The 72,089-nt window shown below is 43.2% G+C and overlaps 1 protein-coding gene, 1 long non-coding RNA gene and 1 other non-coding gene across 9 annotated transcripts; 2 read left to right on the top strand and 1 right to left on the bottom strand.

The window, feature by feature from the left end:
- Positions 1 to 8,764: 8,764 nt before the first annotated feature.
- Positions 8,765 to 14,426, top strand: LOC127336972 (uncharacterized). Of its 7 annotated transcripts, none has more exons than XR_011752802.1 (8): positions 8,765 to 9,197; positions 9,365 to 9,888; positions 9,999 to 10,110; positions 10,237 to 10,301; positions 10,756 to 10,834; positions 11,662 to 12,671; positions 12,758 to 12,825; positions 13,120 to 14,426. It is a non-coding gene; the product is annotated as an uncharacterized lncRNA (long non-coding RNA). The 7 variants fall into 7 exon arrangements; XR_007873586.2 differs by having other exon boundaries at positions 11,662 to 11,739; positions 12,366 to 12,671; positions 12,758 to 14,426; XR_007873584.2 differs by having other exon boundaries at positions 11,662 to 11,739.
- A 17,394-nt stretch (positions 14,427 to 31,820) lies between these two features.
- LOC127337837 (small nucleolar RNA R71) lies at positions 31,821 to 31,927 on the bottom strand. The gene has a single exon (XR_007874142.1). It is a non-coding gene; the product is annotated as a small nucleolar RNA R71 (small nucleolar RNA).
- A 1,128-nt stretch (positions 31,928 to 33,055) lies between these two features.
- On the top strand, positions 33,056 to 36,827 carry LOC139835868 (uncharacterized). Its single transcript, XM_071825754.1, has 5 exons — positions 33,056 to 33,508; positions 33,599 to 34,114; positions 34,888 to 35,910; positions 35,999 to 36,070; positions 36,777 to 36,827. Exons 1-5 carry the CDS (start codon positions 33,056 to 33,058, stop codon positions 36,825 to 36,827), a joined length of 2,115 nt encoding a protein of 704 aa, XP_071681855.1.
- The last annotated feature ends 35,262 nt before the right edge of the window (positions 36,828 to 72,089 follow it).

Below are 72,089 nucleotides of genomic sequence, written 5' to 3' on the forward strand. Positions count from 1 at the left end.
GAACCTTTCACCTCCCTCAATCTAACACCAAATAAACCTCACCCTTGTCAAAGTGAGGCCAAGAAAAAAATAAAAGAATAAATAGTTAGAAATTCACAAAACCCTCACATAGGGCTTATGCCATTTTTCCAAATTGGGACCCTAGACCATTTTGACCTTCCCCATTAGTTGTATAATGTTACTCAACATCTATTACAACTTTTGGACTCAAAGAAACACTTTTCAAATGGTTGTCAAATTCAAATTTGGCTCACATACAATAATGGTCCAATCTGCCATAATTATTCTGGTCCCTCCTTTGAGCCTCTCCATTTCAAGTTTTTCAAACTAAACTTTCCCAACTCCTTGCATGTCATCCAAGAGGACATCAAGATGAACACTTTTTGTAAAGACCACCTTGCCCCAATCCTTTTGGATCAATTGCTAGGCTCATCCAAAGTTGGCACTTTTAATTAAGTGGAACAATCTCCCACTTAGTGAAAATTGTCATTCTTTAAATTTCTAAATTCCACCACCACCTTTCCTTGCCTCTGGTCATTTAGAACCAAACCATTTACACCCTTTTCAAAATTGTCAACCTTTTGAGCCAATTCAAATTTGGGCAAAATTTGTTGAAACATAAATAGGGAACAACACACACTATTTGAAATAGTGTCCTACACTACCCATAATCTACCCCAACCTACACCATACTGTCCCCTTGCCCCCTCTCTGCCTCACACCACCACAGCAACCCTAGGGAAGGGCAAGACATGGCCTAGCCATGGCCATGCCATAGCATGCCGGCCATGCCGTGCTCCCCCTCTTCCCCTTGCTCTCCCCTTCTGGCCCTGGTGCCCAAACCCGCCACCATGCATCTCTACACCACCCTAGCCCCTCCAGTGTCGAGGAGAATGACGACAGCCGCCGGACGAAGCGCGCCCAGAACGGCATCGGCATGCCGAGGACGTCGCGAGCATGCTCGCAGCCGACGTCACCGGGCACGCGTCGCCTCGCCGCAGCACGCCTCCCCTGGACCCCCTCTCTTCGCGTTGAGCATCGCCGTCGCCGCGCCAACCCGCGACACGGTCCCGTGTCCTCGCGCCGCTGCCGCCGTCGACGCCGTCGACATTTTCCCGTGGACGCCGCCACGGACACGGACGCAATGCGTCGTCACCCGACCGTCCCCCACCTCGCTATCACGCGCGTTAGCCTCGCTGGATGTCACCTACCTAGCGCCGCCCTCACCCATCCCCATTACTCGCCGAAACGCCGCGGCCATGTCGACCCCGCCGCGAGACCTCCGGCCACCTCGCGTCGCTATAAAAGGAAGCCCCCTCTCACCGATTTCTTCACACCATCATCATCGCCTCCCTCTCCTCGATCTCCTCATCCACTCCTCCTCCTCGATTGCTCGCCGGAGCCCTCCAATTTCGTCGCCGGAGCCGCGGAGGACCTGAGATCATCGCCAGACGAATTGGAGCACCATCGACGACGCCATCGGTACCAGCGCACTCGCCGTCGTCTACAACGTCGCCACTGCATCAACGCCGCCGCTCGCCGACGTCCCAGCTCGCCGTCGACCCCCGTGCCTCGCCGTGCCGGCGCAGTCCTCGCGTCGTCGACGACGACGAACCACAGCCGCCCGATCGCCATCTAATCCTACGGCCCGCACCACCCCGTACCGTTTCGGTGAGTTTCACTCACTGACGCGCGGGCCCCTTTGTCAGCTGGCCCGCAGCGCTAGTTGGGCTGCCCCCGGGCTTTTCAAATCTTTCGGCCCATTAATTTTCCCGCCGGCCCATTGTTCAAACCCTGTTAAATAAATTGGTTATAGATTTAAATACTGAACCCCACTTTGAAATTGAATAGTTTCAAATATGCTGAACCAAAATTTATGAATTTATTATATTTGGAAAGCTTAGGAAAATATCTATCCAATGCCACTGGCCTCATGGTCAATCTCTTTGTAGAATTAATCTGACAAAAATAACAAGTCGGGGACTTCTCTCGCCTTAGAATAATTCTTAAAAATCAACCAATTTAGCTATTGAGTAAATTCCAACTCCTTTAGCTCACATTTGACTTACACTAATTGTTTATGAAATAAAATGGTGTGGTCACTTTGCATGATCATGCCCTAGTTTAAGAAATGTGCAATATGGCTAGTTTAACTAGTTGTTATTGTCCAAAACTATTAAGTAATTCATATGAAGTCTTATGCTTCATTTAAATCTTGTCTCAAGGGAATTCATATGATGTTTGGACCCCTGGCCAAACTCACCTATATGAATTACTAAGAGATTTAAATCATAGGTAGTGTTATTAAATGGAGTGAGGTATTTTACCTCATTTAATTCTATTTCTCAAATGATGATGATGAATGGTTGACTTGAGTCAACATGATTTCAGGCATGACTGTTTGAGAAATTTAATATGAAGAAGTTTCAATAAGAGAGAAGTATTTCTCAAACCTTAGATAGAAACTCTCATTTACATGTAATGGGAGGAAATTATTTTTCCTCAAGCCACACAACCAATGCACCCTAAGTGTAGCATTGGTGTAAATACAAGTAATGAGAATAGTCAATGAATTGTTGAGATGGTGAAATCCCCTCAATAGTAGTTGCTAACCTAGTTACAACTATGTGTTAAATCGTATGAGAGGTTTCCTTCTCATTTAAATCTTGGTCTCAAGTATTTCAACATGAGGTATGGACCATGGTCTATATAATCTTATGTTGAGTATTTAGTGACATTAAATCACTACCCTGTTAGTATTAAATTGAAAGAGGTATGAAACCTCATTTAAATCATTTTCTCAAATGAGGAGTATGAAGAGGCTGACCTTAGTCAACCTAGGTCATATTGTGTTCATCAGAGAAATTAAATCTTAATAATATAATAAAAGGAGTTTATTTCTCTGAGTTAATTAAAAGTAACACCTAAGTTAGTATGAGAGGAAATTATTTTCTTGAATAAGAGGAACACCTCCACCCACTTAATAGTAGTGTGAGATGCTAGTTTAAGCGGTGTGAAGCTTGTGTGTGATGAGTTAGTATGTAAGTTTGGTATGATAATTGTGTACCCCGTATTCGTATTTTAGACGCTAGTACCGGAGACCATCAGGAAGGGGAGGACTAAAACCACCAGGAAGGAGAAGAAGAGAACTTCGACCCCCACTCTCTACCAAGGCAAGCTATTGTCATTAAGATTATTTGCAAGCCAATACCAATGCCAGTTAGTTATTGCAAGCTAGTATCATTGATCTGGTTTGCAAGCTATACTTTTGGTTGCAAGTTAATATTCTTGCAAAGTGCCAAGCCCCCTTGGAGCAAGGCACCATGATGCTTATATTTTCTGATGTGAACCCATCCCAAGTTTTGACTTTGCCAAATTCTTAATTGTTTTCTAAAAACCAGTTACTTTTATAGTTAACTTTGGTCAGAGTACAAGTTGGTTACTAGAGTAGTAAAGTTAGCCAGCTTTTACCTATCCAAACTAGGCCTTTGCAAGTTGACACCAATGCAAGATGATAATCTTGCAACTTGCAAACCTCACTATGAGCAAGGCATTACCTTATCTACTTTATACCTATGCTCCTGATTTCCAGTAGTTTTGCTTTACAAGCTTTTATACTTGGGTTGCATCAAAATACTTTTTGATTCATGATTCACTTGGCTAGTATTGGACTAGTGCAAGAGTATCAAACTTAGCCTAGAAGCAAAGCAAAATACTTAGCACCCCTCGTACCTAGATGTTAGTGCTGATTGAAAGTGACTTCTCCATTTGGGAAACTGGAAACTGAAAAGATTTCGAAAACCTTGGAATGACGAGTCATTCTATTGAGAGATTTTGAAGGAGTTTTTGAAACCTTGGAATGGAGATGCATTCCATTGAATGATTTTGAAGGTGAATGTGATCTGTGAATGACTTGGTGAATTTTACAAAACACTGATGGTTGGGTTCGGATGCGATACCATTCCAATTTTACCGTACCCCCACAATACCCGAACTGGGTAGGGCTTAACTGGAAGTTTGTGTGTCTTAGTATGGGTTCCCTCTAAACAAGCGTCATCGGGGTTATGCCGAAAGCTGCCTCTACCACAAAAGAAACGATACGATATGGTACGAAATGAGGTGAATGTCCGGCCCAAGCCCTGTGCAGTTCCCAGGCTGACTGACTGTCTTCACTGGGAGGCCAAGCTCATGGGGAGAGGTGCTCATACTAGGGTGTGTAAATGAAAGGTTATGATTGGTAGTTCGCGTACTGCGTACGATAAATCAGGGCCAGTTACCCCTGACGAACTATTGCAATTGTTGTGGCACAAGTGTACAACCTCTGCAGAGTTAAACCTATTCGAATAGCCGCGTCCTCGGTTATGGACAGTTGGAAAGGCCATACTGTTCCGTCATCAGAATTTTTTTGAAAACTATGAATGGTGAAGGGTGACTTATGATTTTGAACTTGAACGGAGACTTTGACTTGGAATCACAACAGAGTTGTGGGAATGACACTAATGTTCCCACCTGAGTTAGTTAGCGCAGAAAGAGTTGTTTACAAAAATGTTTGTGAACTAAAACTGGCTTTACGCAAAATAAACTAGAGCTTAGCACCCCCTTACTAGAATTGTTAGCACTTACATTAGTATTAGTTTGCGAGTACTTTAAAGTACTCACGGCTGTGTCCCTGGCTATTCAAATGGCCAGATTCTGAAGCAGAACAGCAGTATGAAGAAGACGACCCTCAGGACGCCCACGACAACTAGGGAGCCTTCTGACGTCAGACGTTGGCCTGTGGACTAGAGAGTCCCTTCTACGTTACGCTTCCGCTATGAAACTATGAACTTGGTGAATGTTGATCCCTAGATCGACTCTGTGTGTAATAGGGGATCATGTGATCTCTATTTGTAAGACGACTATGGTATGTAATGAATGATGACTTATGATATTCAACTGTTATGTCTCGCAACAACAATATTCCTGGGATTGCGATGTATGGCATGACAGGCATCTGGACTTAAAAATCCGGGTGTTGACACACACTGTCACCTTCATGCATATGTAGGAGGAATAGATCACATCAATATTATCATAGCAATAGTTAACTTCGCAATCTACAAGAGATCATGATCATAGCATAAACCAAGTACTAACACGGTGCACACACTGTCACCTTTGCACACATGCAGGAGGAATAAAACTACTTTAATAACATTGCTAGAGTAGCACATAGATAAATTGTGATACGAACACATTGCAATCATAAAGAGATATAAATAAGCACCTCACTATGCCATTCAACAGTGAATAAGTATTCTGTGAAATATAGCCTAAGAGACCCACACGGTGCACACACTGTCACCTTTACACACGTGGGACAAGGAGTCTCCGGAGATCACATAAGTAAAACTCACTTGACTAGCATAATGACATCTAGATTACAAGCATCATCATATGAATCTCAATCATGTAAGGCAGCTCATGAGATTATTGTATTGAAGCACATAGGAGAGAGATGAACCACATAGCTACCGGTCTGACCCGAGCCTCGATGGAGAACTACTCCCTCCTCATGGGAGCAGCAGCGGTGATGAAGATGGCGGTGGAGATGGCAGCGGTGTCGATGGAGAAGCCTTCCGGGGGCACTTCCCCGCTCCGGCAGCGTGCCGGAACAGAGACTCCTGTCCCCCAGATCTTGGCTTCGCGATGGCGGCGGCTCTGGAAGGTTTTCCGTATCGTGGTTCTTCGCCATAGGGTTTTCGATCCAGGGGCTTTATATAGGCGAAGAGGCGGCACAGGAGGGCTTCTGGGGGGGGCCACACCATAGGGCGGCGCGGCCCCCCCTCTGGCCGCGCCAGGGTATGGTGTGGGGCCCCCAGGGCTCCCCTCTGGCGGCTCTCGAGTGTTCTGGATGGTTCCGGGAAAAATAGGAATCTGGGTCTTGATTTCGTCCGATTCCGAGAATATTTCGTTACTAGGATTTCTGAAACCAAAAACAGCAGAAAACAGGAACTGGCACTTCGGCATCTTGTTAATAGGTTAGTTCCAGAAAATGCACGAATATGACATAAAGTGTGCATAAAACATGTAGATATCATCAATAATGTGGCATGGAACATAAGAAATTATCGATACGTCGGAGACGTATCAATGCTTATTGCAATAATTAACAACAATTTCATTCTTCATGCAAGCCTCTTTAAAAGGTTCATGATACTTATCAAAATTATTTTTAGGCAATTCGAAATGAGAAGCAAAGGCTTTATAAAGATTTGCAGCAACTTGAGAGTCAAGACCATAAGTAGCACTCATATTTCGAAATTTATCGGTATCCATAAAAGCTTCAATGCATTCATAATCATAATTTATACCTGACTCTTTACCTTCATTGTTCTCCCATCCTTCAGCGTTGTCCTCAATCCGATCAAGGAGGTCCCACCTAGCTTCAACCTCCTTGCTTGTGAAAGATCCCTCCGAACACGCGTCCAGATAGTCCTTGTGTCGTCCTGAAAGCCTCGCATAAAAATTGTTAACAATAACATTACGGGGGAGCTCATGAATGGGACATTTGAGCATTAGTGATTTCAATCTCCCCCACGCTTGAGAAATACTCTCTCCATCACGAGGATAAAAGTTATAAATATAATTCCTATCAATATGCACTTCATGCGGAGGATAAAATTTAGAATAAAAGAGAGATGCAATTTCCTCCCAACCAAGAGAATGCCTATTCTCCAACAATTTATACCAATGCGCTGCTTTACCAGACAGCGAAACAGAGAATAGCTTCTTCCTCACTTCATCCATAGAGATACCTGCACACTTGAATAACCCACATAATTCGTGCAAAAACAGTAAATGATCTCTAGGATGGACAGTTCCATCCCCTTTATAGTGGTTGTCCATAACACGTTCAATAATTTTCATGGGTATTTTATACGGAATACTTTCAGCAGGTGGATTTAAAATATCAGAAGCATTATTAGAGTTATCGCATATGGGAGATAAAGCATTATCAGAACAAATTTTCTCACCTGAAGATGGGAAGCTAAAAAGTTCACAAAAACTAGCTTCCCCAAGCTTAGACTTCTCCATAGCATTAGCAGTAATTGCATTCATACTAATAACATCGCTACTAGCATGCAAATGAGGTTCCATTGGTTTTTTAATGTTTGCACCAAACAATTCTAAATCAGGAAAAAGATTAAAAAGCTCACTAAATTTTTTGTTGTTTTCCATTATGCCTAACTAGTGTAAACAAGAAACAAAAAGTTGCAATTGCAGGATCTAAAGGAAATAGCTTCGAGCACAAACACAATGGCGCCAGAAAGAAATCTTGTTACAGGAACCGGAGTATGAGTGCCTTTTACCTTTCCTCACCGGCAACGGCGCGAGAAAATAGCTTGATGTCTACGTTCCCCCTCCTTTCTCAGACAGTGTTGGGCCTCCAAGAGCAGAGGTTTGTAGAACAGCAGCAAGTTTCCCTTAAGTGGATCACCCAAGGTTTATCGAACTCAGGGAGGAAGAGGTCAAAGATATCCCTCTCATGCAACCCTGCAACCACAAAGCAAGAAGTCTCTTGTGTCCCCAACACACCAAATAGGTGCACTAGTTCGGCGAAGAGATAGTGAAATACAGGTGGTATGAATAAGTATGAGCAGTAGCAACGGTGCCAGAAAAGTGCTTGCTGGCGTGTAGTTGATGGTGGTAGTATTGCGAAGAGTAACGCAAAGAAACAAGAAACAAACGGCGATAGCGATATTTAGGAACAAGGCCTAGGGATTACACTTTCACTAGTGGACACTCTCAACATTGATCACATAACAGAATAGATAAATGCATACTCTACACTCTTGTTGGATGATGAACGCATTGCGTAGGATTACACGAACCCTCAATGCCGGAGTTAACAAGCTCCACAATTTGTTCATATTTAAGTAACCTTATAGTGTAAGATAGATCAACATAACCAAATAGATCACATCAATACCATCATAGTAATAGTTAACTTCACAATCTACAAGAGATCATGATCATAGCCTACGACAAGAACCACACGGTGCACACACTAGTCACCTTTACACACGTGCAGGAGGAATAGAACTACTTTAATAACATCACTAGAGTAGCACATAGATGAATTGTGATACAAAACTCATATGAATCTCAATCATGTAAAGCAGCTCATGAGATCATTGTATTGAAGTACATGGAGAGAGATTTAACCACATAGCTACCGGTACAGCCCCGAGCCTCGATGGAGAACTACTCCCTCCTCATGGGAGCAGCAGCGGTGATGAAGATGGCGGTGGAGATGGCAGCGGTGTTGATGGAGAAGCCTTCCGGGGGCACTTCCCCGTCCCGGCAGGATGCCGGAACAGAGTTCTGTCCCCCGAATTGGAGTTTCGCGACGGTGGCGGCGCCCGGAGTCTTTACGGAGTTTCGTCAATTGGTACTGCGTTTTTAGGTCGAAAGGGCTTTTATAGGCGAAGAGGCGGCGCAGGGGGGCACCTGGGGGCGCCACACCCTAGGCCGGCGCGGCCAGGGTCTGGCCCGCGCCGCCATGTGGTGTGGTAGCCCCCTGGCCCCTCTCCGACTCTTCTTCGGTGTTCTGGAGCCTTCCGGGAAAAATAGGAGGTTTGGCGTTGATTTCGTCCAATTCCGAGAATATTGCCCGAACAGCCTTTCTGGAACCAAAAACAGCAGAAAACAGCAACTGGCCTTTCGGCATCTTGTTAATAGGCTAGTTCCGGAAAACGCATAAAAATGATATAAAGTGTGAACAAAACATGTTGGTATTGTCATAAAACAAGCATGGAACATCGGAAATTATAGATACGTTGGAGACGTATCAAGGAGCTCCGCCCTCTCCTTTGCAAGGGAGACGTAGCTCTGAGCTCACCTCCATTATCCTTCCCCGTTCCTGCTCCTCCATCTCGACTAGTTCGCCTCTTCCCCTCCGGCCATGACGAGATCTGCCTCTCCTTCGCAAGCGGTGGCCGCGCATCCAGCAGAGGTTCCAGGGAGATGCAGGTTCGAGCTCCTCTGCCTTCCTCACTTGGCCATCTCCGCCGTGCACAGAGACAGTCCGGCCGGGCAGCACTGGACAAGTTGTTTATGGGTTGCCGCTCGCGTTGGTGCTGCTGCTCATCTTCATCCTACACTGCATTCATTCAATGGAGGAGCACATTTGATGAACGAGGTCAACAAGCCAGGTTACTTTTCCTGTCGTCTTCCTGATCTCCCATCTCTCTCTACTTAATCCCCACAGTTCTGCATCTTTATTTTTTGCCTAGAAGATGTTTGACACAAATCTTGCAGTGGAAGCTTTTATTGATTCTCTCGATCTGACTTTCGGTCGTCCTTATGTTTTGTGTTCCAGCCAAGGAAGGCAGCGTGAAAGGAGGTTTAACCAGGCATTAATTGGTCTCTGAGTTGGTAAAGGCAATTGACTTGCAGCTATTTCATTTTTTAGCAACATGGTGAGGAAGGGATTGGCGCTACATCATCCCAGCCTTTATCCACCAGCTTTTGATATTTGGATGGACCTGAGATGACTAGGTTCTTGCATTTAATACAAATTCTGGTTTATTTTTGCCTACATTTAATTTAATACTTGCGTATGTAAATTGGCTATTTGACTGAATTTGTGGTGACTACTAATAATTGTTCAAACTAGAAGTTAATTGAGCACAAAGGTCTTAGGTAGTGACTACAAATTTTGCTATAGTAAATTAATATTTATGTATCAGATTCTGTCATTTATACCAACATGGTCCGTTTTTGCTGGTTTGCTAATACGATGATGGTTTCAGTTTTCAGCATTGGATGGACCAATTGCCCTCCCTCTTCTAACCCATCGTGCATCTCGAGATTCATCTCCCTTCACCATTTTATTCCATACAGGCTAGTGTTCTCGCCCACAACTTCTCGTGATGATAAAATTATGGTTTTAGTAACTGGAAATTTTTCCATTTAGAATAATATGTCACAACAATATTCTTTGCTGGAATCAGTTGCAGGTCTAATATACCCCAAGCAATCGGTTGGATAATCACAATGACTGGAGTGGTTCAAATGTTTTGGACACTAGATGTCTTTCTACTGCATAAAATTCAGAAAGCTAAGGTTAGTTTTCTAATGTCTCTCATATGTGCTTCCTTAGTATTTATTGAACAAAGAAAATCTTGTTGCTAATATATAGCCAATAATTTATTGATTCGATTATGCCCTGTTTTGCCTCCTCGCTACAAGGATTATGGCGCTGTCACAAGCCCGTCTTTGGATGATCATGGGTCGCCAGCTAGATGGGCTTGAAGGTATTTGATAATTTTCCACTTTGCAGGTTTCTTGGCTTCGAGTACAACTATATCTAATAAGGAAAAAAAGTTAGTTCATGAGAATGTGTAAGCGTTCTAATTAACAATCTGCAGTGTTTTGCCATTTTCCTTATTGCCAGTATCCATAAGCAGTATTTAATGTGTTAATTGTCTTAACATGACTTTTAATCACACCTCTGGTATCATTTTTGGGTCCAGAGAAATTACTTTTATTCTGTCTTCGAAGGGAGATATGCTTTTATCCGAGTAAAGTTTTTGGCGTTCTGTACTCAGTTTCTTCCCATCCACTCAGCCAATTCCTTTTTTGACATGATACTCTCATTTGCACAGCCAAGTTCAGTTTCGTCTCCACTTTGTTTGGTCTTGTGCAAGTTGAAACTATGATTATTTTCAGAAACCATCTATGAATCGTCCAAACTCAATTTTTTCCCAGGTTATGGGATTGCAAGATTTCCTAATCGATAAGTATGTTGACGAATATCTACAGAAGGATTTGTGCAGATCGAAGCATTGTAAGACACCTATCTTTTCTTAGGTCACACGAAAATAGTTTGTAGGTAGAAAATTTGCCGCCAATTAGATCATAGTCATCTGCCCAAAAGAGTTGCTAACAATTTCAGTGGTCACAAATCCGAAGTGCCAATAGATATTTTGAACTATCTCAACATTTAGTGCTTTTCTGTGGTTGCAGTCGGGAATAAGAATGTTTCAATTGCTTCTAGAAATTAGATTCATTTTTAAGTACTATCTAGACTTTATGCCAGAACAACTATCATTTTTTTCCATTTTTTAGTTACCACATGGTGCCTTTTATTTCTATGTAGTTAATGGTGGCATCATCATCATACTGCTTATTATCATCTAAGCATATAGATTAGTTGGCTCGAATGTGACACACCTCAAAGCTTATCCGTATGATTTTGTACTACCCACAGAGCTGTCATGCATCTTATTCTGAATTTTGGACCGATGAGTCTAAATGAGTAACAAAACAAATCATTTTATGAGTCACTAGAGTGGCCGAACAAACTCAATGGAAGGAATCTATTTAGTTATAGGATTAGCCATTGGTGTTCGCTTGATGTGCTATCCACACAATTTGCAAGTATCCATAAATATTTATTTTCACTAGGCTCGAACTGTTGGAAGCCGCTTGGCAAGCCATGTTAGTTATTTATGGCCTGGTTAGGTTTACTCGAATATTTGAATTAGGCGAGTTGCACTTCTTAGAACTATGATCTTCATTTAACTTTTTTATTGACATTTCACTATACATTTTGAATTATTACCTTTGTTTGGTGGGCGCCTCTTGTAAATGCTTCTGATTTCCCCCCTTCAGATTGTTGCCGTCTGTGTTTTGCTTCGTCCGCCGCTTGCAGCTTCATCGCTCATGTATATCTTTCGCTCTTTCTACAAGGTATGCTAGCTCTTCCTCTAGATTCCTTTACGGGTGCTTGGCCTGGTTGTCTGCATGGTCTGGTGCACATTGCAGTTCATGTGTTTCTTGTAATGTATGTGAGGTGACGATCCTGTTGTAAGAGCTTAGGCTGTCTTCTGGCTTCGGTGGCGCATAGAAGTAGTACAATGAACGATTGCTTTCGAATGACCATCTTTCTTACATAAAGAGTTAAAACTGGACAATAGTAACTCTAAGAACAAGTAACTTGTACACATGATCATTTCATTTGTGAACTAGGTGACAATATATTCAGGTTTCAGAAGTAGAACTAGAATCTAGGGAACTAACCTATAGGTTATGAAAAAGGACCAGATAGTTAGTTGCATCTGAAGGAGCACACTGTTTCTTTCATATGATAGTATACCATGTCCTGGTTCCATGTCCCTGCCACTTTAGTGATTTTCCTATTTCAATTATTCCATTTTTTCATTTCTCAATATTTTGTTCTAGGACCCCACGTATTTCTTACATAAGAAACGGAAGAAGCAAGTACTCCCCAGGATCCCATGTATTAATTTTTGGGTGGAAAATCCATGCATGTTCAATTATTAATCAAGTCATTATTTTGTAACTTGAATGTGTAGGTTCTTCACGAATTTCAGTCAGGACAATCTGCTGACCATATAAACATCAGATATCGCGCCACATGCCACTAGCTCAAGAAGAGTCGCACCTTGAAAAGTGCTACTCCGAATACTACTGTTATGTGGCCAAGATGACAATTGCGTGTTCCTAAAATGAGATGATATAGGTAGAAGCATACTGGTTTGATTAAACTAATGTAAAGTTGGAAACTTGGTGTTTGTTATCATTCCCTTCTGTGCATGTCCTCAGAATATCAAAAATCCAGTTGTTGGTGTCATTTGAATTATATTTGTGTGATTTAAAAAGTAAGCAATGCATCTGTCATACATTTGAGTCTCAGATTTCAATATGCTTGGGGAGATTATTTAGGTTGTGCTATACTTCTGTGCAGGGAAACCTTATGAACCAAGTAGTGCGCTGATGAGGTTAATAGGTTTTTATGGACGTAAGAGGGATAAGGTATTCTCTCCATACCTAATCATTTATTTCTTCATAAGTACATTCTTTTTGGTGATTCTAATTATTTAAGTGTGCCCGTATCCACTATTTTACATTATGGGACAGTTGATCAAACGAAAACACAATCAGCTTGCTGCTTTGTGTGTGGCGTTAAATACCAAATTATCTGCACTCTTTTAAAATTTTGTACAGTTGGGGTAACAAAACCACAATCAGTCTGTTACTTTGTGTTGGTTAAATACCGAAATCACTGCAGACATATCATGATTAGCTGCTATGTTTTGTTTGTTTTAGTTTGAGATCACAGGCCATTAATGGTTTCTAAAGATAATTTCACCAAGAATAGAAGGTTGGTGATTCAGATCAGAGGTCAGTGCGAACATCAATCACTACGTACGTGTTCAGCATGTATTGTTTAAGTGTGACGATTAAATCATCATACTAACAATCACAGTGATGATGTAGGGTATTTCTTTTGGACAAATAGCATAGTATTGTCCATTTGAGCATCATATATGGTAGTGATACAGTGAATTATCTGATACACTCTTATACATAGCATTACTGCTGGTGCATTATTTAGGTGAGGAAAGCTTTCACCATTTATTTCTCTTCATATGATCATTTGCTACTATGGTCTTTTGAGCTTTGAACTTGTATGCTTTTGTTGATTGGGGTAGGTTCAAATGCATCGTTGTTAAGTTAGGCATGTCTCCCATCTATGGCCTCTGCATGTACATACCCTGTTCTATTCTATTTTTTTCTTGGGTGTGCATTTATCTCTATCTAGGTACAGTATATTTTTCGAGTGATACCAATCTATAAAAGTTACAAGTTATCCTTATCTGCCCATGGTTAGATTTTCCAGACCTGGCATGTTTGTGTAATTAGAGAAGAAATATCTTCTTTTTTTTCACTCCTACCCGTGAATCCTTGCTGACTTTTCATTTTCAGCTGGTTTATAGATCCTAATAAAAATTTGCACATAGGCTAGAGTTAACATTTCACGCATCGACTTGTCATGGTCTGCTAGCTTACAAAAAAATATTTTTTCTGATATGATCATTGTTAACCTATTTGGCAATTCATAACTATGAAGCTTCAGCTACATATTCGGAACAAGGTTATATTGAGGCTTGGACATACCAGAGATTAACCTGTCGAGAAGCATGTATATACCAGGAAACCGAAGAAACAGCCTAGAAGCATGCGTCTTGTCCAGGACGAGCACTGCACCTGCAATGGAAAATATAAGCCACGTATCTAGCACTGCCACATGTATCTATGTTAGCTTCAACGAAAAACACTTAGTTAATATGGAGCACTCCTGGTCTACTGTAATATTAACAATCCCTCTGTAATTGTAACAAGTTCCTCTCTTGGTTTGCTATCATGGCTACTATAGAGGGATAATAGTGTTTTCATACAATGTTGAGTTTAATGCTACACCATATGCTTCGAATCGATACATGGATATATAGATCCAGCATGACTCAATCATTCTTGTAAGTGCATATCAGTACAGTTAACTGGTGCTTGCTATCACCCTACGATGCAGACTTGAATGTACTTACATATAGGTTCTTTTTTACATGCAGACTCAGTGCTGATAGCCAAATGTGCATATCCGAGTTTGAGTTAAACAGCTAAATGACTGCATTATTGCTCTATATTGATGACGACTATCGTTTTCGTTCGTTGTATAACATGTTGTATATTTCAATGGGAAGACTGAATTCCTAGGAGCATTTACAACGCATGCGCTTATAAGGGACGACAGGGCTAAAGTCCCACTCATTATCCTTTATTCCCGTTAGAGCTGAGGAATTTGGCTTGCTTCAATGCGAGAAGAGGTGTCGGGCGCTAAGGCCCTTTTCTTTCCGCACGAGCAGTTCGACCACAACAGGCGCTATCTAGGACGCCATATTTTTCGTTCCATCCGAATTGTCTCAACTAACTGGACAAGATCAATTGACGGCGCAGTTAAATCCTTTTCAGACATGATTAAAAGGAGTGACTATTAAGTATTAACCATCTCGCTGTTTTTAATTTTGGCAATAGACACTATTTTGGATTTAAAAATAATAGACACTATTTAGAAGGGCGGGCCTGGTGCAGCGGTAGAGCCTCACCGCCTGTGACCGAGAAGTCCCAGGTTCGAGTCGCGGTCTCCTCACATTGCACTTCGTGAGGGTAAGGCTTGCCACTAACACCTTCCCCAGACCCCGCACAGTGCGGGAGCTCTCAGCACTGGGTACGTCCTTTTTAGACACTATTTTGGCTAATAAAAAGACCAATACACATCTCACAAAAACCCAACAAACACAGACTTAATGTTTGATGGAAGTTAGACTGAAAACTGAGTCTGATGGAACTGAGGCTGATGGAAGGGAACTTGTATGACAGTGATCAGTAGCTCATCTAGAGAACCAAATTCATGTGGAAAGAACTCAGATAACAATCTGATTCAGATAAACGCATTCAAATAATACATATTCGGTTTCCCATTAGATGTATGCTACATAAAAGTAGTGAATGATAAGTTTTCCCACTTTCAACAAAACTCAGGTTGGTGCATCAACCACTTGAGCATCACTAACAGCTAAATAGTACCTAAATAGTACCTTGACAACAGCTGCAACATTTCCTTCTCCAAGAACCAATCAGCAGATCAGGGACGGAGCCAGGATTTAATTACGAGGGGGGCCAAATGAATAACATTTTTGCTTGGAGGGGGCCATATGGGTGAATTTAGATCTTCTTTCTACATTTTTCTACATAATACAAGGGGGTTTCAGAATTTTTTTCATCATTAGGGGGGGCCATGGCCCTGGCCAGCACCCCCCTGGCTCCGTCCCTGCAGCAGATGTCGTTGCATTTGTATGCCCCCGCAACAGAAACATGACTAACCACTGAATAGTACCTGCATGTATATAAAGAATGAGCAAAAAATGCAACAGAAGGTGAAGTAAAAAAAATCTAAAAGTGGTGAAGTGGCCACACAGAAGGTTGTTCTCATATAAGCAACATTGAAACAAATTATCCCATTATCTGAGAGGTCTCGCATACCATCAATGATGAACTAACATGGTTAGGTATCATCTCAGCTAAGCATATGCATGCGATGACACCGTCATCCTTAGTAATAAAACTAGCTTCAGTAGTTCAGCTATCGACAAACATGACACATCTCTCGGAGGTGTTCACACACAGTTAGAACATATTCACACTGACAGTTAGCAACATGCAGGTCAGCAAACCACAACAAATGCTACAAAAAAAAAATTGGACACCCTACATGAAAGTTGATTAGAAAATCCCCGGCCTATTACTCGCTACATCATCTCCCCTCCACACACTGGAGTATGATACCTACCCGCTTATCTCATTACCAATCTATACAAACATAATCGAAAAACGATTAAAAATAATTGATGAAGGGTGACAAAATCAAAAATGAAGAATGTGTCCAAATGACGCACATTTAGAGCATGTTCGAGAAAAATAGAGATTGATAAAAACTTAGCAAATTCATCTAAACAAATGAAAAAACCAGCAAACGATATTTAATGAGATATAAAAAGCTCACTATCGATGAAGGCAAATTGCCGGTCTGCCACTCTGCCACTCATTTGCTCGGTTCCCCTTTCTTCTACCACTTCTCTCTCCCACTAAAAAAAGCTGAGATTGGTGACTAAGAAAATTATAATGAAGGACTGAGCAAATTAAAATGAAGAAATAAGAAAAACAAACTAAAGAAGAAAATTTTTCAAATGAGATAGAGAGCGGCTGCAGGCAACTGCTGCTTTGCTACTCCAATGCTTTGTTCCTCTTTCTTCTTCAACTTCTCTTTCGCACTAAAAGCAAAGACTAAAGAAACCACGTGGAAGACCAGTCCAAGAAAACTTTCAGGAATGAACAACTGACTCTGAAGAACAGTGAACATGATCAAGACTGAGATGAAAGACTGAATATATATGAATGGATCAATGAACTAATAACCTAAGAATCTTATAACTGAAGAAAGAAAGAGTCGCAGTAATGATGAATGGAAAAGAGACTACGATGGAAACTGGAGAAAGAGATACTACAACTGAAAAGCTAACGAACCACGAACACTAACAGAATGGATGATTGAAACTTAGATCCAAACTGCCCAATTTCCACAAGCCTCCGCTCTGCGCTCTAACACCCAGTACAGCTACCCTCGTCCGTCTCTCTAAACAGGAGCACAATAATTAGGAGCACGATATAGCCTCGATACAACATCATCTGAAAAAGGAAAATCAGCGCGCGGAGAAAAATCTCCCAAGCCGGTGCCGGCGATAGACCCTTCGTCCGTCCCGCCAGCCGGTAATCCCCTTGGACCGGCCAGTGTCCACATCCCGCGCCGGCCATATCGGTCAGCCGCCGAGACTCGCCGGAGCACGTCGATGAGGAGGCCTAAGGCATAGCCGATCACGTCGGTGGAGAAGGTCTCGCCAGCGCCGGCCACAACAACGCCTTGGCGCGCGCACTCGACGAGATGTTAGCCCGCCCGCTCGCCCCGCCGGTCACCGGACATGTCTCTCCCTCTGTGAAATCTCTTGGACACATTCCGACAAGACTCACCTCCCAAACAGAGAAGACGCGTGGTGAGAAAATACATGGGAATAGGCGGGCACACAAAAGCAAACGGGTACAACAGAAACCGAACAGAAGAGATCAAACCCGTAAGAGACATCAAGATGCGCACAACCTTGCAACAATCCAACGGACACAAATATGACTACTCACTAATTGAGAAACAGCTAACAATTAAATAGGCCCGCACACCAAGAGCCGCCGCCCCGTGAACCTTTCTCCCTCCCCGTCCCTATCTCTTTCTACAGTAACCGAGAGAGGCGACCCGCAGTTCCCTGGTTCTCGCCGGCGAGTCCGCCGCTCCCCTTCACCTCCGGTCGCCGTTCCGGCACCGTGAGGTGGGGGGGAGCTCCGGTCCTCGTCGTGTATAGTTAGTGGTTGCTTCTAGGTGTGTGTGTGTCCTCCCGTCGTGATCGAGACGGTGGCGATGGTGTCGGTGTGGTGGTGTTCGTCCTCCCCCTCTTTTCCCCGTTCCGGCGCTTGTGTCGGAGAGGTGGTGGAGGCTGTTTGGTGCCTGTGCTTGACCGGCGAGGCGGTGGCGGCGGTCAAGCTAGGGCCTTTTGTCCCGGGTCCTCTTCCCTGCTCTGCTGGTGCTTGCTCCGGCGCTGGTGGTGGGGTCTCCGGGGTCCGCTTCAGGAGCGGGTGGCCTGCTGCGGTGGTTCTGCTGCGGCCGGCGAGCCCGGATGGGGGTGGTGCGGCTGTTGAGGATGGGGAGTGGTTGGCGGTGGTGGGATCTGGCATGTCTGTGTCAGATCTGGAGCGGGTGGTGCTCGGCGCGTGTCGCCGGCCGCTGCTCCTTTGCGATGAAGATCCAGCTCTCCGGGGCTGGTGGTCACTGCGGCTCTTCAACGCCTTCTGGCTGGGGGTGCCTCCGGCTCCTTGGATGGTCGTCGACGGCGGTTGCTTCGCGGGTGTCCGCGCTGGTGGAGGATCGCCTCGATGGCTTGTGGATGATGAAGATGAAGATCCTCAGCAGTTCCTCTGCCTGTATCCGCTTCTGTTTTGCTTGTATTTGTACGCGTTCAGATCTTGTATCCTTGCTACTGTTGGGTGAATACAAGTATTTTCATCAAAAAAAAAACAATTAAATAGACGTTTATCATTTTGGAACGTGCCGACGGGTATTTATAACGGTTTTGCTATGTCCCAGTTAACTGAGATTTTCTTAAATCTAAATAAGTCACTTACAAAAAATTGCTTTAGTTGCAATTTTTCTACTCCCTCCGGTTCATAATTGACTCTAATATGGATGTATCTAGACACATTTTAGTTTTAGATACATCCATATTAAAATCAATTAATATGAATCGGAGGGAGTATTAAAAAAAGTACAATTGCACTTTTCTACCAGAAATGTGCAACTGGACCGAGTTGCACTTTTCTTTAGATACTACAATTGCACTTTTCTGAGATAACTAGGAGTTAAGAAAATATCGATATAGACACACCCTATGTATATATGATCCTGTAGTGGTCTTAGTGCAGTTGTTTCCTCATTATATCATACTATTAGTTCTGGATGTAATAGTATTATTCTCAGAATCTAATCGGTTCGAATTATTCAAAATTTCAATACGAAAAGCAGGGAATGCGTCCAAAGGCGTGCTTAAAATTTAAGAAATGTATTATCAAATTAGCAGCTATTTTTATATCGTTCTACAAAATAAAATGGACATGAACTTCAAGGGATCGTGCGCCAAGGCGCACATCTAAATCTAGTCAATATGAATTTTGCCTTATGAACCTTGTCCTGACACCGTATTTGGAATCATCTTATTGCTTACGAAAAAAATTACCATGTTTTGACATCAAAATTATTTCTCATCACTATCTGGTAGATCGAAGTGCGCATGATGTGCATGTTCTAAAATGAAGCTTTACTCGCGTCAATGGTCAATGGTGTCGGCACTTCAACATAAACGTTGTCATCCTTGGACTTTGAATTTATGTTTGTGGTAGAATGCATAAGCTCCTGGCCAGAAAAAAAGAGTTAGAATGCATAAGCTAGAAGTAATTGTAAATGATTTACATCCAAATGACATTTGGCTTAAGCTAATCTAAGATCTGATCCTAGACGACTTTTTTTTTCCTCATTACAAACCTGCCAGTCTAGCAAAAGTGAAATGCTTCCCATCTTGCTTCGTGTAACATACTCACTCCGTCCTAAATTTGTTGAATTAAGTTTGTTCAGATGTGGATTTATTTATACTTATTAGTGTCTAGATATATCCACTTTTAAACAAATATGTGTCAACTAATTTGTAACGGAGGAACTATTATTATAGTAACGTTTGACGTAGTTTAGGAGACTTGTGGCGGCGGCGGAGGGCACTTCCACATAAGCTTAGTTTGGCTCTGAGGTCGTGCCGGTGATGTCACGACGATAATCTAAAGATATAAACGGTGAGACCCATTAAGCGCACCACAGCGATTTGAGCTTTCTGGCTGTCCAATCCTTTCCGCTCCCCACCTACGCATCCTCCTATCCTGGCCGGCTAATCAAGTCGGCATGAACATGGATTCGCAAAGTCGCTAAGCGTACCGACCTTTGTGCACTCACTCTCGGTGACGCCCTCCCCCACATCCCACCTGAAGCCAGAGGGGCCACCCGTCAGCCTCATGCTGCGCGTTTAATCGGTGTGGCAGAGGGGCCAGATTCGCACTGTCACTACAAGAATCCCTCTATTCTGTAACGGATTTGTCGCCACGGTTCTCCTATCCGTGGCTGATCTCAACTATTTTTGACGCCCTCGGTATTTCTCGTCATGGATCCATGGGCGGCCCGCTTGGTGATGCACCTAAAATGCATCTACTTTTCCAAGCACTTTGCTTCATAATTTGCTCCGGAATCTTCCCATATTTGAATAAAACTGCTGAATCTGACGCTGTTTTTAGCAAAGTCTCTTTTCTGGTTGTTTTTGCAGGAAACTAAATCGGAGAAAAATACCACGTCGATTTTTATGGAAAAGAAGGGCATCGTGCAAAAGATGGACACGAGGAAGCGTCAGAGGGCCAAAAGAGTGGGCCCCACGCGGCCAGATTCCTTGGCCGTGTGGGCCCACCCATCTGGGGCCTCGGGCACTGACGAGGGATTAACTCGTCAATGCCTACAGATTGTAAACTTAGGGTTTCGTGGAATAGAGGGCAGGTAGAACTCGAAGGTGGTCAGGCGAACAAAGGCACCTAACTAGACGAAAGTAAAGAACTACGGTTTTGCAAAATGATTCGATCCTCTCTTCTGCCTCGACTTCGCCCTTATATAAGAGGCGAAGTCGAGTTTCCTTCGGTTACAAGTATACATTACGGGCCTACATTGGGGCATTTCCTTATTTTACATCGCATTGCCTAATATACAACTTGGGCCTTCCGGGATCTTCGGATCCATGGGCTTGCAACCTTCGGGTCCAATACCTTTGACTGTATATAATCCCTGTAAATACAAAATAGGGGTGCAAATACAATATACCTAATATGCATGCCCATGTCAGTAGCCCCCGAGATTTTATTCGATTCATCGAGTCGGGTAAAATCTCCAACTCAAAATTATTACTCATTACTTATATCGAGTCTATGACCCGAAGATTTTAATTGATTATTCTTCATGGGGATATTGGTAACAAGGCTGGTACATCCGAGCGGATAGGGAAACCAGTTAATTGCCTGAGCAAAAACCCTGGAACCTACATCAAACTCAAGTCTCCGGACTCGAATCTGGGACCTGGCGTAATTCAGGACGTGCCGCTTTAGGACTTATCGACACTGAATTCCAGTATTGTTTATCGGGTACCCAACGTGTCCGCTGGGATTTTTCATCACATCGTTGATGCGGATAAACTAGCAGAGCGCATTCATGTGCGATGCCACGCCCACCGGACGGATCCTGGGGACTTACCTTCGTGATCCTTTGCGAATCACGGCATTCAGAAATTTCACCGCTGGCGGGGTCTGAGAATAATTTATCGAATGCCTTTTGTTCGGCTGATGGATAGACCCATTTTATCGGGTTGTGTGCAATTAATGTTGTGTAAATACACAACGCTCCCGATGGGAGTATATATGAAGGGGTTATGCCAATGATCTCGAATATATATTTGCATTGAATCATTCACAGAAATTATCTCCTTTTTTTTTTACTTCCCGGAATTTTCATCGGGTGCACGACCAGTGCTCCCGATGGGAGTAGCCCCCAAGGCTATGGTCAAATACTTGTGTTTGAGCATAGGCTCAAAGCATTTTCCTTCGACTTTCTTGAAAATATACATATTTGCCTTCCTTACTCTCTTTTATCGGGTGCACGACCAGTGCTCCCGATGGGAGTAGCCCCCGAGGCTTTGGTCGGATGCACGCATCGGATCACGAGGCTCGTAAAATCCTGTCGAGTCATTACTTTTTCTTTTCCTTCCAGAATTTGTGGGTTGCTGACATCAGTGATGACGACCGTTGCTTGGAGTCGAATTATTTGACCGTTGCTAACTTTGATTAGACCCGTAGTGGGCCCAAACGGAGCGCTTTTTTCGCCACGTCTCGCCTGTTTGTGGTGGGGCCGGCGTGGTTACCGAAACGCCCGCACACGCGGCGCAGTAAGCTTATTACCGTTTTCACATTTGCCAAGTGTAGGGCTACGATGGACTCTGAATTTATCCAATGGCCACGCAGTCCGCATTTGACAGGTTAAATAGCGAATCGGGGACACCGTTGCGGTTTTACCCTAACCATTCTCCTCTGTTTCTCCGCGCTCTGAGCTGTCCGCCATTGCTGCTGCCACTTCGCTCCTAGAGCTTTTCTCCGTTGATTGCTGCTAGCTGCTCCACCACTCCCGTGATGGGGAGATCGAAACAAGTCAAGTCAGCCGCTCCGCCGCCGGCGCCACTCCGGCAAAGAAGAAAGAATCTGGATGGGAGAGGAGCAAGTTCTCCAAGTCCGACCATAACAAGCTCAAAAAGTTGGGGCTTCTCACTGACGAGACCGCCGTTCAATTTCCCGGTGACGAAATGACCCCGTGCCCACCCGACAGATGGCGGGTTATTTTCCTCGACTTCCTCGTCAGAGGCTTGTCCCTTCCGGCCCACGAATTTCTTCGTGGGCTCTTGTTTGTTTACGGCGTGCAGCTCCATCAGTTGACGCCTAACTCGATTCTTCACATAGATGTGTTTATCACGCTATGTGGAAACGAATCTTCCTCCTTCGACGCAATGCTTCGAGGGACACCATCTTCGACGTCGGCGGCACCGTCATCGCCGTGCGACCCAAAGCCAAGTACTTCGATTTGAAGTTTCCTGACTCAGTCCAGGGGTGGCGGAAGAAGTGGCTGTACATCAAGGACCAGAAGACTGGCGCCCAAGAGTACGGCCTCGCCCCTTTTGACCCGACGAAGGAGATTGTTCGGCTGAGGTCTTGGGATGCTGAAGCAACTCCCGATGAAGTTGCCTCCACCGAGCCTTTGTTGAAGAAAATACATGAACTGCAATCTGCCTCGAAGAAAGAATTATCGGGTCTGCAGCTGATGACGCACTTCCTTCGCCTTCGAATCCAGCCTCTTCAAGCGCGAAGCAGGCCTATGTGGGCTTATTCTGGTCCTGGTGATGAAGCGAAGATCTCTGCAGACATGCATGCCGATGATTTGGCAAAGCTTGCTCGCCGCTTCACCAAGCTCACCAAGAACGACCCAATTCCCTCGGAGTGCTTGGTGAAGCCATACGCTTCTGATCATCCTCTGCCGAAGGTACTTATGCTTTTTTTTCTTTTTTTGCATGAAACTTGTTTTTTCTTGGTTTGTATTGAACTTATAAATGCCTGTCGATGATTTTGCAGAAGCATGTCTGCTTAAATTGTCCTCCTCCTCAACCCGAAGATGGAGATATTCCTGAGCAAGCTACTGCGATGGAGGACCCGCAAGAAAGTGAAGCCCCCGAGTCTAGCGCGAAGGAAGCTGGGTCCTCCGCCGGAAGGACTGATTCTTCTCGAACGGAATCTTCCCCTGTGTCCGCTACTTCTTCCAAGTCGAAGAAAAGGGCTCGGGTGGATGACGATGAAGTTTCAAGTGCCTCGAAGCAACCGGAGTTGTCGGCAAAGTCCCCCTCTGAATGTCAGAGTGGAGGCTTTGATTATTTTACCAACGTAATTGGCATCAGCTCGTAAGTTAACTTGCCTTGAGTAATTTTCCTCATCCATTACTGTTCATTTCCACACTGGATTTTGACTTGTGTGTCCTTTGCAGCGGCGACGAAGGTCACTCGACAGAAAATGTCGATGAGGCCGACGCTGCTGCCACTGAAGCATCGAAAGTTGTGACCTCCTCTGAAATGGTGAAGGAGGTGGCCTTAGACGTTGTCACCGAAAAAACAACGCCCGTGCCGAAGAAATTGAAGAAAACCAATGCCGATAAAGGCATTGCAATATCTGATAATCCATCGGGTCCACCTATGGACGATGTAAAGTTTCTTCGCCTGCCTCCTTATGTTATTATTTCTTTTAGTTTTACCAAGTTTTGTACTTACGGATTCTCTTTTTTCAGCCGATAACTCAAGAATATCTTGACATGGCGAGCCGTGCTATCGGGTTCCGAAACGAAGCAAAAACCCTGAGAAGTAATTTTCTTTCGCCTTGATGTTTTCTTTGGCTTCATGTTCTCCTTCTAATTTATACATTTCTCTTCCAGATTCTTTTAGAATTTCTCAAGAACATGCAAAGCAACTCGAACAAAAGCTAAACGCCAGCGAGATAGCTCGCAAAGAAGCGGAAGCTAGCTAAGGCTCAGGCTGCCAATGTTCTCCGAACCAAACTTGAGGCCGCTGAGAAAGCACTCAAGGAGGCTCAAGACAAGGCAGAGGCTATGAAAGATAAGATTGACCAAATTGACGCCCGCGAAGCTGGGCTAATCAAGAGGTTCGACGCCCAATCCGAGAAATTCAGAGGTAATATTCTTTGTCGACGGATTGCTTGGAGTCGACATTTATTTTTATTTGACTTGCTCTGATCATCCCTTGTACTGCAGCAGAAAGGCTCGGGGAGAAGTATACAGAGAATCTTGAAGATGTGCAAGATCCTCTCCTCGAGTCCTTGACTATCTTGGAGTTGAACTGCGGCTTGGCACGAACCTGCTTGAAGCGCTCTCGCATCGCGTTTGACCGCCTCTTCCGCCACTTCTTTCCCACTGCAACCTTGCCCGATAAGTTTGATCCATTGGTGACAGCTTTTTCGGGTAAAGACGACCCGATTGACGGCTATCGCCGGTTGGCTGTGAAGGTTGGTGTGGAGAGCACCATTGCTCTGGTGATAGCTAGCGGTTCAGTCATCGATTGGGGCGCGGTGGTTGCCAAAAAATATTCCAAGGGTGCAATGACTGGATTTCTGAAGGAGTCGAAAAAAATTTCCAAGAGCATCCTGTCGACCATTCTTCCATCGCCTGCTCCCTCTACCAGCACCCACACTGAGGTGCAGTAGATTTTCTTTCTCTTTTGTTGTTTTAGGTCGTAGCTTCTCGTAGTGTCCCGTGGGGACCTAGCTTTATGTAATGCCTTTTGTTGTACCCTCTGTAATATATGAAGTATGAATGAAGTCGAAGTTTCCGCGAAAGCTTGAACTCGAATTTTTTCCTTGCTCTTTTTCAACCTTTTTCTGATGACTATGTTGCGACCTCCTCTGGGTCTGTTGGAAGGGCATCAAAACCAAAGGAGGTTCCCTGCTCCGAGGTTAGTGCACGTAACTTATCGAGTCGGGGAAACACAGAGTCGATAATAATCGAGTCCCTCCGAAAAGAAATTAAAATACTAAAGGCTCAGTGCCTAGCTGCGATTGCTCAAACAAAGAAATTATCGGATCGGGAGGAAGCTTCCCGAAAACGAGCAATAGAATCTGACGAAGTTGCACATACTGCCACTGCCAAGTGGACTCAGGCTGTCGAACGAGAGACATATTTGCTAGAACTTATGACCTCGTCAAGCCAAGAATTAATTGGTAAGGGTTTTGTTGACAGCCCCCGAGCCGAATTTTGCTGCGGCTTCTTCGGGTGACTAAAGCATTTTACTTTGACAGGTTGCAGATTGGACGTTGATGCTGAAGATGCCAGGTTCGATGCTCGGGTGGAAACTCTTTTGCACATCTCTCTAGAGGCTGGTCTGATTTCTGGGTGGACGAAAAACCGATGCCGAACAATTGTTCAGTTTCAGGATCGTGCCACTCAAGCTCGTGACTTCATCAATTTCTGCCAATCCTCTTTGAAGATGGTGTATAATGCAATGTTTCCACAGAATAAACAACCCGAAAGTTTTGATGAGCTGAAGGTATTATTTAAGCGCACCGAAAATATTCATCACTTTGTGAGGGCTCAGTTGGTTGGAGGTGCGAAGCTTGCATTGGCTTGGGTGCGTTATCACCACAGGAAGATCGACTTCCACCTGATTGCCAGGGGTTTCTCTGACAAGAAGTATTATTTGACGAGGCATTATGATGTTATTTCCGAACCTGCCGAACGAATGATCGACAGGCTTCTGGAAAGGGATGCGAACTTTTTCTCTGAGTTTCATTATGATGCCATGGCACAAGTTCCCAATGAACTTTTGGATAAGACTAAGTTAGAGCAAGTATAATAAGGCTGACTCAGCAGGCTATAAGAATTAAAATAGTGTTGTTTTGCTTAGGTGGATGAGAGAGAAGTGGAGAGAGAAGATAGATGGGCTCTCATGCAAGAGCCAGCTCTTGCACGTGCTCCTAGGCACTTTGTGAGTATGTGTGGTGGGCCTTTTACACATAAAGTTATCAATCCTTAAAGCCAACTATTATACAAGTTAGCTATAAGCTGACTATAGCTGGCCTTATAGCCAGCACCCGGCTGCACTATTAGAATTGCTCTTAGATGATTGGATCTAATCATTGCTGTATTTTGTGGGATTACGCCACCTCTGTAATTATTATGGACGAACACGAAGTTTCATTCTTGGCTATTTTTTCAGCCTTTGTAGACTCGAAGCTTTTATTATTGCAGCAACTGTTGTTGCCTTGTATTATCGCAGCCCCCGAGTGTTGGGGTTTATATTATTATTGTGCTTATTGTACTTCTTTCTTCGTTGGACAGAGCCTCCCGAGTATCGGGTGCACGTATTGAATTAACAGTTGCGATTCGATTGGCCCATATATTATTTTTGTTCGAGAGGCTTATTCCGCTATTTATTCAGCGTTTTCAAGCCAAGGCGAGTATTTATCGGGGGAGCCCCCGTGCATTATTTATCGGATGCGAAGAAAATATGTCCTCACCATTGTATTATTTATAGACCATAATACATGTTTAGCTGAGCAAGCCCGCCTCATTAAAAACCTACCGATCCCACTTGGTACCCTGGCAGGAAAAGAGTGCGTCTGAAAACTTGCCCGCTTTTACATAGCAAGCTCATATGGCCTTGCTAGGAGATGCCAGCCGACGATTTACGCGTAGAACCGCCGCAGCTGTGCGACGTTCCACGGGTTCCCCTCATCTTTTCCTGTCTACTTGTCCTTCAAACGATATGCACCGCCAGGTATAACTTCCGTTACGATGTATGGTCCTGTCCATGGCGATTCCAGTTTCTCGTGTCCATCCTACTTGAGGCGAAGAACCAGATCTCCGGCCGCAAAAGAGCGGGGATGGAGTCTTTGACTATGATAATTTTTCAAGTTCTGCTGGTATGCATTTACTCGGGAGAGTACAACGTCTCTTGCTTCGTCGGCTGCATCTACATCATCTTCAAGAGCTTTTTGTGAAGCTTCTTCTTCATATTCTATGACTCGAGGGGAATCATGTTCTAGTTCGACTAGAAGCACGGCTTCAGCGCCGTGGACCAGGAAGAAAGGTGTTTCTTGAGCCGCGTTTGGAGTTGTGCGTAAGCTCCACAGCACGGAGGGTAATTCATCGACCCAAGCGTGCCTTGCTTTTTCGAGTGGCGAAAGTAGTCTCTTCTTTATGCCGTTGCAGATAAGTCCATTAGCTTTTTCGACTTGACCGTTAGTTTGAGGGTGAGCAACTGATGCGAAGTTAAGTTTTATTCCTAGCCCTTCACAGTAGTCCTTGAACTCCCTTGATGTGAAATTGGAGCCATTGTCCGTGACTATGCTGTTTGGTACTCCGAAGCGGAACACGATGTCCTTGATGAAATTCAGTGTCGCTGTTGCATCTGCCGAAGTTACTGGCTTTGCTTCAATCCACTTTGTAAATCTATCGACTACGACCAGGAGGTAAACATGTCCTCCAGGCCATGACTTATGTAACTTGCCCACCATATCGAGCCCCCATTGGGCAAAAGGCCATGCCAAAGGAATTGGTGTTAACTCAGCTGCTGGAGCGTGTGGTTTGGATGCGAATCTTTGATAGGCGTCGCAGGTGCGCACGATGTTCTTCGTGTCTTCGACCGCTGTGAGCCAATAAAATCCTACCCGAAAGGCTTTAGCTGCGATTGCTCGACTGCTTGCGTGGTGTCCACATATGCCCTCATGGATGTCCTTAAGTATGGTTCTCCCTTCTTCGGGTGTGACGCAGCGTTGGAGGACACCCGATATGCTGCGTTTGTATAGTTCACCCTTGATTACTGTGAAAGCTTTTGACCGTCGTATGACTCGACGGGCTTCGACTGGATCTGCTGGGATTTCCTTATTTACCAGATATGCTAAGTATGATTGCATCCATGGTGCTTCAATCATCATTACTTCGTGTTCCTCCTCCTCTTCTAAATCTATCGCCTCGGTGGCCGATGCAGCCCCCGAATCTTCCTGCGGCTTCTCACCCTTCTGCTTCTGTGATGATTTTTTCTTTTTAGGTTTTATTGACCGCTCACTGATTTCCTCCCAGAAAACACCTGGTGGTACTGGCAAACATTTGGACCCGATATTAGCAAGAGCGTCGGCTTCTTCGTTGCTTCATCTGCTCACATGGTTTACTTCGCACCCATCGAAGGTTCCTTCGAGATCATTATACGCATCGCGGTATGCGATCATGTTGTCATTTACAGTGTCACACTTATTCATTACTTGCTGTGCGACGAGCTGCGAGTCGCCAAATATTCTGAGGCGAGTTGCCCCGCAAGCTTTGGCCATCCTCATGCCATGCAAAAGGGCTTCATACTCAGCTTCGTTATTGGAGGCGTTGAGGAAGGTCATTCTCAAGACATATTTCATTCTATCGCCTTGCGGAGATGTGAGTATTACTCCGGCTCCTGCTCCTTCTGTTCTCTTGGACCCAACAAAATACACCATCCATGTACTCGACAAGTCTGGGGGTCCTGTGGTTTGCATCTCCATCCATTCTGCTATGAATTCTGGCAAAATCTGCGACTTGATCGCTTTTCTTTTTTCATATGTGATGTCCCGAGGGGAAAGCTCTATGCCCCAAAGGGAGACACGTCCTGTAGCTTCAGGATTATTCAATATATTCGAGAGGGGAGCCTCATTGACTACTACGATCGGGTGAGCCGAAAAGTAGTGTCGCGGTTTTCTAGCTGTCATGAAGACTCCATATGCTAGCTTCTGATAATGCGGGTAGCGCTGCTTGGATGGAGAGAGTACTTCACTTAGGAAATACACGGGTCGTTGCACACCGTGAATTTTTCCTTCTTCGTCTCGTTCTACGACCAGCACAGTGCTGACCACCTGTGGTGTTGCTGCGATGTATAGCAGTAAAGGTTCTCTTTCTCGAGGCGCCACCAGGATTGGGGGCGTCGATATTACGCGCTTCATATGCTCGAAAGCCTTGTCAGCCTCTTCATTTTACTCGAAGTTTTCCCCTTTTTTCATTAGAGCATAGAATGGTAGAGCTCTTTCTCCTAACCTGGCGACGAATCGACTCAGGGCTGCTACCCGACCTGCTAGTTGCTGGACTTCTTTTAGCTTTGTTGGCTTTTTCATTGTCAGGATAGCCTCGATTTTCTCGGGGTTTGCTTCTATGCCTCTTGCTGATACCAGGTATCCCAGAAGTTCTCCTGCAGGAACACCAAAAGAGCATTTTGTCGGGTTAAGTTTGATACGGAACCTGTTGAGGTTGTCGAACATTTCTCGCAGATCGTCGAGTAGGGACGATTCGCTCTTTGTGGTGATAACCACATCATCAATGTACACTTGTACGTTTTTGCCTATCTGTGTTGCTAGACACTTCTGCATCATGCGCTGGTACGTAGCACCCGCGTTTTTCAGACCAAACGGCATCGTCTGGTAGCAGAAAACTCCATATGGCGTGATGAACGCTGTATTTACTTCGTCTTCAACTTTGAGCCTGATTTGATTATAACCAGAATACGCGTCCAAGAAGGAAAGACGTTCGCAACCTGCCGTTGAGTCGATAATTTGGTCGATTCGAGGCAAGGGAAAGTGATCCTTTGGGCAATGTTTATTAAGGCACGTGAAATCGACGCACATGCGAAGGATTTCCGTATGTTTCTTCGGGACCAAGACTGGATTGGCCACCCATGTCGCTTCTTTTACTTCTTTGATGAAACCAGCTTCTTGTAAACGATGAATCTCTGAGAGCATAGCCTTGCGGTTTGGCTCGGAGAAACGCCGTAGAGGTTGTCGAATTGGTCTAGCTCTGGGGTCTAGATTAAGTGCATGCTCGGCAAGTTCCCTGGGTACTCCTGGCATATCAGCTGGATACCATGCGAAGATTTCCCAGCTCTCACGGAGGAACTCGACGAGCGCGCTTTCCTATGCGCTGCCCAGGTTAGCTGCGATAAAGGTCGTTTTCTTCGGGTCCGTTGATCATCCTCTATTTGTACCTCAATTTTGAATATTAAAAGTTCACATTACATCACTTTTGCATACATACCATTACCATATTTCTACAAAATATTGCCAAATACATAGTTTACTCCATTTACACTTTCTTTTGCAGGACTGATGCGCAAAGGCATCACTTCCCTACTTCATACATGTCATTTTCACCTCAAGCCTGAAACCATACAATTGAATGCAAATTCAAATTCGAACCTCCAACTAGTCTTGGAGAAGAAGCCGGGGGTTTAGTGCAAAACCATCCAACGCCTGGGGACTTCCTTGTGCGAAATGAAGCAAAGATGAGGGAGCCGCCTGTGAAAGCAAAGGAGGGCATCTACACGTGTCAAGAACTCAGCCATCTCGGGCTCTCTGGGTGAAGGAAAGCAAAGAAGAGGGGGGCCGCTTGCAAATATTCAGCAATGGCACCCATCGCAGCAGCGGGCAGCATTTCAGGCGATCGCCATCACCACACCTAGACAGAACCACCTGGACGATACCGACTCCACCTCCTCCTGCAGAGAAGAGGCGGGAAGACGGAGATGGCGGCCAGATCGAGATCTGGCGACGAAGGGAACTCCTCCATCGACACCCCTTGCTGCCGAGCCTCCTCCTGATCTCTGCTTCGACAAGTTCAGCTACAGAGCAATTCGTCAGTGTAGTGTAATTCTCCTTCTTCTGATCTTTGCTAGTTTGCGTGGGAACCTGTTGAGAACCTGAGTTTTAAACCGTGGATTTACTCTCTTACTCCTCTTGCTTTGGTGAACAAATTCATGTAATGGATTGAGTGAGTCAGTTGAGGCCAAAACCTGTTTGATGATTTGTCTGCGTTAATTTTACTTGCTGCACTTGCTTTCCTGTTAAATCAAACCCTAAGAATCTGTGAACTAGGATGTTAGAAATCGTTCCAAAGGTAGCTTGATCCCTGAGGAGAACCACGACACTTAAACCCTACTAAATTGCTTCGATCAATTTTGGCGCCGTTGCCGGGGATCAACTTCTGTTTTGGGGTGAAAGTATAGCAGATCTAGTCTTAACCTTTTTAATTTTTCGTTGAGTTGTTATTTTACTTTGGATCTGTTTGTTTTCCTCTAACCCATAACGAGATCTTGCCATCGTGGATGTCTAAGCTTTGTTGTGTAGGAATTGTTGATGAACGAGAAGGAAACTGAGGCTAGTGAGTTGTTTCAGTTTGATCCTGAGATTGAGAGGACACTGTTTAGAAGAAGAAGAGAACTCAAGCGTATGCAGTTGATCCTATTGAGAAGATGGGAGATCAGAGAGTTTTGTTGAGGGATCTGTGGATTCCAAAGGGGCAAGTCATCTCATCAGGAATTGTGGCACCAGTGATTCAGGCTAATAATTTTGAACTCAAGCCTGCTCTGATAAATATGGTACAACACCGTCAGTTTGGTGGTTCAGCAATTGAAGATCCTCATGAACACATCATTACATTCTTGGAGTATTGCAACACCTCAAAGCAGAATGGAGTATCACCTGATGTCATCAAGTTATCTCTCTTTCCATTCTCTCTGAGAGATGGTGCAAGGATTTGGTTACATTCCTTACCACCCACCCTGACAGATACTTGGGATCATCTTCTGCAGGCGTTTCTGGAAAGGTACTTTCCACTTACTAAAGCAGCAGAATACAGAGACAAGATCACCAGATTTGCTCAGTTTGAAGGTGAGAGTCTCTATGATGCATGGCAGAGATATAATACTCTGATAAGGATGTGTCCTCACCATGGCTTGGAAAGGTGGTTAGTGCTCCAAACATTCTATAAAGGATTGACCCATCAGACCAGAGCTTATGTTGATTCAGCTGCTGGAGGAGGGATTATGAACAAGACCTTGGAAGAAGCTTTTGCACTTATTGAGAGTATGGCGTCCCATCATTTTCAGTGGTCAAGTGACAGGGCAGTGGTTCCTCATGCACCTGGTATTCATGCCATTTCTTCAGCAGATTTAGTGGCAGCTCAAGTAGAGATCCTGAACAAACAGATGGCAAGTATACTTTCTGAAAGGTCTGCAACTTCAGTGGCCTCTGTTCAATTTGCTCAAGCTATGTGTGATGTTTGTGGTGTACAAGGGCATACAAATGGTGAGTGTACTTATTATTCAGCAGTTGGACCCTCTGTTTCAGAAGTGAGTTATGCTCAAGGACAAGGACCATTTTCTCAGTCCTATAACCCATCTTGGAAGCATCACCCCAATCTGTCTTATAAGCAGCCACCTGGGTCTTACATTCATCCAGGAGGGCAGTCTAGCACTGGCTCAAAGGCGAGTTTCCATCCTCAGTCTGCATATGCTCATCCTTCTCTGTCACATGCTCAGAAGCAACCTGAAGCACCCAGTTCAGCAACTTCTCGCTTAGAAGATACAACAGCAATGCTAACTGAGTTGCTGGCTAAAATGAATTCAGAAGTTACAAGTCTTAAGGATTCAATGAGAAACATGGACAATAAATTTGAGGCAGTGCTTAGCAGAGTTTGTCAGAATAGAGACGATGCTAAACTACCAGCTCAGCCTGAACATAACCCAAAGGCTCAATGTGGTGCTATAACAACTTGTGCAAGCATACAACTAGAGTCAGCACAAGCACCTCTCCCATCCTTCCAACTCCATCAGCATATGTGCCACCTCATGTGAGGAACCTTAAAAAGCAAGCTCCAAATGAACAAAGAGAAGAAAGTGATGTTGAAAAGAATGAAGGAGAAACAACAGTAAATGATGTACAACCAGATAAAGTGCAAGTCTCCCAGCCTTTAAGGATTCCATTTCCAGAAAGGCTAGAGAGAAACAAAGATGATAAGCAGTATGCTAAATTTCTTGAAGTCATGAAGGAGGTGTAGGTCACAATACCCATTCTTGAGGCAGTGATGCATATTCCTATGTATGCAAAGTTCTTCAAGGAGATGTTATCTAAGAAGAGGAATATTGAAGAGCCAGAAATTATTGCATTATCAAAAGAGTGTAGTGCCATTATTCAGAATTCTTTGCCTACTAAATTGGATGATCCTGGAAGTTTCTGTGTGCCTTGCAAGATAGGAAGCAAATCATTTGTTGCTCTGTGTGATTTAGGGTCTAGTGTCAGTGTTTTACCTTCATTGGTGAGCAAAGAATTGCAGATGGGAGAATTACAAAGCACAGCAATTACTCTGCAATTAGCTGACCGATCCTTAAGGAAACCAGAAGGAATCCTCATGGATGTGCCTGTGTTGGTGGAAAATTTTGCCTATCATGTGGATTTCATAATTCTGGATATGAATGACAAAAGTGAGGCTGTTATCTTGGGAAGACCATTCTTGGCTACTGCTGGTGCTTTGATTGATGTACAAGGTGCAAAGTTAACATTGTAACTTGGTGAGCAGGAAGTGATTTTTGACATGAAACATGCAACTCATCTTCCTCATTCCACCCAGGAATGTATGCGCATTGATTCTATCACTTCTTGTGTCAATGAGGTACATCCAGCAGAAATAGAAGACCATAAAGTAATGGAATCCAAAGAAGAATTCTCTGATGAGTGTCACTTTGCAGTATATCAGATAGCAGATGATAGGAAGTATCTTGATAAACTGACCACGGCAAGTGGACCAGAAGTTGAACTCAAACCATTGCCTTCTCATCTAAAATATGAATACCTCGGGATAGATAAGCAATTCCCTGTCATTGTCAGTTCCAAGCTTTCTAAACTGGAAACTGAAGCAGTAGTGCAGTTACTGAGGAAGTACAGAGAAGTAATTGGATATTCCATTGCTGATATGAAAGGTATTAGTCCAGAGTTATGCAATCACAGAATATTCCTTGAAGAGGGAGCAAAGCCAACCAGAGAGCATCAAAGGAGACTGAATCCCACACTCCAGGAAGTTGTCAAGAAAGAGATCCTTAAATTGCTCAAGGCAGAAATCATTTACCCAATCTCAGATAGTGAATGGGTGAGCCCAATACATGTGGTGCCCAAGAAAAGTGGATTGACTGTGGTTGAGACTTAAAGAGGAGAACAAATTTCGACTAGATTAGCAAATGGGTGGAGAATGTGTACTGATTTTCGGAAACTGAACAGTGCAACCAGAAAAGATCATTTCCCATTACCATTCATTGACCAGATGTTAGAAAGGTTGGCAGGGCATAGGTATTACTGTTATATGGATGGTTACTCTGGATTTCTGCAGATACCAATCCATCCAAATGACCAAGATAAAACAACTTTCACATGTCCTTATGGAACCTTTGCATATAGGAGGTTGCCTTTTGGCTTGTGCAATGCCCCTGGTACCTTTCAGAGGTGTGTTATGTCAATATTTTCCAAGCATATTGAGAAGATAATGGAGGTTTTCATGGATGATTTCACAGTCCATGGGGAAAGCTTTGAAGACTGTTTAAAAAATCTTGAAACTATTCTCCAGCTGTGCAATAAGCATAATCTAGTGCTCAATTGGGAGAAATGCCACTTTATGGTTGAGGAAGGAATTGTTCTCGGACACAAAGTTTCTTTGCAAGGAATTGAAGTTGATCAAGCAAAAGTTCAAGCAATTGCCAAGTTGCCACCACCTTCTAATGTGAAGGGAGTGAGGAGCTTCCTTGGCCATGCCGGTTTTTACAGAAGGTTCATCAAAGATTTTTCAAAAGTGGCAAGACCACTTACTCGCCATTTAACCAAGATGTACCATTCATATTTGATCAAGACTGTTTGAATGCCTTTATTCAGTTGAAGGAAGCCTTGGTCACTGCACCTGTTGTTCAGCCTCCTAACTGGGAATTGCCATTTGAGTTGATGTGTGACGCTAGTGACTTTGCAGTGGGAGCTGTGCTGGGTCAGAGGAAGGATAAAGTATTGTCAGTTGTCAGCTATGCAAGCAGAACCTTAGATGATGCACAATCCAACTACACTACCATAGAGAAAGAGTTGTTAGCAATTCTGTATGCTTTTGACAAGTTCAGATCATATCTTGTGGGAAATCAATGCATAGTCTACACTGATCATGCAGCTATAAGATATTTATTGACAAAGAAAGAAGCAAAGCCAAGGCTGATCAGATGGATTTTGTTGTTGCAAGAGTTTGACATCGAAATCAAGGACAAAAAGGGCGCAGAAAATGTTGTAGCAGATCACCTTTCAAGAATACAAGTGGAGGAATCAAGTGATGTCCCCATCATGGAAACTTTACCAGGAGAAAATTTGTGGCAGAGCTGTGCAGTTCAAGGTTGCTCACCTTGGTATGCAGATATAGTGAATTACCTGGTATGCAAGATTATACCTGCTGATCTGAATTTTTCACAGAAAAAGAAATTTCTGCATGATACCAAGAATTATTACTGGGATGAACCTTTGCTTTTCAAGCACTGCCAAGATGGTATTGTTAGAAGATGCGTTCCTGATGAGGAAATAAATAATGTGATCTATCATTGCCCCACTGGACCAGTGGGTGGACATGCAGCCTCCTCAAAAACTCAAGCAAAGATATTGCAAGCGGGGCTGTTCTGGCCAACTATGTTCAAAGATGTTTTCCACTATGTTAAATCCTCTGATCCCTGTCAGAAAACTGGAAAGATGACAAGGAGGCATGAGATGCCTCAACAAGGCATCCTAGAGGTGGAATTGTTTGATGTTTGGGGCATTGACTTCATTGGACCTCTTCCTTCCTCAAAAGGGTATAAGCACATTCTTGTTGCTGTAGATTATGTCTCCAAATGGGTGGAGGCAATACCCACTGTTCATGCAGATTCTAAGGTTCAGACATACCATTTTCCCAAGGTTTGGTATCCCTAGAGTGGTCATTAGTGATGGTGGCTCACACTTTAACAATGAACAATTACAGAACCTGTTTAAGAAGTATGGTGTGCACAATCACAGAGTGACCACACCTTATCATCCACAAGCTAATGGACAGGTAGAACTGTCTAACCGTGAAATCAAGTCAATCCTTGACAAGGTGGTCGCAAAAACCAGAAGTGATTGGGCAAGCAAGTTACCTGATGCATTATGGGCCTACAGAACTGCATTCAAAACACCCATAGGCATGTCCCCTTTTAGACTTGTCTATGGAAAAGCTTGCCACAAAAATCAATTATCAGCTACGGTCTGTGATTGTTAGCTTGTTAGTTTGTTAAAATAATTTTGTGTATTTCAAATTAAAATACACAAAAATCAACACTGTTCCTGGGAAGCTACTGTTGGTTCTAATAATTTTGAAATGCTCTGCAAAATACTGATAATTGATTTGGATATTGCAATTAATATTTGGTTCAGAATATGTATTTTAATTCAGCCCTTTTTCTCTGTGCCCTGTTAAATGAATACACCTGAACTCAGTGTTGATTTTTGTGTGAACCAATCCCTGTACCTAGCCTGATTTACCCTCTGTCCTACACTGAGCTTGCTGGAATGATGGCATTAAGTAGCAGCTACGGTCTGTGATTGTTAGTTTGTGAAATCTATGCCACCAGCCAGTTTGAACCATGTTCTGTTTTTCCTGATATAAACAAACTAACTCCAAACCAAATTGGGCCCATGTGATCCCTGGATTGGATGTCTGATTGTGGAAATGGAGACTAACCTAAAACCCTTTTATTGTTTAACTTTATTCCTGTGCTCAGCTGAGTGTGATGGTTGAGGATTGCACACTTGGACTGAGAGGTGGAAGCTGATTTTACTAACACTCCTGCGCCTAGCTGAGTGTGATGGTTGAGGACTGCACACTTGGACTAGGAGATGGAGACTAACCAGTTCCTGATAATCTTGTCCTGCCGAAGTGCATTGTTCTGTAAATATTGGAGATTCCTGGAATTATTGATAAGTGCTGCAATTCTTGAAAAGGGCAAAAACCTGATAGTTTTGTAACCAAAATGGGGATTTCTGTGTACAGTTTTGCTAACCTTTTCACTAACAAATTTTTTTATTGATCATTGCTCAGTTTTGGACAGTTGGTAAAAATAGTTCTGGCACGTTTTGATTCACATAGTTAGTCCTCTACCAAGTTCATGTGTACTCCTTTAGCTATCACAGAAAATCTGGATTTGAACTACTTACATAATTTGAAGCTTTTTATTAAATGCCTTATCCAAATCATGTTATCTATGTTTTGAATTGTGTTTCTTCCTTGCTAGAATTACATGCTTTACTTGAGGACAAGCAAAGATCTAAGTGTGGGGGATTTGATCATCCTCTATTTCTACCTCAATTTTGAATATTAAAAGTTCACATTACATCACTTTTGCATACATACCATTACCATATTTCTACAAAATATTGCCAAATACATAGTTTACTCCATTTACACTTTCTTTTGCAGGACTGATGCGCAAAGGCATCACTTCCCTACTTCATACATGTCATTTTCACCTCAAGCCTGAAACCATACAATTGAATGCAAATTCAAATTCGAAGCTCCAACTAGTCTTGGAGAAGAAGCCGGGGGTTTAGTGCAAAACCATCCAACGCCTGGGGACTTCCCTGTGCGAAATGAAGCAAAGATGAGGGAGCCGCCTGTGAAAGCAAAGGAGGGCATCTACACGTGTCAAGAACTCAGCCATCTCGGGCTCTCTGGGCGAAGGAAAGCAAAGAAGAGGGGGGCCGCTTGCAAATATTCAGCAATGGCACCCATCGCAGCAGCGGGCGGCATTTCAGGCGATCGCCATCACCACACCTAGATAGAACCACCTGGACGAGACCGACTCCACCTCCTCCTGCAGAGAAGAGGCGGGAAGACGGAGATGGTGGCCAGATCGAGATCTGGCGACGAAGGGAACTCCTCCATCGACACCCCTTGCTGCCGAGCCTCCTCCTGATCTCTGCTTCGACAAGTTCAGCTACAGAGCAATTCGTCAGTGTAGTGTAATTCTCCTTCTTCTGATCTTTGCTAGTTTGCGTGGGAACCTGTTGAGAACCTGAGTTTTAAACCGTGGATTTACTCTCTTACTCCTCTTGCTTTGGTGAACAAATTCATGTAATGGATTGAGTGAGTCAGTTGAGGCCAAAAACTGTTTGATGATTTGTCTGCGTTAATTTTACTTGCTGCACTTGCTTTCCTGTTAAATCAAACCCTAAGAATCTGTGAACTAGGATGTTAGAAATCGTTCCAAAGGTAGCTTGATCCCTGAGGAGAACCACGACACTTAAACCCTACTAAATTGCTTCGATCATCCGTAGAATGGACCTGCACTTCCTTTGAGTCTTTGGAGGTATCGAAAGCTTGCCCATGCAAGGATCGTCCCCCTTCTAGAAGTACATCGTGGTTTGTTGTGAATTTAGCTGCCTCAAATTTAGCTTGCATCCCGAATGATTCAGAGATTTTATTGAAGTCTCTGTCGCACTTATCTGACAGCGTGAAGCTGCCTCTGATTGTTATCGGGCCTTTAGGTCCTGGCATCCTCCATAGTAGGTATGCATAATGAGGTACCGCCATGAATCTTGCATACGCAGGTCTTCCCAAAATGGCGTGGTACTACGATGGCCAGTCCATCACTTCGAACTCGATCTTTTCTTTCCTGAAGTTTTCTGCCGACCCGAACTGAACGTCGAGTGCAATCTTTCCCAAGGGATAATTTGGCTTTTCTGGCGTGATCCCGTGGAAACGTGTTTCTGTCGGGGCGAGGTTGCTCAGAGAGATATGCATTTTCGTCAATGTGTTAGCGAAAATGAGGTTGATACTGCTTCCACCATCTACAAAGACCCGAGGGATATCATACCCTGCGATCTGTGCAGGAATAACCAACGCAGAGTGGCCTGGCCTTGGCACCTGTGGTGGGTGGTCTACCCTGTCGAACCCTATGGGCTGATCCGACCAATTCAGATATTCGACTGTCGGGGGAGGTGCTAGTACTGCCATATTGACTTGCCTCGTTATTAACTTCTGCGCCCTGTTTGTTGGCCTCGCCTTCTGGATCATCTGCAGCGCTCCCTTCGACTGGGTGTATCCACCATTTGTGTTGCTGGGACCCGTAATTTGCAGAACATTCTGCTGGTTGCTGTTTGGAAACGCTGGTGGTGGTGGTGGTGGTGGTGGAAGATGCACCTCACTTCGAGGACCGTTTACGAATCCTCGGTTCACTGCTTCGACTTGAGTAGCGCTTGTGGCTTTCTGCAGGGCTCGCCAGGTTCGGCAATCCTTGAGGAGGTGATTAGACTGCCTCCTTCCCTCTGAATCTATATAGTAGTGCATTTGACATGGGCCGTTCAGCAACTCCTCTGGTGTCATATTAAATTCTCGCGGAGGTCTAGGCCGATTTTTCGGCTTGCCAGAACCAGGCGTGTCTCTATTGTTGCTTCGATACCCGTCGCTACGGTAATCATCTCGACCATTATTGCTACTATGGAAGCCAGCCGCAACTTTGCTGGGACCATCGTATTCATGAAAAGTTCGGTAACGTCGACCACGCGGGTTGCTATGTCGTTGGCGATCTTCTTCGGGTGATCGTGGCCGTTTGGTTAGGACAGCATCTTCCCCGTTGGCCCACTTGGTGGCGATATCCATCAGCTAAGCGATTGTCCTCGGGTTCGTCCGGCCCAGTTCTTCGACTAGGTCTCTTCTGCGGAGTCCATTGGTGAAAGCGTCGATCGCCCTTTCATCGGATACGTGTTCTGATGAGTTTTTTATGATGCTCCAGCGCTGGATGTATGATCGCATGGACTCGCCTGATTTCTGCACACATGTGTGCAGTTCTTCAATTGACGCTGGCCGCTTGCATGTGGCTTTGAAGTTCTGAATGAAGACCCTCTCGAAGGCTTCCCAGTTATCTATCGAGTCTTCTGGTAATTTCTTCAGCCAAGACCTCGCGACTCCGCTGAGATGGAGCTGTATGCTCTGCATGGCAGTTGCTCTATTGCCCCCGAGGAGTTTTACTGTTTCAAGATAATCGACCAACCAGTCCTCGGGATCCTGGAGGCCATCGAATTTTTTAAAGTTATCGGGCAGCTTGAAACTTGAAGGCACTCGAGTTCTGCGAACCCTACGGGTAAAGCAGTTGACTCCGCACATATCTTCGTCATTATATTCTCGGGTATCACGCTCTTCGCGAGATCTCTCCACACGTGATTGTGTGATGTTATTTCTTGCATCTCCTGTACGCGTATTGTTTTGCGCTGTTCTTGGCGATCCAGATCTTCGCCTTGCTCCTTCTCCTTGCCGAGGACTAATGTGACGTCGCGGAGTTCTTTCGGGTTCTACACCAGCTATTGCAGCTCCCATAATGCCAATACCCGCCATTGCGGTATTGTAAAGGGCTGCTCGAGGATCATCGTCTTGTGGTTTTGTCGCCATCATGTATGTATGAGCTGCCATATACGCGGCCTCCGGCGTTTTTGGCGTGATGTGTCCTCTAGAATCGACTGACATGAAAGTCAAGTCTAGGTCTCGTATCAAATGATCCCCTCGATTATTTTCGGGGATGTTATTCATTCGGGGCACTGTTCTTCCGTTCCGCCCTCTATTATTTGCTCCGGAATTGCTCGACAGGTTGCTTAGTTCGGCTCGGCGCTTGCTAGATTCATCGGCTGCAGCTTTTCTCGCGTCGAGCAGCGCCGTTGCCTTGGTTATTTCACGTCTGACCCTGCTCAAAGCATACTGATACGCCATGAGTTCTTCGGCACTGGCTTGAGTTGTCATAGGGACTGTGCCATCCATAGCTTGCTTTGCTCTGCTCCAAGCTGCTTGGGATATTTTTATTTTTTCTCGGGGAGGACCCCCTTCCACAGCAGGATATTTGTTTCCTGTTCCTCTGGTTAGATCTGCGGGATCGACGTAGGGTTACCCTGTGAGTCGAAGGCCTCAGATTCTTTGGCTTGCTCATTATTTTCACCGTTCTGTGCAATGATCACACATATCTGATGACGTGCGGAGTCAGCACAATCCTCAAGTTCAGGATCAGATGCAATCTCATTATTTTTATTCGGTGTCAGGCTCGGAAGCCAGACACTTTGTGAAGGACAGGTGACACCGTCGCTAGGATCGGCGAAGAACTCCTTGCTTTGTGTGAGGTTGATATTGTCGATGGAGCTGTGGTTGGATCCGAAAGCGATCTTGTCGAAGATTTCGACGAGCCCCCTGCTTTCGACGGACTTGATGTAGTTTGGCGGGGGACTCCCCTCACCAGTCGAGTTGATGAGAGGTGCCAATGGTTTCGGCGACTCGCAGTCCTTCGCTGATGGTCCCGAAAAATCCGGGGCCAAAAAGCGGTGCGATCCTTCAGCTCCAAAGAGGAAGCGATGGCCCCCGAACGTCAGATCCATCTCTTGTTTCTGGTCGGCCCGGAGGTGCAGACGAGCAGAGGGGTAAGGATGAAAATCAACGAAACCAGATTGGATCTGTTTACCTCTGAAAGAACATGTGCCCCATGTGTGGTTTTGGTAATTGATAACAATCACTATGGACTAATGTTTGCATTGAGTTTCACTCGAAGGTTTTGTCCATAGTCAATGCTTGAACCATATGTTGGTGTCAAGGTTGAAATAAGAAGATCAAGTGATGACCAATGTGTTATTCAAAGAATAATCCAAAGATTGGTCATGAGATGATTGAGCCTATAGCAAGTATGTCTTGAAGAATAATATGAAGTGATATATCATGTGTCTCTTCAAGAGATCAACATAATGAAGAAGACAAAAGTGAAGAAGATCAAGGATGACCAATATGTTCAAGGAGTGATCCAAACAGTGGTCAAGTGGGAATTGATCCTATGACAAGTATGTCTTGAATATGAAGATGGAGTGTGTAAGGGTATTTTACCCTTAACCATTATTTTGGTAACAATGACACCGTTGCTAGAGTATTGGACTAATATCAGTTGCTAGTATATCATCAGGTTTTTAGTTCATCAAGTAATTCTGGTATATCAATGGAACAAGAAGGAAAAAGGAGACCCCTCATTTTCTGTGTGTGTTGGTCGGCGTCTCAGCCGGTCTCACCGGATTCAGCACCGGGATGTCCGGTGCCTGGGCCGGCCTGCCGGGTTACTCACCGGGTTGCCCGGTCCATACCGGACCACTCGCCAGGCTCCACCGAAGCTTAACAGAGAAATGCCCGGTGCTTGGCCCGGCGCGCCGGATGGTGAACCGGACGATCCGGTCTATACCGGACCTCACACCGGACTCCACCGGACCACAACAGAGAACAGCCGGCGCCTGGCCCGGTCCACCGGACTGTATGCCGGCCCATCCGGCGGGGCGTCCGGTCTGCTGGGTTCCTCGACTGATGCTGAGCTGGATAAGTGGCCAACGGTTGGATTTTGAGCTAAAGCTATAAATACCCCTTCTTCCAGCTCTGGACAGTTAGGCATTACAAATATCTGTTCTTCAAGCTCACTTGCTCTTGCTCCATTGTTGTGAAACACCAAAAGCTTTAGATCTCCCTCCTCCTCCACTCAAACTCAAATCCCTCCGGGGAATAGCTAGAGGAGGTCCCGATCTACGATCCCACCGAGCCAAATTTCATTCCTTCTTGTATTGCTCGAGCTGCTAGGGTTTCTTGCAAACCTTAGGTGGCAAAGGTGGTCCGGAAGCATCCGGGTTGTGGATTTGCTCCTGAACAAGTTGTGAAGGTTTGGAGGCTGCCTCAAAGTCTACCACAAGTGAAAGGGCTATTCCTTCGTGGGATAGGCTCGGAGAAGAAGGTGAGCCTTCGTGGCGCTTGGGAAATCCTTCGTGGGATCCCACACCTCTCCAACGTGACGTACCTTCTTGCAAAGGAAGGGAACACGGGAATACATCTTCGTCTCCGCGTGCTTTCGGTTATCTCTAACCGAACTCTTTACTTGTGCTATTTATCTGGTGAGAGCCTTCGTGCTTGAGTTAGTTGTATCATCATCTAGGTTGCCTCACCTAGTTTATATTAGGCTCATCTTTATATTCCGCAAAGCCTAATATTGCAAAGAAAGAATTAAAATTTGTAGAAACCTATTCACCCCCCCCCCTCTAGGTTTACCATCTCTGAACTTTCAATTGGTATCAGAGCAAGGACTCTTTTTAAGGGCCTCACAGCCTTAAGAGTGAGATGGATAGACTATTCGAGGGGTTGGATGAAGACTCGACCCTTTCGGTTAGGGAGATGAAATCCAGATTCTTAGCATATGATGCTGAGAAACAGAAAAAAGAGGATGATCTCCATAACCGAATGGAAGAGATGAATACCATGCTTAAAAACTTGAGTAGTGGGAGAGTTGTTAGTACTGCTATCCCAGTAGAGACCTACAACCAAGTTAATCATGACTATCCTAAAAACACTTCACCCATGCCTCATATTAACCATAGTGGGAATGTTCCCCATTTTGATGGAACTCACTTTTCCTTTTGGAAATCTTCTATGGAGTCCCATATTCGCAGCTGCAGTGTGGAGATGTGGGAGATCATTGCTGATGGATACTTGAAGCCAAAAGATCCCACCAAGTTGACCTCCACTGAATTCTACAACCGTCAGCTCAATGCTTCCGCTCGTGACAAGATTAGAAGTGCAATTCACCGCAAGCTGCTTGACCAAGTCAATGATATTGATTCAGCCAAAGAACTGTGGGACAGAATTGTGGTTCTTCAAGAAGGAACCAATCTGATTCAGAAGTCCCTCTATGAGTCAGCCAAGACTGAAGCAACCATGTTCATGATAAAGGATGGAGAGTCTATTGCTGATGCCTATGCAAGACTTGGAGCTCTTCGTGTCAAGGTCAAGGGTCTTGGATGTGAGAAATATAATGATGGCTTTGAGATGAATGAAGAGTTCATAAAGTGCAAGATTATTGCAATGATTGCTGTCAAACAAAAGGATACCAACCTAGCTCTCAACCTGCGAATCCTCACCAACCAAGCAGATTTATCCGCAGACGATCTAGTGTCTTATGTGGCTGCCAATGATAACTTGGCCAAGGAAGGAGAAAGACTCATGGTGATGAACCGTGCCGATGGATCCTCCCACAATCTCGCTTTGAAGGCCAAGGCAGTCCTAGCAAGGGAAGAAGACTATGAGATTGAAGAAGAAGAAGAGATGACATCAACTAGTGATCTTGGCACAGATTTTGCATTCTTTATCAAGAAACACAGAAAGAAGTTCTCAATGCCCTCCAATGAGAAGAAGAGGACATGCTACAACTGCGATGAAGATAATCACTTTGCAAATGAATGCCCTTATGAGAAGAGGGTTGACAAGCCAAGTTTTGTCAAGGGTGTCAAGCCAAAGCTGAAGCCAAACCCAATAAATGAGAGATTCAAGAGGGGAAGGGCATTTGTCGGTGCTGAGTACACTTCCGATGAAGAGGGAGAAGATGAGGAGAAGGAGGCCGGAGTGGCTGGGTTGGCTTTCTCCGAACCCGGGTCACTCTTCACCTATGATTACCTCAAGGATTACTCCACGGAGTCCTCTACTTCCAATGTTATTGGGTCCTCCTTCATGGCAAGAAAGACTAATGATGACTCCGATGACTCCTTTCCCTCCAAGGTTGTTGGCTCTTGTCTCATGGCAAGGGAAGCAAAGGTAATGCAATCCCCACCATCTCTAACTAGCATTCTAGATGATGATGAAACTGTTGATCAAAATGAGCTTGCTATTCTTAAAGGTCTTTTCAATGTTAGATGCACCCTTCGTGGTGATGCTCTTGTCAAGTTCGATTTCTTGATGGACTCCCTCAATGAAAGGGATGAGTCCATTGAGGAATTGAAATCTCATATGGCAGATGAGAAACGGAGATTCAATCTCCTAGGACAAGAGCTGAAAGATGAAAGGTGCATATCTCAAGGTCTTAAGCAACAAGTTGAAACTTTTGAACTTGATAAAGTGAAGGACCTAGAAACTATTGAGAGGGCTCATTTAATGGCCCAAGAGCTGGATGCTTCAAAGAAGGAACTTGAAGTTGCTCATGCTTCTCTCACCAAGGATCTTGACCATCTTGAAAAGGCTAACAAGCTTGTAAAGGATGAGCTCAAGAAACTTGGAGAGAACCATGACCTACTCCAAGTTTCATATAAGAAGGCTCTTGGATCATTGAGTGATCCCATTGTTGTTGAAAATGTTGCTAGTTCGACTATCTCCTCTACTTGTGATCATGCTAAACTTATTGAGGAGCATGCTGAACTGAAAGAAGATATATCGATATATATTGAGACCAATGAATATCTTGAATCTTTGGTGACTAAATATGGTCTTATCTATTATCCCAAAGACTCTACTTGTGAACAAGCAACTATTCTTGAGGAGAATGTTAGGTTGACAAAAGAACTGGCCAAGTTCACTTCCTCCAAGAATAAGATGGGATTGGATGACCTTTTGAGTAAGCAAAGGTCAAACAATAAGAAGTATGGACTTGGGTATGTTCCCAAGCCCAACAAGAAGAACAACTACAAGAAGGAGATGCCCGCTCAAGAAAAGAAGAAGAAGGTCACTAATAAAGGCAAAGCCCCAAAGGGCAAAGCCACAAGTGGTGATTGCACGGGACCAAACAATCACTATGCTTTATTTAAAGATTATTATGGTGATATTTATGCTGAATATGTTGGTCCTCGCAATGGCTATGCTTTTAGAGGGTACTCAATTTGGGTACCAAAAGATCTTGTTGCTATTGCAAGGGAGCCCATCAATCGATGGGTTCCTAAATCCTCTACTTGATTTTGTAGGGATTTTCCTCCGGCGGTCCAAAATGGGTGTTTGATAGTGGATGCACCAATCATATGACCGGAGGAAGAGGTGTGCTTGACCAGTTCATAGAAGATATCAATAAAAAGTCAAGCATCACCTTTGGTGACAATTCAAAGGGAAAGGTACTAGGGTATGGCAAGGTGGCAATCTCTAAGGACTTGTGCCTTGAGACGGTCATGCTTGTTGAATCCCTTGGTTACAATTTGCTTTCTATTTATCATCTTGCAGATGCTGGTTATGATTTCTATTTTACTAAATATTGTGTGAAAGTCTTTAGGAGTGATAATCTCAATTTTGTCCTTGTTGGACATGTGGAGAACAACCTTTACGTGGTTGACCTCTCAAAAGAGAGTTCTTCTCTCCCCACATGTCTAATGGCCAAGCATGAGGAGGGTTGGCTGTGGCATCGCCGCCTTGGTCATGTCAACATGAGAAATCTTAAACAACTCCTAAAGGGTGAGCACATTGTTGGACTAACCGACATTTCTTTTGAGAAAGATCGTGTATGCAGTGCATGTGTAGCTGGGAAGCAACTCAAGAAGAGACATCCTATCAAGAGTATCATCACAACCTCTAGGCCTTTGGAGCTCCTTCACTTGGATCTCTTTGGGCCATCTCATTATGATACTCTTGGTGGGAGAAAATATGGACTGGTCATTGTTGATGATTATTCAAGGTATTCCTGGGTCTTTCTCCTTAAGACTAAGGATGAGACCTATGAGAAGTTTATCATCTTCGCCAAGAAAGCTCAACGAATGTATGAAGCTGAGATCAAGGCGATAAGGACCGACAATGGCACCGAGTTCAAGAACTACACCATGCAAGAGTTTGTTGATGATGAGGGCATCAAGCATGAGTTCTCAGCTCCATATACCCCTCAGCAAAATGGTGTTGTGGAAAGGAAGAACCGAACTCTGATTGAGATGGCAAGAACCATGTTGAGTGAATTCAAATCACCCCATAATTTTTGGGGAGAAGCCATCTCCACTGCTGCTCATTATTCCAACCGGCTCTTTCTTCGTCCATTGCACAACAAAACTCCATATGAGCTTCTCACAGGTAACAAGCCTAATGTCTTGTACATTCGTGTCTTTGGATGCAAATGCCTTGTTAAAAACAATAGAGAGAAGCTTGGTAAATTTGAATCTAGAACTATTGAGGGTATATTTGTTGGGTATGCGGAGAACTCTCACGCCTATAGATACTACAACAAGTCCAATGGGGCTGTTGAAGTATCTTGTGATGTGGAGTTCTTGGAAGATAATGGCTCCCAAGCGGAGCAAGTTGTTCCATGTCTTTGCAGGTAATGATGATCCTTCCAATGCCATCAAGCTTATGGGTATTGGGCACATTCGGCCCACGGAGATCCATATTAATGATCAAGCTGATGGAGAGGAAGCTTCAAGCTCAGCCCAAGTAGAGCCCAGCTCTACTCAAGCTGAACCATCAAGTGCAGCCCAAGATTCTCCTCCAACTCAAGATGAGCCGCATTCCGAAGAACAAGAAGAAAACCCTCACCCTCCTGAGCAAGACCAAGTCACTGATCAAGAGTCATCCTCATCCCATGGTCAAGCTCAAGCCGCCCCTCATGATCAAGGTCTAGCAAGAGATGAATTTGTTGATCATGAAGGAACCATCCAAAAGATCAAGGCTGCTTCAAAGGCAAGTGGCATGAAGGTTGATCAAGTCCTTGGAAGCATCTCTAAAGGAGTGGTAACTCGTAGACACCATGCATTACTTGCTAGTTATTGTCAACACCATGCCTTTGTGTCTAGTTTTGAGCCACTCAAGGTACATGAAGCCTTGGTTGATACGGATTGGGTGATTGCTATGCAAGAAGAATTAGAGTGTTTCACCCGCAATGAAGTGTGGTCTCTAGTTGAGAGACCTAATGATCATCGCATCAATGTCATTGGGACCAAGTGGGTTTTCAAGAACAAGCAAGATGAGAATGGCATTGTCATAAGAAATAAAGCAAGGTTAGTGGCGCAAGGGTTTGCTCAAATAGAAGGTATGGATTATGAGGACACCTTTGCGCCGGTTGCCCGTCTTGAAGCTATTCGTCTTTTGCTTGCATTTGCATCTTTTCATGATTTCAAACTATATCAAATGGATGTGAAAAGTGCATTTTTGAATGGTCCCCTAAAAGAAACTGCATATGTGGCTCAACCCCCGGGTTTCGAAGATCCATGCCGTCCCAACCATGTGTATTTACTCCATAAGGCACTCTATGGACTCAAGCAAGCTCCACGTGCTTGGTATGAGTACCTTAGGGATTTCTTACTCAAGGATGGGTTTTGCATGGGAACCGTCGATTCCACCCTTTTCACCAAGCGGGTTAAAGGGGGTGGCCTGTTTTTATGTCAAATATATGTTGATGATATTATATTTGGTGGAACTAACCCTGAACATAACAAGGCCTTTGAGATGTTGATGACCAGGAAATTTGAAATGTCCATGATGGGGGAGTTGAAGTTCTTTTTAGGCTTCCAAGTGAGGCAACTTGCAAAAGGCACCTTCATCTCCCAAGTCCCAAGAGAAATATGTGAAGGACATGCTTAAGAAGTTCAACATGACCGATGCAAGTCCAATGAAGACACCCATGCCCGTGAAGGGGCAGCTCGGCTCATGTGATGATGAGAAGGATGTGGATATAAAGGTATATCGATCCATGATTGGATCCTTGCTCTATCTTTGTGCTTCTAGGCCGGATATCATGCTAAGTGTTGGGATGTGTGCTCGTTTTCAATCTGCTCCTAAGGAGAGCCACTTAGTGGCGGTCAAACGGATTTTAAGGTACCTTGTTCTTACTCCTACTCTCGGGCTGTGGTATCCAAAGGGGTCAACCTTTGAACTCATAGGCTTTTCGGATTCCGATTGGGCTGATGATAAGGTTGACCGGAAGTCTACCTCCGGGGCTTGCCAATTTATTGGTCGGTCATTGGTGAGTTGGTCATCCAAGAAACAAAACTCCACTGCCCTATCCACCGCCGAAGCCGAATACATATCCGCGGCATCTTGTTGCACTCAGTTTTTATGGATGAAGCAAACCTTGAAAGACTATGGTATGTCTCTTGGTACGGTGCCTCTTCTATGTGACAACGAAAGTGCAATAAAGATCGCCAATAACCCAGTACAACATTGTCGCACCAAACATATTGACATTCGCCATCACTTCCTGCGTGACCATGTTGCCAATAGGGACATTGAACTCACTCATGTGGGAACAATGTATCAATTGGCGGACATTTTCACTAAACCTTTGGATGAAGCCCGGTTTGTGTCATTGAGAGGAGAACTCGGTATTCTTGATCCTAAAAACTTAGATTGAACAACTTCTTGCACTATATTCCTGCTCTTAACTTGCTATCTAGCTTAGTTGTGCAGCACATGTGGGGATAGTCATCTCACCATTTCTTGGTTTGATGCATACCTAGGTGTGCAACATAAATAGACCTAATGTCAAAATATGGACCCAAGCATGTCTCTTCGCGGTCTCATGACATTTGTGCTTTAACATAGGGGAGAAATCCCCCGCCACTCATTAGCCTCTATCTTTCTAAGTGATTTCATCTTTTGAGGCTAACTGAACTTATTGCAAAATTATTTGTTCAAAATGTTTATGGTTCTTGATATCTTTCGAATCATGCCCATTGTTGCTATTTATATCTTGTTTGGATTTCTATCCAATGGGTATGCCTAGAAAACATGTGTTCTCTACCTCATGTCTATGCTCCTCTTTCCATATCTATCTATCTATATTGTACATGTCATCATTTGTTTCCTACAAATAGCTCAAAAAGAAAAATCAGTTTTGGCTCAAAAAGAAAAATCAGTTTTGGAGAGGGCTTTTCTGGTGCCTAGCCCGGCCTGACCGGCTCTACTGCCGGGCAGCCCGGCTCCTGGCCCGGTGCACCGGCCTGTCCACCGGGCGCCCGGTCTGTGGCCCGGTCGACCGGATTTTTCTGCCGGATTTGGTCGTGAGGGCTGGTTTAAGTGTGGGCAGTTACCCCATCAAGGGGTATCCTCCCCATTTCCTCCCCTCACGATTTGCAGCCGCCATGGAGGCCTCCCTCTGCCATCTCCACCTCTCCTAGACCATTTCCACCACTAGATCCTCCCCATAAACCACTACCATCATAGATCAAGCCCTTTGAAGCATCTCCACCAAAGTTTTTGATCAATTTCAAGCTTTTTGGGGGATTCTTGAATCTCAGCCCTCCCTAGGAGTTCTTCTTGCTCCTTTGATCAAGAAGAGCAATGTCTTTGGGTAATGTATCTTTTCCTCCTCCCTATCTCTTAGATCCCTTTATCTATTACTCCACATTTGAGGGATTTAAGTTTTTAGGGTTAGGGTTAGGGTTAGGTTTTAGCACCTCATGCCATACACATCACCTCACTATATCCTAGTTTCATAAATGTACAAGTACTTGAGAATGTGTATGATCTTGTTACAAAATTTCTGGACAAATGCAAAGATGTTATATGCCCCGGTCTGAGATCCGGTCTGCCGGACCCTGCGCGGGCTGGGCCGGTGCCCTGCCCGGTCGACCGGCTGTTGGACCGGCCAGTCCGATCTACAACCCGGTTCTGCCGGCTAATGCACCAGCTCATCCAGACTTTTTTGTTTCAATTCCATCACTTCACTTGCACATTTGTGATTCTTTTGGCCTATTTATTTTTCCTGATGACATGTACACTTACCCCACTGCTACCTCTACTATATGCTTATTCACAGGTGGTTCCGGTGAAGATTTCCGTGGTCCTTCCAAGAGGGGCAGATCTGTGAGCAGTGTGAGGCCTCCAGGGTCACGTACCAGTAATAGGAAGCCTGTTCAGCCAAGAAGGGATAGTGATATGCCAGGTGGTTCTGGCACTGCTAGCCGCAAGCCCGCTGGAAAGAGGAAGAAAGGCAAGGATACAGCTGCAGATGAAGAGGAAGAGGATCTGTTGATTGAGAAGGTGCCAACTGAGAACACTGCCGTGAGCATCAAAACCTGGGGAAGACTTAGGGAATCAAATCCCTATCAGTTTGAGGAGAGAACATACTCCCGTGGTGACAAGATGTTCTGGACTAAAACTCAATACTGTTTTTGGGAAGATTTCTATAACAATCCAGAATACACGAAGATTGGATCATTTGTGCAACCCAAGGCCATCAACCAGGAAGAGCTGAACTTATATGCTCCTACTGAGTTCCGATTTGTGATTGAGACTCTGAAGAAGCTGGGCCTTTATGACCTTGTATGTCTGAAGCCTGGAGATGGTACTGGTGTGCACTGTCCAGATCTTATCCGGCAGTTCCACTGCACCGCCTACTTTCATGAAGACCCAGCTCGCACTATCACCTGGATGTCTGGGACGGAGCAGCATTCCTGCAACTATATTGATTTCTGCCAGGCAATGGGTTTTGGTGCTGGTCGCGCTCGTGGATTCAAGATCCACTCTGAAAAATCATTCACTCATGGTGCTATCTCCTTCTGCTACCCTCCTGTGCCACAGCATCCTCCTCCAATGGTTTCCGGGATGTACTACTCTTATCAGCTACTTTCCAAGATATTCCGTGAGAGTCTGGTCAGCAAGTCTGGAGATGCAAGTGATGTCCGGTCATATCATCTCAACCTCATGTTCTTCTGTCGCCTAGAGAACGCTCGACAGATTGATGGCTGTGATTACCTCTACAATGAGCTGAAGCGCTCCATTCACAGGCGCATGACTCCAAACTTTACTCAATACGTTCAGCAGCTGATTGACACAATTGTTCCTGCTCCTGGAAATAGAGTGGGCCAACAGATGAAGATGGATCCCTTCAAGATCCCATTCCGTGGTGAGCTGCCGGAGGTTCCTGAGATGGAACCCCAGGAACCTAGGACCAAGGCAAGGCATGATCCGGCTGCTAGCTCCAGCTCCTCTCTACGTCCCCAGCGTGGTGTTGCTCGATTCTTCTCCAATCTATGGGCCATGTGCAAGAACACCAATGATGTGGCACACCAAAGTCTGGCCATGAACCAGGAAACTAGAAGACGCCAGAATGCCTTCTTTGTTGAAAGGAATCACCCTGTTCCTCCTATTGGTCCTAAATTGGATCCTGTTGTTGCTCCTGCCTGGGAAATGCTGCCTCTGGGAGATGCCATGTTCCAGAACTTTGATCCACTACTGTATGCTCCAAGGGCTGGTGCTTCCTCTTCCAGGACTCGGTTCAGGACTGCTGATGCTACTGATGATGATGACGGCTCTGGCTCTGGCTCTGGCTCTGGTTCTGCCTCTGGCTCTGATGATGATGATGGCGAGGAGGCTCCTGAGGATTTGGACTTCATTTGAGTTGCATGATAGCGTCCTCGCTCTCCTCTGCCTTTTTGGTGTTCCAATGCCAAAGGGGGAGAAGAGAGTAGAGTCATAGGATTACGGGGTCATGGTGGGCTGTTTGCACAAGCCAAATTGCTACTTTATCTGCTTCTTCATTGGCTTGTGCTCCTATTTGATTTTCATTTCCGGAACAATTTGATGAACCATTTGGTGTGTTTATTATCTATGTGTGTGGACAAGTTATTTGTATGCTTAATCTATCTAGGATGATTATGCTTGCTATTCCTATCATGTATACATGTATTTACTTGTCTATACCATGCTTGCTTCCTAAAGATATTGGGGGAGCTTCTCATGTTTCAAAATGATGCACTTTGCATTCAAACGCAAACTCTCCAAGTGCATACATTATGTGGGAGCTGTCCTAATATCTTTGATGGATTCAAGGTTTTAGAACCTATCATAATATCTATATATGACTCTAGCTCGGTTTGTCATCGTATACCAAAAAGGGGGAGATTGTAAGGGTATTTTACCCTTAACCATTATTTTGGTAACAATGACACCGTTGCTAGAGTATTGGACTAATATCAGTTGCTAGTATATCATCAGGTTTTTAGTTCATCAAGTAATTCTGGTATATCAATGGAACAAGAAGGAAAAAGGAGACCCCTCATTTTATGTGTGTGTTGGTCGGCGTCTCAGCCGGTCTCACCGGATTTAGCACCGGGATGTCGGTGCCTGGGCCGGCCTGCCGGGTTACTCACCGGGTTGCCCGGTCCATACCGGACCACTCGCCAGGCTCCGCCGAAGCTTAACAGAGAAATGCCCGGTGCTTGGCCCGGCGCGCCGGATGGTGAATCGGACGATCCGGTCTATACCGGACCTCACACCGGACTCCACCGGACCACAACAGAGAACAGCCGGCGCCTGGCCCGGTCCACCGGACTGTATGCCGGCCCATCCGGCGGGGCGTCCGGTCTGCCGGGTTCCTCGACTGATGCTGAGCTGGATAAGTGGCCAACGGTTGGATTTTGAGCTGAAGCTATAAATACCCCTTCTTCCAGCTCTGGACAGTTAGGCATTACAAATATCTGTTCTTCAAGCTCACTTGCTCTTTCTCCATTGTTGTGAAACACCAAAAGCTTTAGATCTCCCTCCTCCTCCACTCAAACTCAAATCCCTCCGGGGAATAGCTAGAGGAGGTCCCGATCTACGATCCCACCGAGCCAAATTTCATTCCCCCTTGTATTGCTCGAGCTGCTAGGGTTTCTTGCAAAACTTAGGTGGCAAAGGTGGTCCGGAAGCATCCGGGCTGTGGATTTGCTCCTGAACAAGTTGTGAAGGTTTGGAGGCTGCCTCAAAGTCTACCACAAGTGAAAGGGCTATTCCTTCGTGGGATAGGCTCGGAGAAGAAGGTGAGCCTTCGTGGCGCTTGGGAAATCCTTCGTGGGATCCCACACCTCTCCAACGTGACGTACCTTCTTGCAAAGGAAGGGAACACGGGAATACATCTTCGTCTCCGCGTGCTTTCGGTTATCTCTAACCGAACTCTTTACTTGTGCTATTTATCTTGTGAGAGCCTTCGTGCTTGAGTTAGTTGTATCATCATCTAGGTTGCCTCACCTAGTTTATATTAGGCTCATCTTTATATTCCGCAAAGCCTAATATTGCAAAGAAAGAATTAAAATTTGTAGAAACCTATTCACCCCCCCCCCTCTAGGTTTACCATCTCTGAACTTTCAGAGTGATCACTCATGTGTATCTTCAAGACATCAACATGATGAAGAATGAATAAATAAAGTGCAAGTGTAGGATAACATTGCATAGAAAACAAAAATTTTCCTACCGCGAACACGCAATCCAAGCCAAGATGCAATCTAGAAGACGGTAGCAACGAGGGGGTATCGAGTCTCACCCTTGAAGAGATTCCAAAGCCTACAAGATGAGGCTCTTGTTGCTGCGGTAGACGTTCACTTGCCGCTTGCAAAAGCGCGTAGAAGATCTTGATCACGATCGCTTCCGGCGCCACGAACGGGCAGCACCTCCGTACTCGGTCACACGTTCGGTGTTTGATGAAGACGACGTCCACCTCCCCGTTCTAGCGGGCAGCGGAAGTAGTAGCTCCTCTTGAATCCGACAGCACGACGGCGTGGTGTCGGTGGTGGTGGAGAAGTCTGGCGGAGCTTCGCTAAGCGTGCGGGAAGTGGAGGAGCGGGGCGGCTAGGGTTTGGGGAGAGGGGGCGCCGGCCACTATGGGGTGCGGCCACCTTGGTGGTGTTTGAGGTGGCCGGCCCCCTCCCCCTTGGCCCTCATTATATAGGTGGAACCCCAAGAGTTGGTCTCCAAGTCTTCGAATAAGACCCGAACCAAAAACCTTCCATATGGAGGGGAAACCTAGCCAAGCTAGGACTCCCACTAGAGGTGGGAGTTCCACCTCCCATATGGGGGGGTGGCCGGCCCCCTAAGGGGGAGTCCACTTGGGACTCCACCCCCACTAGGGTTGGCCGGCCATGGAGGTGGAGTCCCATGTGGACTCCACCTTCCTTGGTGGTTTCTTCTGGACTTTTCTAGAACCTTCTAGAACCTTCCATAGAACCTTCCGCGACATTTTAATTCACATAAAATGACATCCTATATATGAATCTTATTCTCCGGACCATTCCGGAACTCCTCGTGATGTCCGGGATCTCATCCGGGACTCCGAACAAATATTCGAACTCCATTCCATATTCAAGTTCTACCATTTCAACATCCAACTTTAAGTGTGTCACCCTACGGTTCGTGAACTATGCGGACATGGTTGAGTACTCACTCCGACCAATAACCAATAGCGGGATCTGGAGATCCATAATGGCTCCCACATATTCAACGATGACTTTAGTGATCGAATGAACCATATACATACGATACCAATTCCCTTTGTCACGCGATATTTTACTTGTCCGAGGTTTGATCTTCGGTATCACTCTATACCTTGTTAAACCTCGTCTCCTGACAAGTACTCTTTACTCGTACCGTGGTATGTGGTCTCTTATGAACTCATTCATATGCTTGCAAGACATTAGACGACATTCCACCGAGAGGGCCCAGAGTATATCTATCCGTCATCGGGATGGACAAATCCCACTGTTGATCCATATGCCTCAACTCATACTTTCCGGATACTTAATCCCACCTTTATAACCACCCATTTACGCAGTGGCGTTTGGTGTAATCAAAGTACCTTTCCGGTATAAGTAATTTACATGATCTCATGGTCATAAGGACTAGGTAACTATGTATCAAAAGCTTATAGCAAATAACTTAATGACGAGATCTTATGCTACGCTTAATTGGGTGTGTCCATTACATCATTCATATAATGATATAACCTTGTTATTAATAACATCCAATGTTCATGATTATGAAACTAATCATCCATTAATCAACAAGCTAGTTTAAGAGGCATACTAGGGACTTCTTTGTTGTCTACATATCACACATGTACTAATGTTTCGGTTAATACAATTATAGCATGATATATAAACATTTATCATAAACATAAAGATATAAATAATAACCACTTTATTATTGCCTCTAGGGCATATCTCCTTCAGTCTCCCACTTGCACTAGAGTCAATAATCTAGTTTACATTTGTAAAGATATAACACCTTGGCCTTCTGGTGCTTTATCATGTTTTGCTCACGGGAGAGGCTTTAGTCAACGGGTCTGACACGCTCAGAAACGTATGTATTTTGTAATTCATTTGCGTCTCAACGCATCACTCATTTCCAAATGAGTCGGCATTAAATATGTTTGGTCTTCTGGTGGAACCTTAATTCCGTGGTCTGAAATATGTCACTAATATTGTCACACACAATATAGCTTCAAAGTTCTGACACTATTGGAACTACACCAAGTTCTGAAAGAACTTCTTGACTTTAACATCCTTTATCATTGTCAAAACAATGACATATTCTGCCTTCTTTTGTAGAATCCGTCACAATATTTAGAACTCTTCTAAATCTAGCATAGACAACTTCTAGCTCATTGTGCTACCTTTTTTAAAAACAACACTTAGTCTAATTTGAGATTGAAATTTTATTTTTATATGTGACAAAACAAATATCGGTGTAATCATCTTACAGCGATTTGTTTGTCATTTCTCCATACAAAAAAATATATATATATATATCCTTGGTTCTTCTAAAGTACTCAAGGATACTCTTACTGTCGTCCAATGATCATCTCATGAATCATTCTGTTATATGCTCATAACATTTTAGAGCACAAGATATCTGATTTTGTACATATTATTCGTGATCTAAAATCACTCATGTGTTTTTACTCATTGAGTGTCAGACACACTCAAGTCTTGTTAAAAACTTCACATGACAAGAACATCTTCTTAATATTTCTATATTGAACTACTTCAATTTCCATTCTATGTACTTTGACTTAAACTTATTATGTGTTTCAATCTATCTTCATAGATCTTGACACTAAATATGTTTCAGTCCATATCCTTTCATTGAAATTAATTTCTCAATGAAACCTTTTAATCAAGTATATAATTACATCATTTATAACCAACTATATGTCATCTACATAAAGTATTATAAATATGTCTCAGCGCTCCCACTTAATTTCTTGCAAATGCAAGCCTCTTCATCGTCTCTGATGAAATCAAAAACTCTTTGACTATTTCATCTGGTGAAGATTCCAACTCCGCGATACTCACTTCATCCAATTGAAGTTTGTATACCTATCTAGTATTCCATGGATCAGCAAAACTCTTGGTTGTATCTTGTATACACCTTTAGTACACACTTCTGATAAGTAATGTATTTTGCCATCCTACTAACATATCTCATAAAAGAAATATGTAGTGATTACTAGAATAATCCACATAGACTATAAGCATTGCTACAGAAGATCTAATCTTATCATAGTCAACTCTTTGAACTTTGTCGTAAACAACTTTTCGACAAGTCAAGCTTCTTCAAGGATATTCCATCCAAGTCCATCAATTTTATAGATCCATTTACTTTCAAAAAGTATTCATCTATCTTGGATTTCATGGCGTATAGACATTTTAACGGAGTCAGGGCCCATCATAACTTCTTTGTTTGTAGTTGGTTTATCATTGTTCAAAATCAATCCTTTGTCGACAAATCATTTATTTGATCACAAAGTAAACCATACCTACAAGGTTCAATATGTACTTCGATCTCCATGGCTAAAACACTTTGTAGTCATGGGAGCCATGATCGTCGCGGTTGCTTCCGGAACCAATTTCCGATGCTGCGCTACTCTGATCATTATGCTCAGGTTTATAAACCTTATCAAGTTCTATTGTCCTCCCACTCAAATACTTCGCTAGAAACAATTTCTCGGAAATAAGAAACATTGACAAACACTTTTGTCTTTGTCTTGTGGGAAGAATTCCCAATTAAATCTCTGGGATAACCAACAAAGACATTCATCCGATTTTGGTTGTAAACTCTTAGACCAAAATTTAAAGAAAGGACTATTAGGGTTTATACCCATGCCATAACTCGTATGGTGTCATTTCAACGGATCATGATGATGCTCTATTTAGTGTAAAAGCGGTAGTCACTAAAGCATAATCCACAAAAATATAATGGCATCATAATATTTTATCTCATCATTAATCCAACAAGGTTTGGATACATCTCTCGGATACTATATCATCATTATGATACTCCAAGAAATGTGAGTTGTAGAACAATTTCATGAATCTCTTAGATGTTCGCTAAAACTTGTAATTCAAATATTTCCACCATGATCCAATCATAGATATTTGATTTTTCTATTACGATGATTTCCACTTCATGCTGAAATTTATTTGAATCCATTCAAATGTTTCAAACTTCTTCCTTATCGAATATATCCACATATATATACTCAATTCATTGTTGGAAGTTTTCATGAAGTAGAAGAATCTCCCGCACAACCTATGCCCAGTGAACCACATACATCATCATGTATTTTTCCACTAAGTTGCCCGTTCAACTCTTGGCCTATGAACGGTATTTCAGTCATTTTCTTTAGAAAAGATTTGCAAGCGCCAAACGATTCAAAAATCGAATGACTCCAAAAATCCATTTGCATGGAGTTCCTTCATGCGTTCCTTTCTAATATGACCTAAATTGCGGTTCCACAAATAAGTGGAATTCAAATCATTTGCCTTATGGCATTTTAGCGTCAGTATTATGTATGTGTGTTTCACCATTAAGATTTATAATAACTTATCCATCGTACATGGAGTAATGTCATAATTTGAACAACTCATTGTTTTCATTTGACCAGAGCAAAATAACAATTATTAATTTCTTTATTATAAATTCTAAGGGCTAGATAGAATGCCAACGACGAACATAATAACACTCTATTTTGTTCCAGACGTGTATTCCTATCATATTCCTTGTCAGTCACTTAGGCCATTGTATTCTTGTATTGCGTTGTTTTGTATGACACTTCATACCAACCAATATGGTACTAATACCCAAGAATTTCATTGTGTGACTTAACTAGGAATACAACCATAACATGTATATCATTTATATACACCTGAGCTAGACTTTCTAGTCTTTTCTTTTCTTTTTGCCAAAATATCTTTTGCAGTTTCTCTTTTAGCTTTCCTCATTATTCAGAAAAACACTTCAACATCAATAACTTCTAGGTTTATTGGTCAAATACCAATAACCTTGAGGTTCTTATTTTGAAGTTGATCATCATATGACAAGTGTTCCGGATTTCACTATTAGTAACCTTGTAATATGATGAACAATTTCACTCATAATTTTATCCATCAATTCATGACAACTTTCTGAGACCATGTCTGTACATGCTAGGCTCATAAAGTTTAACCTTAGTATTCGCATGTGCAAATCTGGCTTGCACCCGTTGTATGCACACGTAGAATCTATCACACCCGATCATCACGTGATGCTTCGATACGACGAGTCTTAGCAACGGTGCATACTAAGGATGATAACTTCATGGATATGCGAATATCGTTAGTGCTCCAATAGTTGGAGGATTGTGACGCCTGGCGTCTTCAACCTTCATACATTCCCATAAAACTTATGAGTTTATGTAGTCTCACCAAATTATATTCTATCATCTTGCAATAAGGTCTTAGATATCACATATATCTCATACCTTGATTATTTCTGAAAACTAAATTTTCAGCTCCTTACTTTTCAAACAAATTTGAACTTCAAGTTTGACGGAGACAAGATAACTTTAGGTACTAATTGAAACCATAGCTCTTTGAATCAACAATGTGAGGTTTACTAAAAGTTTGCAATAGGACTTAATCAATTATTGATTCTTTAACAATACGGTACCAATCCGTAAAGTTTCTTGTCAGATTTTAACAGTATTTCTATCTCAATAACAAGACTAGCGCATGGTAGATAACGGATGCCAATACTACAAAATTAATTCAAAATACTACTCAGACTATGTTTATGATAATTAGTTCATGTTTTAATCTAATTACTAATGAACTCCCACTTAATACAACATCCCTCATAGTTGTTAAGTGGTACACGATCCAAATCCACTCCACCAAAACCGATCATCACGTGAGATGATGTAGCTTCAATGGTGAACATCAACATGTTGATCATATCATCCATATGACTCGTGTTCAACCTTTCGGTTTCCGTTGTCCCGAGGCCATGTCTGTACATGCTAGGCTCGTCAAGCAAACCCAAGTATTCCGCGTGTGCAACATGGCTTACACCCGTTGTATGTGAACGTTGAATCTATCACATCCGATCGTCACGAGATGCTTCGAAACGACGAACTGTACAACGGTGCATACGAGGGGAGAACACTTTATTATCTTGATATTAATGTGAGGGATCATCTTATAATGCTACCGTCGCGATCTAAGCAAAATAAGATGCATAAAGGATTAACATCACATGCAGTTCATATGTGATATGATATGGCCCTTTTGTCTTTGCGCCTTCGATCTTCATCTCCAAAGCACGGACATGATCTCCATCATCAACGGGCATGATCTCCATCATCATCGGTGTAGCGTCAAGGTCCATGGCGCCGTCTTCATGGTTGTTCATCTCATGTAGCAACTATTACAACTACTTTGAAATACTACTCAACATGAAATATAAAGACAACCATAAGGCTCCTGCCGGTTGCCACAATACAATAATGATCATCTCATACATATTCATCATCACATTATGGCCATATCACATCACCAAACCCTGCAAAAACAAGTTAGACGTCTCTAATTTGGTTTGCATATTTTACGTGGTTTAGGGTTTTCGAGTGAGATCTAATCTACCTACGAACATGAACCACAACGGTGATACTAGTGTTGTCAATAGAAGAGTAACTTGAATCTTCACTATAGTAGGAGAGACAGACACCCGCAAAGCCTCTTATGCAATACAAGTTGCATGTCGAACGAGGAGCAAGTCTCATGAACGCGGTCATGTAAAGTTAGCCCGAGCCGCTTCATCCCACTATGCCACAAAGATGCAAAGTACTCAAACTAAAGACAACAAGAGCATCAACGCCCACAAAACCATTGTGTTCTACTCGTGCAACCATCTATGCATAGACACGGCTGATACCACTGTAGGATAACGTTGCATAGAAAACAAAAAATTTCCTACCGCGAACACGCAATCCAAGCCAAGATGCAATCTAGAAGACGGTAGCAACGAGGGGGTATCGAGTCTCACCCTTGAAGAGATTCCAAAGCCTACAAGATGAGGCTCTTGTTGCTGCGGTAGACGTTCACTTGCCGCTTGCAAAAGCGCGTAGAAGATCTTGATCACGATCGCTTCCGGCGCCACGAACGGGCAGCACCTCCGTACTCGGTCACACGTTCGGTGTTTGATGAAGACGACGTCCACCTCCCCGTTCCAGCGGGCAGCGGAAGTAGTAGCTCCTCTTGAATCCGACAGCACGACGGCGTGGTGTCGGTGGTGGTGGAGAAGTCCGGCGGAGCTTCGCTAAGCGTGCGGGAAGTGGAGGAGCGGGGCGGCTAGGGTTTGGGGAGAGGGGGGCGCCGGCCACTATGGGGTGCGGCCACCTTGGTGGTGTTTGAGGTGGCCGGCCCCCTCCCCCTTGGCCCTCATTATATAGGTGGAACCCCAAGAGTTGGTCTCCAAGTCTTCGAATAAGACCCGAACCAAAAACCTTCCATATGGAGGGGAAACCTAGCCAAGCTAGGACTCCCACTAGAGGTGGGAGTTCCACCTCCCATATGGGGGGGTGGCCGGCCCCCTAAGGGGGAGTCCACTTGGGACTCCACCCCTACTAGGGTTGGCCGGCCATGGAGGTGGAGTCCCATGTGGACTCCACCTTCCTTGGTGGTTTCTTCCGGACTTTTCTAGAACCTTCCATAGAACCTTCCGCGACATTTTAATTCACATAAAATGACATCCTATATACGAATCTTATTCTCCGGACCATTCCGGAACTCCTCGTGATGTCCGGGATCTCATCCGGGACTCCGAACAAATATTCGAACTCCATTCCATATTCAAGTTCTACCATTTCAACATCCAACTTTAAGTGTGTCACCCTACGGTTCGTGAACTATGCGGACATGGTTGAGTACTCACTCCGACCAATAACCAATAGCGGGATCTGGAGATCCATAATGGCTCCCACATATTCAACGATGACTTTAGTGATCGAATGAACCATATACATACGATACCAATTCCCTTTGTCACGCGATATTTTACTTGTCCGAGGTTTGATCTTCGGTATCACTCTATACCTTGTTAAACCTCGTCTCCTGACAAGTACTCTTTACTCGTACCGTGGTATGTGGTCTCTTATGAACTCATTCATATGCTTGCAGGACATTAGACGACATTCCACCGAGAGGGCCCAGAGTATATCTATCCGTCATCGGGATGGACAAATCCCACTGTTGATCCATATGCCTCAACTCATACTTTCCGGATACTTAATCCCACCTTTATAACCACCCATTTACGCAGTGGCGTTTGGTGTAATCAAAGTACCTTTCCGGTATAAGTAATTTACATGATCTCATGGTCATAAGGACTAGGTAACTATGTATCAAAAGCTTATAGCAAATAACTTAATGACGAGATCTTATGCTACGCTTAATTGGGTGTGTCCATTACATCATTCATATAATGATATAACCTTGTTATTAATAACATCCAATGTTCATGATTATGAAACTAATCATCCATTAATCAACAAGCTAGTTTAAGAGGCATACTAGGGACTTCTTTGTTGTCTACATATCACACATGTACTAATGTTTCGGTTAATACAATTATAGCATGATATATAAACATTTATCATAAACATAAAGATATAAATAATAACCACTTTATTATTGCCTCTAGGGCATATCTCCTTCAGCAAGTTCAAGATGAGCATCTAGAAGAGATCATATGCTTGAAGCTTGCCATCCTCATGGTGATCATTGATATATGAAGACATTCCCAAAGAAGAGGGTCTCCCATAAGATTATCGGGGAGCAATTTGCAAGTCTTCAACAAGCAAGTTCATGGATATGTGAAGACATGCCCAAAGAAGAGTCTCTCCCATAGGAGTATGGGGGATCAATTTGCAAGTCTTCAACAAGCAAATGCAATCAAGAAAGAGTTCCATCTTGAGGTGAACAAGATCGTCATCATCAAGCTCAAGTGGAATATGCTCAAGGCAAAGGTATGATCTTGATAGGGTTTATCTTTTACCGGTCTCGTGGTGCTAGTTGTGAGACTGGGTTATAGGATAAATAGCCGTACTATCAAGAGGGGCTCTCGAGTGAGTACCTTCACCGTATCGTTCGGAGAGAGCTCAAACCTTTGCATCATTAGCATCATCTTTCTTGGTTCTTATTTGGTTCTTATCCATGAGAGGATTTAGAGCTTTGTGTTAGTCTCCATGACAAGCTCTAGTTCATCGAAAACGGATTTCATATGCATCCTCTATTGCGTTTTCGATATTGGTGGTTTTACCGGTTTGTCTTTTATAGATAAGTAAAACCTTTCTTCAAATGATTCTATCCTCCCTTGCTGGACAATGATGTTTCTATGCATATTGTTGTAGGGCTCGTCGTTGTGATTTCAACGAGCCCAAGATCATCGAAATCGGAGTCCGGAATCAAAATATATTATCGTTTTAGTATTGTTGTTTCTGCCAGTTTTTTGGGGGCCGGATTATCCGCCCCAGGGCCGGATTATCCGCCCCCCCAGAAAAGCTGAAAACGGCTAAGGACCAGAAAACACAGACAGAAGTTGGGGGCCGGATTATCCGCCCCTAGGGCCGGATTTTCCGGCTTAAGTGACCTCCAACGGCCAGAAACGGCTACTTTTCTGGGGCTACTATATATACCCCTTGGCCAGCACGATTTGGGGTTGCCAGCTTTGTTTATCTTCAATCTTCAACTCATCAAGAACACACCAATGTGCTGAGCCACCAAATTGCCCAGATCTCCTCCCTCATCCACCCAAAGCTCTTGATCTTTGGGGAATCGAAGGAGAAGACACCGATCTACTACCTCACCAAGACGATTTACATTTCTCCCTCATTTGCTTGAGGGCCCTGTGGTTAGTGTTTCCATTGGAACCCTAGTTCTTGATTCCTCCCATGATTTTTGCATATTCTTGAGGGAAAAGAGTGAGGTGATCTAGATATTCATATCCACCAATCAAATCCCTCTCTAAGTGAGGGGAACCCACTAGTTCTAGATCTTGGAGTTCTTTGTGAATTTCCTTTGTTCTTTCTCTCTTATTCCCCCATAAGCTTTTGTAGCTTTGGTGGAGTTTGAGAGTGAAGGATTTGCCATTTGCATTTGGTGCATCGGTTTGAGCTTTCCACGAAGATTCGTGGAAGTGAAAGTGAGAAGCTTATTACTCTTGGGTTCTTGGAACCCTAGACGACTTTGTGGCTTAGTGGTGTTCTTGAGGCCTCCAATTAAGTTGTGGAGATTCCTCAAGCTTTGTGGCTTAGTGGTGCTCTTGAGGCCTCCAATTAAGTTGTGGATATTCCTCAAGCTTTGTGGCTTAGTGGTGTTCTTGGGGCCTCCAATTAAGTTGTGGAGATTCCTCAAGCTTTGTGAGGCCTTTGTGGCGATTTCTTGGGAGCCTCCAATTCAGTTGTGGAGTTTGCCCCAAGCTTTGTGCGGGTTCGGTGACCACCCTCAAGGTTCCATAGTGGATCGAGTCTTCCATCTTGGTGGGAAGGCTCGAGGAGCATTCGGTGAGGCCTTCGTGGCGTTTGGGGATCTTTGTGCCCAACACCGCTCCAACAGAGATTAGCACTCGCAAGAGTGTGAACTTCGGGATAAATCACCATCTCCGCGTGCCTCGGTTATTTATATACCCGAGCTCTTTACTTATGCACTTTACTCTGTGATAGCTTTCGTGCTTGAAGTTATATATCTTGCTATCACACAGTTGATTATCTTGCTTAGCATAAGTTGTTGGTGCACATAGGTGAACCGTAGCATATAGGTTTTGTGCTTAACAAAGTAAACGCTAGTTTTATTCCGCCTTTGTTAAGCCCATCTCGTAAAAGTTTTTTAACCGCCTATTCACCCCCCCTCTAGGCGGCATCTGTGTCCTTTCAATTGGTATCAGAGCCTCGTCTCTCATTTTAGGTTTCACCGCCTTGAGAGTAAAGATGTCGGCTAGGGGATTAGTGAACAATGGCACTTTTATATTCAATGGCACAAACTATGATATATGGAAAATTTGTATGCTTAATCATTTTCAGGCCATGGACCCAAATATAGAGCTAATTGTAGATATAGGTTTCTCTCCTCCAATGGATCCCCAAAATCCATCTTTTAAGGATGAGATAAACTTATATCTCAATGCTCAAGCTTCTAATGTGCTTGTTTGTGCTTTGAGCAATGTAGTTACTTCATCAATCATGCCTTTTCGGAGCGCTCATGAATTATGGACAAATCTTCATGATAAATATGGTGTGTCCAACATTATTGAGGAGGATTGTATTGCTTCCACTTCCGGCCGTGATGAGTTCTCATCTTCATCCACTTCACCAATGTGTGGCAAGACATAAGGTAATGATATGGTGAGTGGTGATGGAATTTGCAATGTTGATATTGAGCTTTCTATTGCTGATCCTTCATCTATATCTCATTGCAATGGTTCATCTTTGGACTTAAACACATCTAGAACTAAAAATGATTTACATGCTTGTGTTGATAGTCCTTGCATATCATGTGTAAATTGCTTAAATAAATCTCATGATGATATGCTTGCTATGTCTTGTGACCATGATATAAATGCTTCTATTTCCTCTAGTTATTGTGTGTCTAACAATGTAGAGGAAACCAAAGATTCTATGGGCCAAGACAAGATCTTGAATGGAGCCTCAAGTAAATGTTATTCATCTTCATCATCTCTCTGTACCCATATATCCTTATGGCTAAGGCTTCCACGGTATCTCCTACCATGGAACCTAATATTTCTAGTGATGATGAGGATGAGAATAATGAGCAAGTAGAGGATCAGATTGCCTCTATGCGCGAGAAGGGTGAGATTGTCTTTCATGCTCTTCGCAAAAATAAATCTGCTTGCTCTAACTTTGTTGAAATACTATCTTTTGCTATTGAGAGCCAAAAACTTATTGAAATGCATGAGGAAACCATTTATAAAATGGAAGGGCATGCTCGTGAGTATGCCGATGAGAATTTATCTCTAAGTAATGCTCTTGAAGAGGAACAAACCACCAAGGAAGATCTTGAGGAAACCTTTACTCTAGAATTGTCTAGTGTAAAGGAAGACTATGATAGAGCTCTTGAGGTGGCAAATGATTTGAAACTAAAAAATGATAAGCTTGTGTTTGTTCATGCTGAACTCCTTGAGGATTTTGAGCACCTCAAAAATGGCTCTAGGGACATTGAGAGTGTGCTCACCAAACTCACCGAGTCGCATGAGCAACTTAAAGCTTCATATTTAAAAGAGCATTCTAAGTTGCCTTCTCCTCTTGATGTTGTTAATAATGATGCTTGTGCTACTAACTCTACTTCTTGTGAAGCATCCATTTTGAAGGAGAATGTTGAGCTAAGTGTTCAACTTGATTTGCTAACTAGCCATTATGGAAAATTGGAAGAAAGTCATGGAAAGCTCTCTAGCTCCCATGAGGATCTTCTAGCTTCCCATGATTTGCTAAAATTAGCGCATGAGGCTATTATGTCAAAGGTAACATCTTGTGAGCCTCATGTGGACATTAGCACTACTACTCAAAATGCTTTATTGCCATGTGCTAGTCCTAGTAATTCATCCACTCTTATTTTTGCTCAATCATGTGATGAGTTACTTTCCTTGCCTTGTTGCTCTAACAATGAAGCTTCTACTTCCTCTAGTACTTGTGTTGTTACTAACCATGTAAAGGAAATAAAAGACCTCAAGGCCCAAGTCACTTATTTGAAGAAAGACTTGGTAAAGAGTCATGAAGGGAGGTCCAAACTTGACCATATGTTGAGTGTTCAACAATATCCCAATGACAAAAGTGGACTTGGTTTTATCTCCAACAACAAGAAGAAGTCCAAGATCAACAACAAGAAGAAGGGCCAAGAACAAGTCAAAGACTCGGCCAAGATTGTTTGCTTCAAGTGCAAAATTGAAGGACATCATGTTAGATCTTGTCCTTTGAAAAAGAAGCCTCTTAGTGAGAAGCAAAAGGGAAGAGGCCTCAAGTTCAAGCTGCTCAACCTCAAGTTGAAGAAAGGCCACTTCCCAAGAATAATCAAGCTAAGGCTCCCATTGTGGAGAAATCTAGTAAGAAGAAGGGTAAGAGAAGAACTTGCTACATATGCCGTGAAAAGGGCCATATCTCTTCCTCATGCACTATTGGTACCTCATCCACTCCTATAATAATTGATGATGCTTATTCTCTTAGTAAGGATGTTGGTGGCAATGTGTTTGCCAAATATGTTGGTACTCAAAGTGGTTTCAAGAAAAGAACCATTTGGGTTGCCAAGCCTATTGTGACTAACTTATTTGGACCCAACTTAGTTGGGGACCAACAAGCTCAAACTTGATCAATAGGTGTCGTTGGAGGGCATTGGAGACTTGGCTATATCATGAAAAACTAAGGGATCTTCATTATTTATATATTCTCAAGTCAAGTTATTTGGATTATCATATCTCTATCATATATCCATTGCTCCTCCTTGCGGTAACATGTACTCAACTTATTTACATTGAAAGTTACTCGCCCCTTTGCATGTGTTGGTTTTGTACCTTGCATATGTTTATATATGTTGTGCTTTCTACTTGCTTAACTTGATAAATCAAGTCTATTCATGTATGTTTGCATGTCATATGTGTGTGTGTGTTTGAGCCTATTGCATCTTGCTTATATCTTAGTGGCTCTTTTGAGAGATTAATGGACTATCCCATTGTGGGGGAGTGTGATGTCCTTTGGGTAGCTCACAATCCCAATAATATGTGTACATGAGGAATACCACTTAGAATTGATATTGAAGATTATTTAGCCTCTATGTGGTATGTCACTCTCATGAGAAATTCAAATTCTAGAATGTCCATTAATCATCTCAAGTTGAATCTTATTTGCCTCTTGTGAAAATAAATGTTTTCTCACATGATGGGGAGTAATATACTTTGTGTGTATTACAAACCATGAAATGTGTATAATTGAGGTTGTGTCACATAGATTTGATATTATAGATTATCTTGCTCCTATGTGGCACATTAGCTCAAACAAGTTCCAATTTTCTTAAAAATGGCTTCATGCTAATATATTTGTGGATCTTATTTGTGAGATATTTTCTTGGTAAGGTTTTCCTAAAATGTGGACATCTACATCTAAAGTTGGAAAACCATTTGCTTCAAGTTATTCTAATCATTGCTGTGCGTGATTGATTAACTATTTGAGTTTACCAAGAATCTCTTTGTAAGCATGGTTATTAATTTCTATATCTTACCACATGCTTTTTCATTGTGAAGATGATCTTGGAGATATGCAAACTACCACCGGGAAATATTCCCTAATACCTCTTGTCAATGGACAATTGGTAATCTTTATGAGGTAGATATTTATTGATCATCTTTACATTGGCATTTGATTTTAATTGCCTTATTTCTTGCAAATAAAATGTTTTGACTCCCATGTGTCTTCCTTCCCTCCCATGGATCCATTTCATTTAATTGATCATGTTTAGTGCTCTAGTTGATATAAGTAGAGTGATGACCCTATTTGTGTGCATTTTGTATTCAAATGCAAAATCCTAAATAATGCACTAATCTTGGGGGAGCTCTCTTATATTTATTAGAACACACTCTCTTAATGTTCTTATTTTGATCTATATCAAGTATTTGCTTTTGGAAGACAAATCTTTTTTTGGTACTTTGTGCCATCATAAAAAGTGTGGAGGGTTTGGTTTATTTGTTGGAACCTTGCTCTCATTGGGAGTTGGTTATCTCATATCTTAATATTTGTTTTAAACTCCTTAAAATGAGATAAGTCTTTGAGCGTGTGTGTTTTGTTTAATTCGTTTTGCTCATTGGTTTTTCTTTGTTCACTTGTTGAACTTTGGAATCAACTTTATGTTAATTTGATTCTTAGATATAATTTGGACAATATTTTATTGGGATACAATTTTGTGTGCTTCTTGGTTTACTTGGTGTTTTGGTCCAAATTATATCTTCCTTTGCTCCTTGAAAGTATTGTGCATGCATCTTTATTCAATATAATGCTATGGCATGTTTTACTTTCTTTGATCCAATATATAGGGTAAACTCCATCAAATCCTAATTTGGCTAAGATGTGCATGAAATTCAATTTCATATCTATATGCACATATTTATATGGAGTTTGTCCTATGTATTGTAGTTTCTCTAACTACTTTGGACCCAATTAGTTTGGGGACCATATTGTACTTACCTTTGTGTTAGGTACAATGGAGATGCATTGGATGCTTGTCTTACTCATTAGGAAGAAGTAACGACTCAATGGTAATTGGAGACAAGCCAGGATGATGGGCTAATTCATATCTACTTCATCTACACCAATGCTATCTCGGTAACAAGTATCTTCTCATGCATACTTTTATTGCATCTAACCTTGTGGGTTGCATCATGGCATGAATCTCTTTATTTGCAAATGTTGTGCTTCTAACAAAGGTTCTTATAGAACCTCTCTATTGCAAGTGTGAGTAAGTTGAGATGAGTGCATATCTTGGGAATATATAGAATCATGTAAATGATCCATCGATCCCAAATATGTCAATCTAGCAATTATATTGCATATCTTTTCCTCAACGAACTCACATGTGCAATATTGAGGAAATTTGAAAATTTAGTCCTTTCTTTGAGATACTTGTTGCCTTATTCAAATTCATTCCAACTATTTCTCTTTCCCTTAGTGATAGTTGTGATGTATTTGGAGTGTTTGTGTTTGAAGTTTATTCAATATACAATTAGATAAATATGAGCCTTTGGCCGTGCTATTAAGCAAATATCTTATTGTTATATTGCATGACTTCGTTGTGGATATCTTATTCATCCTTTAGTATCTATTTTGTGTGTACATGTTTCTTTGAGGATAAATATCTTCGTGATGATGTCCACTTAGAAACTTATACACATGAGAGATGATACCTACCTATTTGATATCCTTTCTATATCTTGTGTGGGGAGGTCATGCTAAGCACTAACCTTAAATGAAGACTATGTTGATGCTCAATGCTCATCTTTGTATTAGTCTTATAATATGCTTTGTCATGTATCTCTCTCACACATTATTAGGTTGAGCTTATTCTTATATTTTCCATTACATATGCTCAACCATTTGTTAATTCCAAGTTTATGCATCTTGTTATAATATGCTCTTTTCCACATATTACTGTTTCAAATAAAGTAGAGAGAGTGAGGATTCCATGTTGTGCACATTGTATTCAAATGCAAAAATCTAATTTGTGCATGTACCTTGGGGAGCTTCCTCAATTTATTTGCATCACCAATTTGTGCTCATCATATTATTTCATTCATCTTGGTATTTTGATTGGTCTAAATAGTATTTAGGGAATGAGGATACCATATTTGTGCATATTGTATTCAAATGCAAATTCTAATTTGTGCACAAACCTTGAAGAGTTTTCTCGTATTATTTAGAGCATTCTCTTATATCCTATCACAATATCTATCTTTCATTTGGCATCTTCATTTTGTCAATTGATTCTTGGGATCTTTTGATTGCATGCTTCATTAGTTGATGCTTCTTCACCTTGTTACCTTTTGCAATCTTTTGATCCTCAATATAGTTTTATTCCCTCCAAATATTCGTCATAGAATATGTGCATTTGATTCTACTCACATTATGAGAAATGCACTACAAAACGGAGGAACTATCACTATATTGACCTTCTAGTTTTTCTCCCATTTTGGCAATGGATGCCAATGGGGGAGAAGTCTCGAGGGTTTAAGGGAATTGGTTTTATGCTTCTTGCTTTGTGCTTAAGCATTTGCCGTTCATGCTTTGCATCATGTTGCTTTGCATAGTTGAATATATAGAGGAAATTCCACTAGGCTTTGATTGCCAATATATGCAATGAAATTCAAGTTCAGTCACACGTGCATATATTATGGGGGAGTTTGCTCTATGTATTCAACTTGTTTTGTTCTCTAAATTCCTTATATAAACCCTCTCAAAGTGATTGTCATCAATTACCAAAATGGGGGAGATTGAAAGAACATGTGCCCCATGTGTGGTTTTGGTAATTGATAACAATCACTATGGACTAATGTTTGCATTGAGTTTCACTCGAAGGTTTTGTCCATAGTCAATGCTTGAACCATATGTTGGTGTCAAGGTTGAAATAAGAAGATCAAGTGACGACCAATGTGTTATTCAAAGAATAATCCAAAGATTGGTCATGAGATGATTGAGCCTATAGCAAGTATGTCTTGAAGAATAATATGAAGTGATATATCATGTGTCTCTTCAAGAGATCAACATAATGAAGAAGACAAAAGTGAAGAAGATCAAGGATGACCAATATGTTCAAGGAGTGATCCAAACAGTGGTCAAGTGGGAATTGATCCTATGACAAGTATGTCTTGAATATGAAGATGGAGTGATCACTCATGTGTATCTTCAAGACATCAACATGATGAAGAATGAAGAAATAAAGTGCAAGTTCAAGATGAGCATCTAGAAGAGATCATATGCTTGAAGCTTGCCATCCTCATGGTGATCATTGATATATGAAGACATTCCCAAAGAAGAGGGTCTCCCATAAGATTATGGGGGAGCAATTTGCAAGTCTTCAACAAGCAAGTTCATGGATATGTGAAGACATGCCCAAAGAAGAGTCTCTCCCATAGGAGTATGGGGGAGCAATTTGCAAGTCTTGAACAAGCAAATGCAATCAAGAAAGAGTTCCATCTTGAGGTGAACAAGATCGTCATCATCAAGCTCAAGTGGAATATGCTCCAGGAAAAGGTATGATCTTGATAGGGTTTATCTTTTACCGGTCTCGTGGTGCTAGTTGTGAGACTGGGTTATAGGATAAATAGCCGTACTATCAAGAGGGGCTCTCGAGTGAGTACCTTCACCGTATCGTTCGGAGAGAGCTCAAACCTTTGTATCATTAGCATCATCTTTCTTGGTTCTTATTTGGTTCTTATCCATGAGAGGATTTAGAGCTTTGTGTTAGTCTCCATGACAAGCTCTAGTTCATCGAAAACGGATTTCATATGCATCCTCTATTGCGTTTTCGATATTGGTGGTTTTACCGGTTTATCTTTTATAGATAAGTAAAACCTTTCTTCAAATGATTCTATCCTCCCTTGCTGGACAATGATGTTTCTATGCATATTTTTGTAGGGCTCATCGTTGTGATTTCAACGAGCCCAAGATCATCGAAATCGGAGTCCGGAATCAAAATATATGATCGTTTTAGTATTGCTGTTTCTGCCAGTTTTTGGGGGGCCGGATTATCCGCCCCAG

Source organism: Lolium perenne, chromosome 2 (assembly GCF_019359855.2).
Source record: "Lolium perenne isolate Kyuss_39 chromosome 2, Kyuss_2.0, whole genome shotgun sequence".
Taxonomy (NCBI): Eukaryota; Viridiplantae; Streptophyta; class Magnoliopsida; order Poales; family Poaceae; genus Lolium; species Lolium perenne.

Bases quoted from the DNA above. Each gene is read 5' to 3' on its own strand.
- LOC139835868 (XM_071825754.1), top strand. From the start codon at position 33,056: ATGCATATTCCTATGTATGCAAAGTTCTTCAAGGAGATGTTATCTAAG. The intron at 33,509-33,598 runs GTACAAGGTGCA...CATTCCACCCAG, and splicing joins CTGCTGGTGCTTTGATTGAT to GAATGTATGCGCATTGATTC. The intron at 34,115-34,887 runs GTGAGCCCAATA...GCCTTTATTCAG, and splicing joins CAATCTCAGATAGTGAATGG to TTGAAGGAAGCCTTGGTCAC.